We start from the raw sequence: 72,089 nt of genomic DNA on the forward strand, positions 1-72,089 counted from the left end.
ATGTACTCCAATATTTGTATACACAGAAACAGAGATCTAAACTGTTATAATAATTGCTTCTATAGAGCATCTTGACATTTCTTCTGGTCCCAACCTAAGTTAGTGGATACCAGACAATATACAATTCCTGAAAATTACTCCCAGAGAATGTTGTGTCCTGCTGAACAGCTAATACTACTCATCTTTACACCAACGATTAGCTTCAAGTGCAATGAAGTAGGAATGGAGCTAGATGGTGCTCATTCTCACAAGCGAGTGGGTTGTACTCTGCAGCACAGAATTCTCCAGGAGTAGAGGTTCTTGTATTGCTTCTCAACAGTAAACAAAGAGAAAGTAACTGTCTTCTCTCAGTAGTACCATGTGAAATATTTTCAGAAGTGGACATTTATTCTTTGTAGTTTTTTTAATGTGTGTTTGCTGCTGTGTATATAAATGTCTCCAGTGGAAAGCACTGCAGTTGCTGCAGTGCTGGATGTTGACATATTTACTACGGCAATGTTTTTCCCAAATCATTGTAATAATTAGAATCAGGTACACGGTGACACAAGAGAACTAGCTATAGTTGCATTCTCAGTGTAGGATCCTACACAATATATTTGAGTCCTTCAGACATGATACTGTTGAAAAAGATATTTCAGTTTGAATACTTTGAATTTCAATGGTGTTTTAGGTGCTTAGTCTCAAAAAGAAGCCTCTTGGTCTCTGAAAAGCTAAGCAGTGATAAATACTTGATGGTTATTTTAAGCAATCTTCTCTTACGTTCAGTATGTCACCATGAATCTTATTTAGAAATGCCAGCATAGACATTTGCAAAATATAGATGTGATGAAGCAGACTCCAAAGAAATGACAGAAAATCCAGTTCTTGGGGCTCTTTACCTGTCTCTTTTTGGTCTTCTCTAAATGCAGTATGTTAGCCAAATTGCTTCAGTGCACCCTACTAACGTAAGTCTTGGTAGTTACAGAAGTAGAGATATTTTACAGCTTCAGCATTTCTCTATAACCACAGAAAAAACAGTCCTAAATATGCATCAAATTCTGCAGTAATTCTTTAAGAAATCTTTTGAATAGTGATTGATCAAAATATCTCAATTACATATGCAAACAGAATACTTGAAGAGATGGATTAAGTGGTTTAGTGAATTCCTTTCCCTTGCCTCAAATGGGTGGATGTATGTCAGCTATATTTATCTGGCTGATCTTTCCTATCTGTCTTTTGTTTTTTGTTGTTCCCTCTGCTCTTAATCCAGGCAAGACTTAAAGAGAGAAAAAAGGATAAATTAGAGAAAGAAGTAAGATACTTAAGCAGTCTGTATCAGGGTAGCAGTGTGGAAGGCACCTTAATATTCCTGAACACCTGACCATCATACACTACTGCATGGCTGGTTAGATAGAAAAGCCGAGACAGAAGAATCAAGACCACAGCAATTAAGGGATTGCATCATAGGAGGAGTGCTTTTTTTTTTTTTTTTTTTTAATCTAGCACTCAAATAATATTGAACTTATCAATATCTGTACAGATCTTACTACTATTATGTATGTCCTACATTGTAGCAGCATGCATACGTGGCAGGGAAAATAATGCCAAATGTTGAAAGGTTGGATAACATAGCATGTGATGGAGAGATATCCTGTAGAGTATGATTAAAGCAGTCTGGCCTAAGCTCAGGCTTGAAGAGAAGTTTGTTGAGCTCTAGGTAGGAGATGCTTTGACATCTACCAAACTTCCAGCTCTGACATCGTGTCAATGGAATACAGCAAACAAACCTAAAAATATCAACCAAAGATGTTTAGAAAATCTCTTTGAGCAGCCAAGTCCTGGGTTTCCACAAAACCACCTCAGGGAGAGAGTGGGCTACCAGAAATCTTTGAATCAGAAGAAAAGCAATAGGTTCAGGTAGGATTTTAGCAGCTATCTTTAGGCTGAATGCAGCCTATAGCTAAATCCTCAGATGAGTTTTGATTTCATTATCTAGTTGACTGAAACCTCCCTATGAAACATGCATACAGTCTTAGTGCGAACTTCCTTGCTTTTATTTCCTCCATCCACCTGTCCAAGGATGTGTGTATCTCCGTAATATAGTGAGACAGGTGCTGGACCAGGAGATTATGGCAGCCCAGGGGAAGTCACAGAATTGCAAATAGTATGTCAGCTGCCAGCTATATGGCCAGCTTTGCTGGCTTATTTGGGTAAAGTTTTGACCTTGCTGCTCTGTTTCAGGACACCATTCTGAATACAAGAACAGAACAAACTTTGTCAGTAGCCTCTTCAAAGAGATTAAGAATAATCTTATGCCTTTCTGATCACCTCTGAATGAAGCCAATGGCTACATTCTCCAAATTCTGTCACCTGAAGTCCTGGGAAAATTGCCATAACATGGTTTCACCTTCCTTTCTAGCTGCCAACTCTATTGCTGCCCAGCATAATGCTGTCTGTCCATGGCTCTCCAAAGTCAGAGAGTCCCCAGGTAGAAGTGGCAATGACACTTCCAAATTGTGGTCGCCCTTATTCCCCTAATCTAATGATCAATTTTTGTGTGTCTGTGCCTGCAAGTCACTTTAAATATCTGATGTCATTAAAAGCACTTACCTGCCAACCTTGGAGAGAATTCATAAATCTTAATTAAATGTTTGCAAAGCGTTCTGCCCTGCTGAGATGCAAGATGGTGCAGACAGCAAAATATTATTACAAATACCAAGTCTATCAAAATCTAGGAAAAAAGTCTGTAAAAAAAGCACTTAGTTTAGTCACTTTCTGTTGTAGTTTGCAACAGTGTAAATCTGACAGTTCCTATCTAAAGGCATGCTCTTGGTTGTTACAAGAAGCTGTTTCGTGCAAAGCTGTAAATTGTGAATGTAAGACAAACATACAGATAGAAGATAGAATTAATTCAGGTTGATTTCCTTTCTTTCCTCTCTTCTTTCCCTGGAATGCTTGCCTTGTTGAGATCTCCGTAAGCCACTTTAACCCCACTCTTAAATCGAGGAGAGAAACGAGCTCTTTAGTTGTAATCCCCAAATCTGGTTTGGGCTCTTTGGAGCAATGTAAATGGTGGCCTAGAGTGTAACTAGGAGAGAAGTTAGGGTTTTTTCTTGTATTTGTATATCTACACTGTATGCAGCTGTATAGTCTAGGAAATGTGGATCTTGTCATTCATGGGGCTATAGAAGGATTTGGGGAATGAACATAACCCCGATTGTCATGAGGAAATCCTGTATATGTTTATGACGGGTCTATGATTCTGTAATGTTAGACTCTATGATCCTCCTGAGTCTTTTCCAGCTCAGGATATCCAATGATTCTCATGTGTCAGAAATGCTACAATAAATCTAAATAAGTTCTTTGATATAAAGAACTGTATAGATTGGAAGAGACCTTGAGGGATCAAGTCCAACCTTTCAGCAGGTTCCCTACAGTACGTTGCAAAATATCTCCAATTAATATCTCCAAATAATCCAATTAATGAGAATCACACAGAATCACAGAATGGCCAGGGTTGGAAGGGACCTCAAGGATCATGAATCTCCAACTACCCTGCCACATGCAGGGCCACCAACCTCCCGATTTAATACTAGACCAGGCTGCCCGGGGCCCCATCCAATCTGGCCTTGAACACCTCCAGGGACAGGGCATCAAAACCTCTCTGGGCAGCCTGTTCCAGCACCTCACCACTCTCTCTGTAAAGAACTTCCCCTGACATCCAACCTAAATCTTCCCTTCCTCAACTTAAAACCATTTCCCCCTGTCCTGCAGTTATCAACCTTTTCAAAGAGCTGATTCCCTTCCTGTTTGTAGGCCCCCTTTAGGTATTGAAAGGCTTCAGTGAGGTCACCCTGCAGCCTTCTTTTCTCCAGGCTGAACAAGCCCAGTTCCCTCAGTCTGTCTTCATAATGGAGGTGCTCCAATCCCCTGATCATCTTTGTGGCTCTGTTCTGGACCCTCTCCAAAGCTCTCTGTCTTTCTTGTACTGGGGGCCTGGACACAGTTCTCCATATGGGGCCTCATGAGGGCAGAGTAGAGAGGGACAATCACCTCCCTGTCCATGCTGGCCACCCCTTTTCTGATGGATCCCAGGATACCATTGGCTTTTCGAGCTGCAAGAGCACACAACTGGGTCATTTTAAACTTTTTAACCACCAGGCCCCCAAGGTCCTTCTCTGCAGGGCTGCTCTCAAGGTCTGCTCCTTCCAGTCTATATAAATGTTTGGAATTACATTGAAATCCAATGCATGCTGAGACCCTGAAACTAGCCTGATTTTACCTATAAGTCTGAAAGTGGCTTTCACAGAAATTCTCCCTCAGGTCATGGAGTGGGAGGTCAGTATGATGCTCAGACCATGCTTTTACTGGAGCTGGGAGACATCCAGTGTATATCTTGTCAGCAAATTTGTTCAGTTTGATAATAGTGAGGCTTACAGTTCTGCTCATTCATTCACGTTTCATGTTGTTACTTGTTTTGCATTTGATATCTTTTGATGGGTGAAGAAAATGGTGCTTACATATCACTAAGTGGTAGCCATAAAGAAAATCTGTTAAGCTTGTCCCTAGTGTCACTGGAGGGAAGTGGCAAAAGAAGATAATATGAATCATGAAAGGAGAAAATTAAATTCCTATCTCCTTCTGTAACACCTGTGGGCATTTTTTTTTCTTTTAACTAAAGCAAAATTACAGCCAGTGAAAAAACTCTAGATATTACTGTGACTCCTGTTTTTATTAGCACCAGTCTGAAATTAGTGCCATATGCAGTATTTACCTTGTTGCTATTTAAGTACAGTTTAGAAAAACATAATGCAACATCAATGCAGATAAACCAAGAGTCACTCAAGAATATGTCTTTTGATTGGGACACAAAATTTGTTTTAGTCTTCAAAATTTTCATGATATAGAAGCCAACTTACATTACTTGGAAGGAATTAACCGAAACATCAGTGCATAAAATACTTTCATTTTCATCTCCAGCAAACAAATGCCAGCAGTGGAGAAAGTGACAGTGGTGTGGCAAGAATAGAGTGGTTGGAACTGTGGTGGAAAGAGGGAAACAAAGTGTCCAGATGTTGGTGTCTGTTGGAAGGAAGTGGATGTGCGCCAATTGGCAAAGACAGCAAAGCGTTAACATCTGAAGTGCAGGCAGCGATCAGTGATGTTGCAGCTCCTGTTGTCCAGCACAACCTGCTTGAGGGAGACTTTGTTTTAATGGGGAAGCTTCCTGAAGTTTTCTGAAAACTGAGTCGGTTAGATTAATTTTGATTATATTTAGTTAGAACTTCAAAACTATCTGCTCTCCTTGGCTCCATCAGTATTAAACATTTTTATTGGACAGCAAAGCTACAAGAGCAATTAATATATGCAGTAATATAGGAGCTGTAAATATTTTCAGCACAGTTAAATTATCTTAAATAGCACTTAAAGAACTGCTCTTTGTCATTTGAAGAAAAATATTCTGATTCCTCAGAGTATGTGTTAAAATTATTTAAGTTTTTTGAAGCATTTATAGTCACAGTGATTTGCCCTTCCAACCTGGTCTCAATTTCCCTCTTTCTTCACTAATCCAGTGTACCAATCACCAAGGTAAGAAAACTTGTAGATAGCTTCCTCCTTGCTGACTTTCTCTTCCTGTCTTACTGCATCTGTTGATGATGAAATGACAGCTATGCTGTGTATCCTCAGGGAACCTCTCACCTCCTTGACTCAGTCAGGCACACCACAATTAAGATCAACCCAAACCTCTTTACGTTGTGCACAGTGAAGTTACTTAAGTGAATTGTTGGTGCACAAAAGTAAGTCCTTCCCATGCCTCTCCCTTGTTCCCTGCTGATTTTTGGTCTCACTGTCCTGCTTCAGGGGAAAGAGGAGCTTTAATTGTCGTGTTTAGAGTAGAGAGCGTAGAACCGGTCTGGAGAGAAACCCGCTGTGCAAAAGATAGGAATTGGGATGGACAATTGTGTCTATTTGTGGAAGTCATTTTTTGCAGGAGTTGCTCTGAAAGAAATGCCTCCTATTTGATTGTTTGCCCAGAACATCAAAGGCGGATGACAGTGGTATGGCAGTAGAGGTTGAACTTTCCCACCAATATGCCATTACATGTTGTTTCTGTGAGAGATGGTAGCAGAGGGGCAGCTGACAGAATGGCATTTGACATGGAAGCGCATATGAAGCAGAGGTGTGGAAATGAGTTCCTCCATGTGGAAAAAAAATGACACATGTTGGTATTCACCAGTGAACATTTATGGAGACCAAACAGAGGATGAGAGCACAGAGAGGCGTGTCTCAGTGGCGACAGTGGCAGTGAGTCCACCTTTGCTGGTGCAGATTTTTGTGAGAGCAGCATTAAGGATTTTGCTCATTGCTAGCATAAGTGCACTGCTAATGGTGGTGCCTCTACTGAAAAATAGTGTTTTGTAGCTGAGAATTTGTTCTAACAAATTGTTGAAGTAGTTATGCTCTTTGTAATTTCCATGGAAATAAATAGGAGTTGTTATTTTTGGAACAATCTACGTAGAATAGTCAAAATAATGCCAGGGTTCTTTCAGGTCCAGAAATGGACAGAGGGAAGGTTAGATGTAGAAAGCAGCAAGGATAGTATCATGTCAGTATTTTCTCACAGCAGCAATCACTGCAGTTGAAAGGCTCAGCTATATGAGCATCCCACCATTTCCAGTGGTATGGAATCACTGTCCCTCTGTGGTCAGGTTTTCCATTTTTATTATGTGAAATTGCATCCAGAGGCAGAGAGTGACATGCCAGAGGGCATAAAGGAAGCCTACCACAGAGAAGAGTCAAAGACTCATTTTCTAAGTGCACTGGCTTTTGCGCACAGCACTGGACCATCATTCCATCCCTAACCTTTGAAGGTAGAAAACCACCGTGAACATAAAAACAGAAAAGATTCAATGTGATCATTAAGCTGGTGTGCAGTCTTACAACTGAAATTCCTGTGTTGTCTTTTTCCTCTTGGCTTTGTATTTCTTTTGTTCACCCTCTTTTTATGTGCATTATTGCAAAGGAAATGCTGACAGTTACTGCTTCAGATGTGGGACTAGATCACAGCAGGATTATCTAAATTACCAAGGCAGAGCATATACAGTGTCAGTCCCCATCCTATTCGCATCCCAGAGGCAGATGGCAATGAGAAATGAATTTTCTCATATTGTTAAAGCCTGTGGTTTTTTTTACCTGTGAGAAGGATTTTTGCTTTGGTTCAAGAAAGGAACAGATTTTATAATTACAACAGAAAAGATGAATAGGCTCTACATCAAGGTGACTAATATGCTCTGCAACTTTGCTACAGCTTTTTTTTTTTTTTTTTTTTTTTTTTTTTTAAACTAAAGCTGTCAAAAAAAACTGCTATTTCTTTGTGATGAGCCACGTAGATTATTATTCTCTTAACATGAACACATAATGACACAGCCCCATGTTAGAGATGCTCTGTATCCCACACAGACTGGGAGGTCCTATGATATTGGGGTATGCTAGGCTGGTGCATAATCCATTTCTGAATTGGAGGTTCTAACTTATTATTAATTAATAACTAATCAATTATTAAGGTACTGTATGCAGCACAGCCAAGACTACATTTCACAAGTTCTTATCTCTAGACAAATCAGAGGATGTTGCAATAAAAGAGGTAGAAAAGAACAATGCATATTATTATTATTTTGTATTTACAAGATTTTCCCCTGCGAAGATTCTTCTTTGGCAATATAAGCTATATTGCATTCAAGCTTTTGGTGTGGATAAAGTAAAAATCCCTACTATTTCTCTAGAGACAAATAACTACAGCTGAATTACATCAAAGGGGTCCCACAAATGAAAAACCATTTTCAGTTTTCTTACAGGCAGAGAAAAATAAGGTTTTTTTATTTTTTTTTTGTTGTTGTTGTTGTTGTTTTTGTTTTGTTTTTGTTTTTCCTACTTTCAGATACAATGTAATGACTATTGTGTCCTTCTAAGTTGTATCCTAAGTGCAGTTGCTGCAACACAAGGATCTCCCAGCTATCTTCCTTCTGTTGTGGTCTGGATCTAAACCATTAAACACAACTTCCTCCATCAGCCAATGAAGTTTTTTCTTCCTCAGACAAAGGGAAACAAACAAACAAACAAACAAACAACCCTAAGATTTCCTTTTCCCACATCTGGATTTGAGTTCTGAATCACTGACAAAGGGCTATTAAGTCTTCCTAGCCCTTCTGGTTTCTTTTTCTTTTTTTCTTTATATTAATTTTTTTTTTTTTTTTTTTTTTTTTTTTAGAGCCACTCTGAAGCATGCCCCATGTGATTCACGGGAATTTAATCAGACATAATAAATGACCAAGTGCAATCTCCATCTTTTTAGCTAATTTGTTTCATTAACGTATTAGTTAATTATTGGCTTTTCTTTTACTGTACATCATATTGATTATGCATTAGATCTTCAGAGCACAAATGGAACTGTGGGTACTGTTTTCCATTATTGAGATATTTCCTATAAAACACAGTCTGGAACAGATTAGATAGCTGTGTGGAAGTACTATTAAGGTCAAGCTTCTTAAAAGCACTATTAAGTCATATTTTCTTTAATAAAATTAAAATAAAAGTCTTCCCACCCCACCTCCCTTTAAATAGAAGTAAAGCCTGTACTGGTGCCTTTACCACAGAGATGAGTTTCACACAGACTGATTACCTTATGGTAATTTATTCATATAACCGTATGCAAATGAAAGGTTTTAGCTTTTCCTTGCTTTTTTTTTTTCTTTTTTTTTTTTTTTTCCCATTATAAATCAACAGTAATTCATTGCTTTTTAAATGAAATTTGAGGTGCTTTCTGCATAGTACAGCCTCAATAAGTGCGGTGATCATTACTATGAAGTTGTTGAGAACTTCCATCTCAGTTGACCCCCAGGTCAGGTGGCTATAGATGCATGTACTCACTTTGAGAGCCATTCCCCTGCTTTATGCTTTCAGAATATTTCTAGTGTGTGGCAAATCCTGTCTGTACTCAACTGTCACAGTGCTGTGATTATGTAGATCTATGTAGATCACTGGTGGGTAATGATTGAACTTACTGTTCTGTCCCAGTTCCACAGATTAGATTTGCCAAGCTACCAAAGGTAGACAGCCTAGAACTTACTTTGATGGACACCTGATACACTTACATGCAAAATGCATTTCATTCTTAAGCTTCACAGTTTTATACACTGTTACATTCGTTTTTTTTTAATTTTCACATCTTTTCAAATCACTGAAAGTTGGCACCATTGAAATGCATAGTTTAGCTTCATTTAACAGTTGTTGTACTGAAATTTGAAGACATTTCACTGTAATGCCATTACCTACTTGCCATTTTCTTTTCTTTTCTTTTCTTTTCTTTTCTTTTCTTTTCTTTTCTTTTCTTTTCTTTTCTTTTCTTTTCTTTTCTTTTCTTTTCTTTTCTTTTCTTTTCTTTTCTTTTCTTTTCTTTTCTTTTCTTTTCTTTTCTTTTCTTTTCTTTTCTTTTCTTTTCTTTTCTTTTCTTTTCTTTTCTCTTCTTTTCTTTTCTTTTCTCTTCTTTTCTTTTCTTTTCTTTTCTTTATTTCACAACATTCATTATTTTTCTTAAGTTACAAGACCGCAGAAACAGAGGTATGAAGACAATACCTGTTTTTGATATAGCATATTTAATCCTTATCACTGCAGAAAATCTTTTAAATATAATCCCTAAAAGATGAATAGAGATAGGAAAAGATTCCGGAATAATTTACCTCCATGTATTTTTAATATTTCAGATGAATAATTCTAAAGTGAAACTATTTCCTTGTAGCTTCTTTGATGTATGTTGTTCCAAAAGTAATGCCTTTTATTTATTTCCATGGAAACTACAGCAGATACAAAGAGCAGAACAACGCTATTTGATAAAGAAGATTCTCAGCTACGAAACACTTTTTTTTTTTTTCCCCCCCAACATATTACCTGTGTCAACATTAGCTGTGTATTTTTGCCAGTAATGAACAAGAGCCTGCATGCCACAATGCCAGACTCATAAAATCTGCACCAGCAGAGGTGACCCACCGTCACTGTCATAGAAACAACATGTAATGGCATACTGGTGGGAAGGCTCAACCACTACTGCCATACCGCCATCATCCGCCTTTGATATTGTAGGCTAACATAATCAGATAGGAGGCATTACTTCTGGAGCAGCCCTCATAGTGACATCTGGTCAGGACTTGGCCTGTATCAGTACTGACTCCTTTGCATTTCTCTCTGTGTGTTTCATTACTTCTGACCATAGCTTGTCTCACATGCTTCTCTATGCTGCAAATAGCAAGCCCAGGCAGCCGTGGTTAGCCAAACACTGTGAGATGCAGATGTCCAGCAGCTGGCGTGTAAGGGGTGTAGTACAGGTTCCCATTATTTGCATTTAACCATGTCCCTGTACGTTATATCATTTATTTCCATATTGGTTGCTTTTGTTTGTCTCATTTTTCTTTGAGCTGAATGCCTTGAAACCCCTGAGAAACCTACCTAGGTAGAATTAAGGTAAAAAAAATGCTATTAAAATGCATTTTTTTCCCTTTAAGAATAAACATTTACTACAAGAGTTTATTATTATTTTTTTTTAAGATGATCTTATCATAATTGCATAAAGCCTACCCTGAAAATATATAGGAAAGTAATAACAGCATAAATATATACTCCTCTTCCGTGAGATCTGATCTGATTTCTGAAAGCATCACCCTTAGTTTGAGACTGCGCAGCAGGAAGACAGATATCAGAAGCAGTAAGGATTGCTCTTGCAGTTGTGAGATACTGGGTGCTGAGAGTGGAAAGATCAGAAGCATCACTGTTCTATCAAAGGAGATGGTGTTTTCATTGTCTTGTGAAAATGAAGCTGAACTCCTGTACCACTGCTTGAAGATACTGTTTTACCTTCATTGTTCCTGAAAACCATCACATAAACTGAGAGGAAAGGATCACAATCATCTATTTTATAAAGCCTTTTGTATAAAACAGCAGACACATAACATGTCTCAGCTGGCCCAGATGCAATCTTAAATATGGTGACCACCATACATCTTACTAACATATTTGACCTCGTTCAATAGCAGTTTAGATAACTTAAATGTAGGAACATACTAAGGAAGAAGAATCTTCCCTGTTGCACTGAGTGAAAGGGTCTGAAATTTTCATGGATTAGCTCAGAATAGAAGATTGTCTTGTGTTGTTCCCTCTGGCCTTACCTTGGAAGCAATAAATGTATGCTGTGGGAGATCTATGACCTTTGCTAAACTTTGTAAATCTTTCTTAATTGTTGCTTGAGAGTAGCTACATGGCCATATTTGTTACTCTTGCACTTAGTTTCCCCTCAAAAAATAAAAAAGTTTGTTTCGCTATGAATTACATTTTTAGCAGAGCAGATTGCAGAATCCCGCTAATTACTGATGTAAAGGTTAAAACCACAGCCTTTGCTAATCCAAATGCACCAAACTTTAAAAGCATGCGAATGCTTGGGTGATATTTGGCTCTGCTGAGCACTGAGAACATGTACTTGGCAAAAGGCATTAGCTGGAGATGATTGTACCTGCAATAGGAGGCATCTCTACCTAAGTCAGAATGTTGTGAGTTCATGACCCCTAGTTAAGAAGAGGAGCTAGGAGTTACCCGAAAGTGCTACTTAGCCTCACCTGCCTGGGCCTCAGATCAGAAGAACTTTGCTCTGCATGGAAATATACACTACCTTATGTTTTACAGTGGTGGTAATGACTGGGGGGTTCATGTCTAATGTGGCTTCAGCTGCAGCCCAAAAATTGCTGAACAATCTGAACCTGAGAACAAATGCTTCCAAACAGAACTGGCCCTTAAAAATGATAAAGTGCATTTCCCGAATAAGATAAAATATGAAATGCAATAAAAATGAAATAGCTCCATATACATATATATTTAATTGACACTAGTATGGACTGAGGGTAGAATTCAGAGCTGAACATTGTGATTTGAACACATCCCTGTTTTGTGTTCCCTCTGCTCTAGAGTCTGTTTCTACCTTAACCAGCAAAAAAATATTGAACTGTTATTTGTTTCTTTTGCTGGAATTACCTTTCTTAATTTATTTCTAACCAATTGGTGCCAGTTGTTTTCCCTCTGTAAGGATTGTGTGAGGCAATAAATATCTGCCACGCAGCCAGCCAACTTAGCCAAGGCTTTTGATTTATTTTGAGCAACCTCTTTGATATTTTTCTTTCTTCAAGATTTATTCTGTAGCAGGAGATGACACTGTTGTCTTGTGTCATTAATGTTCCTCTCTTCCACTGACACAGCCTGTTAATTGGAGAAAGGAGATAAATTAAAAGCCAGGTGGCAATCTATAAATCTTGACTGAAAAAGATGATTTTTCTTTGTATGGCACTTTTATTCTAGTGTGAAATAAAAAGAAATATGAGTTGGTTTTTGTATAATTTTTTGCTGCACATTTCATACCGATGCTTCAGTGCAGTTTTAACCACTTAAATCTCAGTGTTTATATTATGTGCTTTTTGATTTCAGTGCTCACTCTGAGATTCCTAGGTGTTGCCATGTATTTCTTCAAATGTTATCATAACATTTACTATTCCAAAACATCATGATCTGTGTTTTCTCAAATTTTTGAGTTGCAATTACAAATGGTTAGATTTGACCCCAACAGTAAAATGAAATTATCCTGAAAATTGCAAATAAGGCTGTCTATCTGTGTTGGAACCAAGGAATATTATTTACTTCTCAGTGATCTTTCAAACCAATGGAATACATGCTTCTTAGACTATACCTGAGCAGCAGCAGCAAGAGAGATGTGATAGCAGGAGGAAAATAGCAGTAGTGATACAGAACTTCGATGCTTTCACCTCTTTTGGATTTACTTCAATTAAGACTTAAGTCAGCCTACCTCTTGGTCAGAACATAGAAATGAGTGGTTGCAGTTGGCTTACCATAGAATATTATAATATATGCAGTTGAAAGGGACCCGTAGGAATCATAGTCCAAATCTGGGCAACACAGGACCACACAAAAATCAGATTATATGGCTGAGAGCATTGTCCAAATGCTCCTTGAACTCTGTCAGATTGTGCTGAACAAACCAATTGACCTCAGCTGTTCCTCACACAGACTTGTCTGTATGAACAGTTTTCTGGGTGGACAAAAGCTCTATTGTTCCATCTTGCTTGATCCAGGCATCTTTAGTGTTGAAACACTCCAAGCAGTATGTATGCATCTTAAGAGCACACAGCAATTCTTTGCTGACTGATGCACACAGTAGATAGCCAGGTTTAATGACCTAGCACATCAGGCATTAATATGCTCACCACAGTCATCAATCAGACTGGGAAGGGCTCAACTCCATTGCTCCCTGGAATAGGCTGATCCGTGATACTGCTGAGCTGCCATCTTCTGATTTTCTGCTTTTTTAATTAGAGTCTTATACCTTTTTTGTGTGTCAACACTTTTCCCTTTTGAATGCTGAAGCTGTTAGCTAATGTATCTCTGCCACTCCTTTTCTCTTTGTTTTCATTTTTCTGGTCCTGTATGGCTTTAACTTGTGAGTGTCCTCACCATAGGGATAGATATGCTCACCAACACCTCCCAACAATGATTTTCTTATGGAAAAAGAACCAGGGTCACATAGCTGTTCTGCACCATGGTTGGTCTTGGCTCAGAAGCTGCTGAATCCTTTAACCAAGGATTTCAGGGCCATTAGCAAACAGGAAAACTGGTCTCTTACAAATTATAATGTGAATGCCTCTACTAGATCTGTCACCAGGCTGTAGCAGGTTATATAGTGAAGTGTTTTAGAATAGATTTGAAGTTGACTTACTATTACATGTGGGATGAACAATATCTGGTCAGTGAAGACTAGTTTGCCCTCTCTTGTGCATGTGCACCTGCTTTATGGTCCATTCTGTTATCAGTTTGCTGATTCACCAGCAGATTGATTCAGAAGTGAATCTGTAACATGTTGAGTTTCTTCTGTTCATTTCAGTACACCCTAAAATCAAGAGAGCCTTCAAGTGCTCAGGATTAGTTTCCAGTTGAAAAAGTTGCATTCAACTTGCTCCTTTTCCCCTGTGCAGTCTGTTTTGTTGGCTGCAAGCCAAAATGTTTTTTCTGCTATACTTGGAGTAAATACTACAGATCTAATAGCTGTGTGCGTAAATTGTTATTGTTCTGCTGACCTGGATTTATGGTAGGAGTTACTGTATTGATTGTCTAAGAAGACATCTGATTTGTTCCCTGAAATTATACTGTACAAACCCCAAAAGCAATTTGTCTCCAACTGAGGACTGATCTCTGAGTGTGTCCCTCCCTCTTCTTCTCAGTATTCTTGGTTTAACAGGCATAAGGTAGGAGGCAGCTCATGCAGCATCACGTTAAGCAGCAACTCGCACATGCTGCCTGCCTGGTACAGCAGCAATCCAGTTTCACAGTGATGCTTTTTTACTTTGCTTTGTTTCCTTTTCTTCACAACCTTAATCATAGAATCATTACGGTTGGGAAAGACAACTAAGATCATCTAGTCCAACCATCACCCACTTAACCATGTCTCTCAGTGCTGCATCTATGTTTCTTGAAAATGTCCAACACCTTCCTGGGCAGTCTGTTGCAATAGCTCACCACCCTTTTCTGCGAATAAATTTTTCTTAATATCCAACTTGAACATCGCCTGGCACAACTTAAGGCCATTAACTCCCCTGTTCTTTATCTGTGATCTCTGAACCCTGAGGTGTACAGCAACTTACAATCCTATTTTTGATTGTTCCTATAGCTATTTCAATCTAGAAAAAGCTACAAAGAATGCAAAACAAGGAACTTGTTCACTCCTTTCCACCAGCTGGCAGATGTTCAGCCACTTGCAGGAGTGCAGAGTTCTCCACACACAATGTTTTTTTGGGAAGACAAACAGCTCAACTCCAAATGTCCCCCCTTCCTTCTTCTTTCCCCCAGCTTTTATTGCTGAGCATGACACCATAAGCATAGGACATCCCCTTGGCAAGTTTAGGTAAGTTGTCCTGGTTCTGTCCTGGCTCAGCTCCTTGTGTATCCCTATCTCCACACTGTCAAGGTGGTGTGAGGAGCTGAAATGATATTGACTAATTGTAAGCACTGCTCAGCAACTACTAAAACCTCAATGTGTTATTAGCACTGTTTTCATCAAAATTGTGATACCAAAAAGTTAATCATACAAATCTCTGCAAAGAAAATTAACTCTATCCCAGGCAAAACCATGACAGCATCCACTCCTTATTTTCTACCTTTTACATCATGCTGAGATCCCACATTTTCCTATACATTCTCACGCATCACCAACCTCTAATTAATACACAGATTACATCAACTCCAAGGCAGCCAATGGTAAGCAAAGTAACACCATTTGCTCAGGGGAAAACAGATGCTTCATTACCTACAGTTCTATTTTTGAATTTCAGATTCAGACACCAAATTTTGTGGATTTACACCAGCCTAGTTAGTTGTCAAGAAGCTTTGTACTACTACGCTGGGGTAAAATGCAAGTCTTTTTAATTGCTGTCCTGAATCAACAAGGGATTAACAGGACCAGAGGTCACTGATGTGTGGAATGGGAAATAGAATGTCTGTGGATGAGCAGAGAACTGATGAGTTAATAAATACCCTGGATGCATTTATTTTTATTTTTTATGAGGGAACCTGGGGAAGAACTTCCTCATTGAAAATCATATTGTCTGTCCTGCTTCTGCCCTTGTCTGACCTCATCTGATGACATGTCAGTAGCTCTAGGAGGAATGCAGGAGTTTTTCAACAGCTAAAGAATTGTGTTTTTGACAAAGGCAAGATAATTCAATCTTTGGGTAAGTTAGGGTTTACCATTCAGGTTCTCCTAGAATGCACAGTGATGGTTGGGCTGGTACCTTTGGATGTGTCAAGGTAATTTGACCTTCCTATAATGAGATCCCTAAACGCTTCTGAGGCCAAAATGAATTAGTTATTTCTTGGTGGTGCTGCCCCAAGACTAATAAACAGAGTCTGTTCACTCTGTTGTAGCTGGGAAAAAGAGAATCTTTGGTTTCTGTTAACAAGATGCTCATGAAACGAAAAAATGTGGATTAAGCTAGACTTTTATAACACTAAAGAAACATTTGGAAAGGGTCAAAGGAGGTTTTTACTGCATTGTACTCCCTGCAAAAGCATCCACAGATGGGATATTTTGATGAAGCAGCTGCCCCATCCAAATGTAGCTCAAGCAGTTGGTTGTTTCCCACTGAGACAAGATATACTCTTGGCAGGATCCTAGCAAAATGTTAATGTATTGTGAATGTATCTGCCAGCCAGCCATTTGAACTGTCACCATTCTGTGCTACACGTGGCAGCGTGGCAAGGGCAGGGCCATGGGCACTGAATTTCAAGGCTTTTGTCAGAGCTGTCCTCTTGGTACTCTCTCAAAACAGATTGCATGCCAACAGCCAACTTTTGTTCAAAGGGAATGTCCAACTCCATTACTGTCAGAATCTTTGCAGCGCTAGCTGTTCTTGTCCACAGGTGATTCCTAAGCCATTGTGTGATGAGTAAGCTTACTTGTTGGAGAGCAGGGAGACCTGTTAATATTTATTTATTTATGTTTCAGTTTTGAGCAGTCTTTAAATTAGAGAAGCACTGATTAAGAAGAGAGAAGCAATATGTCGTCAAGCAGCTTTCACTGGGTTGTGCTATATAGCTATTAAAAGCCTGAGTCAGAGCAGGAGCTTTGGCACGGTGAGCAGATGAGTCTAAGAGGGTAGAGTGGTGGAGGGACTGTACATCCCTAAAATAGGCACAGCATTTGATGTAGCTCCTCATGACACCCGAATTAGAATGGCTGTGGGAGTGTGCCTGACAGGTTGTCCTTGCTAAGGATGTTACTGAACCACTGTCATCCACAAAGACTGAAAATAGGTAGAAAACCTTCAGAATAACTACATTTTTTAAGGGATGAACAGAATTTCTTAAGTTCTAAGAGAGGACTGCTCTGATCAGATGATGTCAAGTGCTACAGGTGTGTAGATTTGGTGGCACTTCTCTGGACAACTTGTTCACCATTCTTATAATAAAATGTGAGTGTATCAGATGATTGTATCAAACTGCATGTTCCCCACTATCCCTTTGTCTCTGAAAAAAAAAAACCAACGATATATTTAGCATCATTAAATACTGTGATGTAATTTATTAGAAAGTAGCTTTATCTTCGTCACTGCATGTCTTCATAAACAATCCTTACAGTATCACATAAATTTCCAGTCTAATGTGAAATGAAAGCAAACAGATAAACAACATGAAAAGTTTGAAATGCTGTTTTATGTGTTATAAAGGAAAAGAAACTAAGCCTGTGTTGTCATTACAAAGGAGCCTAGAAAATGCACATATGTGAATTTGTTCCTAAGGCAGCTAAGACGCCTTTCTGAAGGTCAAAATACTTCAGGATGTTTATTTAGAAGCATAAGCATATAAAATTTATTTTAAAATAAAACACGGCCTCTTTGGACACAAAGTCATCAAGTCTGTTATATGTCTGGATTTGACTTTCAAATTTCAATTTCAGGCTATAGGATAGCATGTGTGTTTTTGTGAGATTTCCTATATTTTTAATGAAGAGGATAAATAGGCACATGCTGCCAGAAATTCACTGTGATAAAGAAAAGAGGAAGATTTAATGAGGATGATTCAGGAAAGAGCAGTGAAGAAAGGCTGGCTCAGGTCTGCGGACAACAGACCTGTGCAGGTCCATGAAGGAGAAGATAAAAAGTGTGATGTAGGCAGAAGAAAGACAATAAAAGGCATTAAAGAGCTTAGATGCCAAATACTGACATCAGGATATGAGAGATGTTTCTTTCTTAAATGGTTATTCCAAGTGTAATGACACAAGAACAAAGACCTCTGAAAGAAGCAAAGGATGTAGTAGCTGTAGAGATGGAGACAAGCTGCCAAATGCTTGAGGTGGGCCCTTGCTGGATGTTGCAAAAAGAGGAAATAGAAAAACTTGGATATGCCTAATATTTTGAAAGTAACAAAGGAAAACATTCCACTGTGGCTGGGAGAGAAGCACAATTGATTAATAAACATTATTATGGGTTCTTACAGTACCAGTGTTAATTTCATGCATAACATCCTAAACCAGCATCTACAGTACACATTTTAGATGATGATGCCAACTAATGAAGGAAAGATGGAGAAAACAGTTTTTTGTTGTTTGGTTTTGTTTTGTTTGTTTTTTTTCCATAATTATTTATGATTTTGTAGAAAAACACTACTCAAATAGCATGGCAGTGATCTTGCTTCATGTATTTGGAAATTGTTCTGCCAGACATGATGGACAGGTGAACCTAACCTGCATAGAGATGTGAACACAGAACTGGGCAGAGGCCAGCCCAACTTTCGAGAGCTGATGGGTTTGGCAGGCAGACAGATGCTGAGCATTTCTCATCAAAAGAAGCCACACAGATATTAAATGGGTGAAGATAGGTCCTGGAAGGCAGGACCAGTGGTGAAGCATTCAAGATGAAGGAGCAAATGGTATCCTGGGTTCCATCAGAAGAGGGGTGGCCAGCAGGGACAGGGAGGTGATTGTTCCTCTCTACTCTGCCCTTGTGAGGCCCCATCTGGAGTACTGTGTCCAGGTCTGGAACCCCCAGTACAAGAAAGACGGAGAGCTGTTGGAGAGGGTCCAGAGGAGAGCCACGAAGATGATCAGGGGACTGGAGCACCTCCCCTATGAAGACAGGCTGAGGGAACTGGGCTTGTTCAGTCTGGAGAAAAGAAGGCTGTGGGGTGACTTCATTGCAGCCTTTCAGTACCTAAAAGGAGCCTATGAACAGGAGGGCTGTCAACTCTTTGAAAGGGTAGATAACTGCCCTATAACTGCCCTAGTAGATAACTAGAAATAGTTTTAAGTTGAGGAGGGAAGATTTAGGTTGGATGTCAGGGGAAGTTCTTTATTGTGAGAGTGGTGAGGTGCTGGAACAGGCTGCCCAGAGAGGTTTTGATGCCCTGTCCCTGGAGGTGTTCAAGGCCAAGTTGGAAGGGGCCCTGGGCAGCCTGGTCTAGTATTAAATCGGGAGGTTGGTGGCCCTGTCTGTGGCAGGGGTAGTTGGAGATTCTTGCGGTCCATTTCAACCTGGGCTGTTCCGTGATTCTGTGTGATTCTGTGGTTCAATGAAGAATCAGTGCAATAGCCAAGGGAAAAGGGACTGTGTCGCAACAGAAGAATAAAACCGTACCTAGCAGCCAATGGGCCCATTGTAAAGTCATCAGGGTGTTTTGCAATGGGAATAGAAGAAATTAGGCTGCAAAGATGCTGCTGTGCTGATAAATAAAACAGTCCAGGCACTGTTCTCTGGTTCCATAGTCAAATGATGAGGCATTGCTTGTTTCCACGCAACTGAACTCCCTGTCCTCCCTTTCCTTCAGCCCACATTGCCTTTGGGAAATCGTTTCTGCTCTTCCTAAACCTGTTTGAAAGGCTGCTAATTGATACTCTAATTACTATGCCAGAGCATAATAATTAAAAGGTATGAAAGATTGCCGATAACTTTTGAGCCTGTGCTATGGTCCTGTTTTTAAGTACTAATACAGCTCTTACCCAAGTAAATGGGATGGCATACAATACAACAGACTTTGCCAACCAAGTTTGAATGCACAGAGAGGGGCTCATGGATGCAAAATGGGGGGATGAGAAGTGTTTTCTATCTGTACTTGGGAGGCAGGCATAAATATGGTAGGCATTGGATAAAAAGGAGAGAACTAGGCTGAAAATGAATTGGAAATCCTGGAGCCGTAGGGTCATGAGACAGATAGAGATCAAGAATAGAGGAGAAAGCTCGAGTCAGCAGCACTGGAAGAAAACCAAGTGAATTTCTCTCTAATGGTCTGGGGTCTTTTTATATCAGCTCTCTGCAGTGCTGGCAGCAGCAGTATTTGCTGTAGCTGATGTGGATTTAATTAATGTGCAGCTTATTTCTTTATCCGGGTCACTCTGAAACCTCAAATGGAGGGCACAAGTGCATGCAGTGAGCTACTTGCAAGTTCATGTGGGGTAAGAGGTGACAGTAGGGTTGCTCCTGGAAGCCACGGTGTGAGGGAAGGAGTGATCATTGTCCCTCACCCTCATCTCTAGACTGAATTTGAGGTCAAGGGCATGAGACATGGCTGTTATTTCTGAAATTGGAGTTCTGGGCACTGTGACCAATGCAGTCTTCAGGGAAATTTTACAGCAGCTCATTAAGCTCCAGACTTTGGCATGGCTGTGTAGGTCAATGTGAAATTTGTTTTTTGCTCAGTTGCCCTTTCCTGAGAACCCAATGAAACACTTTTTTTTAGGAAGTGTTTCCTTGAAGAGTGGTCTTTGATAGCAAAAATATCATAAAGGAGTAGATTGAAGGGATGGTATTGATAAATATGTTCCACTTTTTTTCTCTGCACCTCTCCTTCTTTCCTCTTGCAGACATTTTGACAATGACACTTTTTTCTTCTTAAATGATACTTATTAGAAGCAAATAAATGTTCCTAGGGAAAATACAAGGTCTGTGTTTTCTGGTGCTTTATTTTTGGGAGTAAGGGGTAGATATTCATAAAGATATGAAGATACTTTAATATATGGCTACTAAATGAAGACAGAACATCTTAGTGGAAGATTTCACTTCATAGCAAAGAGTTGCAGGGCACAGTAAGACTGAAAATATATTTCTACTTGGAAGCCATTCATATAGTATCAATGTCTGATGTTCACAACAGGGAAACTGCAGGCTACTCCACATCAGAAAGGCTGCAGCAGAGCTAGCTGGGCTTCGAGGAAGGGGGTGAACCTGGCAAATGTGATTTTGGCTAGCACAAGATTGCTGGAGGGCAATTTCACTTGGCACATACCACTGAGCGGAAAAATGATAGAAGCACTGCAGAATCGCTGACTGAGGTGGCTGAGATTGGATAGTACCAATAGTTGGAAATGCTGGCAGAGTAAACAATTCAAAATGAAAGTTTAAATAACAGTAGACAGAGATTCAGCAAAGATTTCTCTATCTGTTACTGTCAGCTTTACTAACACCACTTTGCAGCTCATACCGCCTGTTGAACCTATTCCTGCTTTCCAATCCTGCCACGATGATGCCACGCTTCATTCAGGACCTGCCTGCTAACCCAAATCTATAAGCTCATAATATGCTATAGCTGAAAGGAAGCTTTACAAGGTCCATCATTGTGAAACTTGAAAGAGAGACTGATTAACTTCTATGGCCAGTAATTTCATAAGGCACTCACTGCTTTATGTTGTAGGCATAATAATCAGTGGGACTGAATTTGGCTGGACTGATTTATAGTAGAAGAGAACAATAAAGTCTTTTGGCGCCAGCTATGGGGTCATTAGTTTTTTAATCACTAAGGCAATGCAGAGCTGTCTCTGATAACAGATTTCTTGTTCCCTCTCTCTTTCCATTTGGAAATATTTCATTTGCTAAGTGGCTGCCCCACTCCTCTTGAAGTCCAGCCAGGTAAAAAGAACAGAAGGAGATTATATTAAAGTGTTCATGTTGAAATAAAATACGTAGAGCTAAAACCACTGCCAAGGGCTTGTTCAGACTTTGGAAGTTTCATTTGCAATGGTGGTTGTGTCCCCATCCAGAAAGCGAATCTGCAACAATATAAATGAAGCCCAAACTTGCTAATGCCATTGTCAGAACAGTGACAGTCTCGCTAGTCCTTATTTCTGCATAGCAAGACCATATTTTTATGAGATTATGTGATTGCATTACGGTACTGCTTTGGAAATTCCTCTCGAGGACTGAAAAACATTTAATACAAAGGCAAATATATGAATTAGTATTACTGCTGCAAACTTAAACAATATCATATAAAGCAAGGTCTGTAAGGAGGGGCAGAGTGTCTTAGTAGGCTAATATAGACAATCTTATTGACTCAGAAATCTTGGCTCACGTTCAGATTTTCACCCACCAGGACCCCCAGGTTCTTCTCCGCAGGGCTACTCCCAAGGAGTTCTTCTCCGAGTCTGTATACATATCTGGAATTACTCTGACCCAAGTACAAAACCTTGCACTTTGCTATGTTGAACTTCATTACATTCCTTTCCTTCTGCCTTCCAGCACTTGTTTATTATGCTTCCAGTGCTCCCACTTTATCTCATGTCAGTCTAGGCTTTAGCCTCCTGTGAAGGAGCTGGCAGTGAAAGTTCCACTAGTAAGTGTTTAAGAAAAAAATAAGGCATGCAGGAAACTGGGAACTGTATTCATCTGGGTGCAACTCAGCTGCTTCTGCTGTATAAGCAGGTAAGGATCTGTTATTAACACTGAAGGAGCTCATGCTCTCTGATCATCCATACTGACTTTCAGACTAGACTTTTATGATCAAATTGTCTTGAGAAGACCTCATAATGTCCTACCTTTTCCATATTCATTCTATTCCATGAAAAAGAAATCTTATTCCCATAATTCTGTTTTGTCTGAGGATGAGAGAGCACTGGAACAGGCTGCCCAGAAAAGTTGTGGAGTTTCCTCCACTGGAGATATTAAAAACCCATCTGGGTGCTTTCCTGCTGCAGAGAACCCACCTTAGCAGGGAGTTGGACTGGGCAATCTCTAGAGGGTCTTTCCAACCCCTATGATTCTGTGATTCTCTTTGTATTAGTGTCTGGCTTGTCTCTTGAAAATCATTTATCTTTTCTTAAGTTCTGTTCTTCATTTGGAACAGATACTCCTTTTTGCAAGATGTGAATGTGAGATGTTCACTGTTAATGACCAGGATTTGGACTTTGTTTTGAGTTTGTCTTGGTCAGTCTGACACCCATCATCCTTCTGGAATATTTTTTCAAATAATTATCCTCTTTTTCATTCATTTTTTTATTTATTTTTTCTCACTGTCCCATTTTTAGTTCATTGCTGTCTATACATTTATAGGGTTTTTTTGCCTCTCTCCAGCTGACTTTCCAGCTTTGGCTTCCAGGCACGTGATAATTAGTGTATGGGGCTGACAGCCACATAGTTAAACTATGTGCAATTTGATGGTCTCCATGGGCTTACAGTTCCTCTCAGTCTTTTTTTTCCCCAAAGTTTTAACATCTTGTTTTTCCATCCAAACACTTGTTAAACTTCAAGATTTAATTCCTTCAAGTATAAGCTAACAGCTTGACGTTAATTTACATTTACATAGGATTTCCTGCTTGGCAGAAGGCAGCAGAAATCAAGCCTACCTCAGATAATTTTAATGGCTTATTCTCACTCAGCTGGCTTTTCATAAACCTCTGATTTCATGGCCCTGGAGAAGATGCACTCTAGGCCCCTCTTCCCCTGTACACATTTGTGTAAGTAGGTATAAGGGTATATTTTTTTTCTAGTTACTTTTCTAGCAAAAAGCATCCTGGTAGAAACTGTTACAGTACTATTCCTACTGAGTGAAGGCAAAATCTTTACCACCCCTTTGCTAACCATCATGTCTCATGTGGATTGGCCTTAACTTTTCATCAATGAAATGATTCGCATCTGCTATGCATCATACTCATCACAGTGTTCTGAGCCTGTTTGTTAGAGATGATCCTTTCTGTGTAAATGAAACAGTCAAGTGTTCTTGTTTACAATATTGTTGGCTGTGGATCTCTGTTTTAGTGGATGTTGGGCCTTCTGAATTTTCAGAAGTCATTCAAAAGCAAACCAGAAAAAAAAACCCTGATCTATTCACAGGCTTGTAGTAGAAAACCAAGAGCCATTTTGTGCTAGTTGGAAAAATTCAAGACTTTCCTGCTCTGTTTTATATAATGAATTCTTCTTGATATAAACAGTGTTTTTGTTAAATGAATTTATCACCTATTTACAATGAAGAGACTGATATATAACCAAAGAATTTCCCCAGACACATTTGCTTTGAGGTAGGATGGAAATAATATATTCCTGTCTGATCACCAGTTTGAAGGAAGCCAAATGACTTCCAAGTTGTGGCCAGTAAAATCTGCTGGCTTAGGGAAAGAGATGCGATGACTGATACAATTTGTGCATTCAGTGATGAATATACCCATACTAATGGCTTCAATGCTTACCTTTTTCTAATACAGAAAATATAGTTTATGTTCAGCTTGAATTTCTCTAATTTACATTCCGCTCATGCAGGAAGCTCATCCTGAAACAGAAAGCTTTGCTTAATTGTTTGCGAAATGCAGAGAATTGTTAACAGCAGCTGGTGGAAGATGCTAGGACTTGTGTTTTCCCTCTGCACAGGTTTATTTTGGAGCTCCTATAAAGAATGTTTCCTAAGAGGCATCTTTGCCTTGCCAAAGTGTGTGCTCTGGCACTGACCCAGCACTTCATAACTGCTTACCTTTGATAATGAGGGGAATTTCCCCCTGATGCAAAGATGGTTTTGCACCTTACTTGTAAAAGTGCTGTAACTCCTAAAGGATCAAATCCTTGCATGCTGGGAGTGAATAACTGTCACAGAGGGAAATGAGAAGAATCCCTTTTTACCATGAGGGATTCTTACACCATCAGCTTGCTCAAGAGAAAGTTCAGAGGATATTATAGATACACCTTCAGTGTTCAACTCTCTTTCACGAATGACTCATTCAGAACTGTTTTTATTCAGTGGGTTCCAGATGGCATTTGTCAACCCTATTTTTTCGTGCCACATGTTTGAAGTACCTGCCAATCACTTGACTCTCACAGTCAGACTGTGTAAGACCACAGGTCTTGCTGGCTGAGGAATTGAAGTGGATGTTACAGGGGGAGTGAAAAAAAAGAGGTGAGAATCCTCATGATGTTTTCCTCTTGTGTCTCTTGCAGCCTTCTACTTTTTTTTTTTTTTTTTTTTTCGCATTCAGTGACTTCTTGAGCTGCAACTAGTTACCGTGCCTTTGGAAACCCTCAGTGGATTTCTCTTCATTGAACTTGTCTGATCTTGCTTTGGTATCACGCAAACTTATGTGCTCCAAATTATTCTGCCCAGCCTGTCTCTTTGGTGTCTAATGTCTGTGTCCAGTCCTGGTTCCAAACAAACAAAAAATATGTAACAACAACCAACCAAACAGAAAAGAAAAAAAAAAAACAAACACACCTGTAAACAAATACATTTATTTGTGCAAGAAAAGCAGTATTTTTCCTAAGTGAATTCTTGATGCCTTTAATTTGGGTATGGTAAATATAAAAAAGTCTTTGTTTTAATACCCAAGAGGGTTGTTTCATGGGAGGAAAAATATTTTGAGCTGTAGGTGTTTTAAATCAGCATCTTAGCACTTTTCAGGAGTTATATTCTTACAGGGTAGGAAGAGATATATTATAAGACAGAAAATGTGTACTGATGATGTTCTGTTCTCTCTTTACATTCTCCATTAATTTCTTTGTATCAAAGGCCAGATGATGGCCAGGGAGATGGGGATAAAGGAAAGCAGCTCATTTAGCTCATCCCACTAGGCTGCTTTTGAAACTAGTGGGAAACAGAGAGAGCACTAAAGGGCCTCCAGTACCATTCAAATACATGCTATGAGAGCAAGCATTGGTGAAGTTTTGCACCTTTCCATCCATTTTAGTGTCCTACATGATCAAATCCACCAAGGGAAGAGGGGATAACAAAAATTCTTCATTAGTTAACTGCAGAAATACAGAAATACTTTTTGGGGAACAGAGGAGTACCTCCCACCAAGGTTTACAAATTTTAAAATTTGAAAAGTCATGCTGGAGCAACCTGATAGCCTTCTATGATGTCATTACAGGCTGGGTTGATGGGGGAAGAAGAGGGGATGTTGTGTGTATTGACTTCAGTGCAGCATTTGACATTGTCTCTCACAACATACTTGTTATGAAACTTAGTAAGTGTGGGATAAATGAGTGGATAATGAGGTGGATAGAGAATGGGCTGACTGGTAGAGCTCAGAGGGTTGTCATCAGTAGCACATTCTAGTTGGAGGCCTGTAACTAGCTGTGTTTCCCAGGGGTCAGTGTTGGGTCTGGTCTTGTTCAACATCTTCATTAGTTATCTGGATGAAGGGGTAGAGTCCACCCTCAGCAAGTTTACTGATGATACAAAGCTGTGAGGAGTGGCTGACGCCCCTGAAGGCTGTGCTCCCATTCAACAACACCTGGACAGAGTGGAGAGTTGGACAGGGAGGAACCTGATGAGTTTTAACAAGAACAAGTGTAGTCTTGCATGTGGGAAGGAATGACCACAAGCATTAGTACAGATTAGGGCATGACCTGCTGGAGGGGGCTCTGAGATGACATTTAGTGTACTGTGTCCAGTTCTGGGCTCCCCAGTTCAAAAAAGGCAAGGATCTCCTAGAAGGAGTCCAGCAGAGGGCCACAAAGATTATATAGGGCCTGGAGCATCTCTCATACGAAGAAAGGCTGAGTAACCTGGCTCTTTTCAGCCTGGGAAAAAGAAGACTGAGAGGGGATCTGATTAAACATCTGAAGGGAGGTGGGAGGCAAAGGGATGAGGCCAGGCTCTTCTTGGTAGTGCATAGCAATAGAACAATGAATAATGGGCTAAAACTTGAACATAGGAAGTTCCATGCAAACATGTAGAAAAACTTTTTTATAGTAAGGGTGACTGAGCATTGGAACAGGTTGCCCAGAGTCTCCTAGGGAGATATGGAGATATCCAAGACTGGTCTGGATGCCTACCTGTGTGACCTACTGTAGTGAATCTGCTTTAGCAAAGGGGTTGGAGTTGATGATTGCTTGACATCCCATCCAGTCCCTGCAATTCTGTGATTCCATGACAATTCCTGAGGAGAGGTGTAGGTCTGTGTTAACCTTCTACATACACTTAGCTGGAAATGTACTATTCTGATACACATAGAGCATTTAAATATATATATATATATATATATATATATACATATGAATGAGAAGAAGGCATTACTAAGATCTCAGCTTCATTCCTTTCTTTGACTGAGAAATTTGACTCCAGTGGAATAGGTTATTGACTTGCTGAGCTGTCAAGGAATGGATCGAGTAATCAAGTGAGTGATAGGAATACTTTTCCTTATAAATAAATAGCTGCATCAGTTTTACTCTGTGGAGTGTATTTTTGTACGTAAACAGGCATTTCCTTTCCTTACCTGAACTTCCTTTCTTCCTCTCTTCCCCTCACCTACATCTAGTGGAAGAAAGTATATTGATAGTTAAGTGGCTAAGATTGATAATGCTTCCTATATACAAAAAGAAGTGAACCAAATGTTCTCTTCTGACCATAGAGGTGTCTATTCTACTGAATGAACCAGTAAATCAACTATGGCTATCCACCTAGTTATCTAATCACACAGTAAATCTGAATTGCTTTTTCCTACCTACTTTACTTCTCTAAGGATAGAATTGATAAAGATGGCATACCTGCTTGAAAAAAAGAAGTATTTAGTGGAGGAATTATTTGATTATGGACCAGTATTACGAACTATACAACTATGAATTATAGCTCAATTTCCAGTCTGCTTTTAGCAAAATGCTCTGAAACACTTTGGCAGCTGCAATAGTGAGCCAAAAGCTTGGAGAACGAGTTCACTACAGTTCGCAAGATGAGAACAGCACATATCTAAAGATCTGGAGTTCTTGGAGATGTGGTTCTTGAAGATTTTTTAAAGGCTGATATATTTTCAGTCAGCCTAGTGGTTCAGAATCTGCCTCAGCTCTGTAAATGAAAATCCTCTGTATAAAAAGTTGTAGCCTTTCAAAATACCGAATATGGCTTCTTGCCTTCCCTGGCAAAGACAGTAAAATCAAGTTGCGATTGCTTGCATCTGTATTTACTAAAGAGTAGAATGAAGCTGTAATTTCTGAACAGAGAGCTTTCTTTATTTTTCTTGTCTTTAGTTTCCTATAGACAACATATAGTCTTTTACATTGCCAATCCTTTCCAGCAGGGCTTAGCTCAGGAACTAATTTCCCTATCAGTTACTCAGCCAGCTCTATATTTGTGTTTTCAATGGAGACTTGATTACATAGACTCAGCATGGGGTAGATGCTGTCTGGCTTTCAGTGATATACTTGGAAGGATTCCGTTTACAAAAGTATCTTTAGTGGGTAAAGAAGTGAAAATGCATGATTTAATTCCACCCTTGTTTGATTCAATGTTTGCATAAAATGGTAGCAAGTGTTGACTATAGAACTTTGTTGGGGAAAGAATGTGGGGAACACGTTACGTTTCAATTGCTCTACTTTGTTCCCTTGGACATGAGCTATATTATAACAGAGTATTTTTGGTGCACTTCTTTCTTTCTTTCTTTCTTTCTTTCTTTCTTTCTTTCTTTCTTTCTTTCTTTCTTTCTTTCTTTCTTTCTTTCTTTCTTTCTTTCTTTCTTTCTTTCTTTCTTTCTTTCTTTCTTTCTTTCTTTCTTTCTTTCTTTCTTTCTTTCTTTCTTTCTTTCTTTCTTTCTTTCTTTCTTTCTTTCTTTCTTTCTTTCTTTCTTTCTTTCTTTCTTTCTTTCTTTCTTTCTTTCTTTCTTTCTTTCTTTCTTTCTTTCTTTCTTTCTTTCTTTCTTTCTTTCTTTCTTTCTTTCTTTCTTTCTTTCTTTCTTTCTTTCTTTCTTTCTTTCTTTCTTTTCTTTTTTACACAAACAAGAGTGCTTATTGACATTCTTCTGTAGTCAATGCTCTAAATAAATGTAGCAGAGAAAGTGAGGTATTCTGTATCTGAGATTTATTACCTCATCAGAAACAACAGATCTAGCTTTTAAAAGGTTAGCTTTTCCTAGTGAGAAGGAAACTTCAGTCTCCTGAAGCATGCCCAAATATGAATGAGCATGCCTGAAAAAGTTTGGTCGTCACAGAGTGGTTTGAGTCAAAAAGAAACTAAGACTTCTGGTGTGTTAGCTGCACCACTCAGCTTGGTGTCACTAGCAGATTGTTGAGGTTGAACTCAATCCCACTGTCCATATTGCCCACAAAAATGTTAAATAACACGGGTCCCAGGAACAATCCACTTATCACTGGTCTCCACTTGGACACTGAGCTGTTGACTGCAACCTCTCAGTGCGACTATCCAGCCAATTCCTTATCCAGTGGTTCATCTATCAAATCCATTTTTCTCCAGCTTCATGACTAGAGTATCATGAGAGACAGTTCAAATGCTTTGCACAAGTCCAGGTAGATGATGTCAGCTGCTCCTCCTTTCTCCACCGACACTGTAACCCCATCATAAAAGGCCACCGACTTTGTCACACATGACTTGACCCTGATGAAGCTATGTTGATTACCACCAATCACCTCATCTTTGTTTTCCATGTGTCTTAGTAAAGAATTATTAAAGCAGAAAATAACCACATGATGTACTAGGAAAGTGTCCTTTGAAACACCACTCCAAGAAGACAATGAGCAAAGCAAGACTGCATTCATTAAGGCAGGGAAAAGGTTGTTTCTAGTAAGAGAGAGAGATATGGGGAGTCATGGGATGAGGTTTAGCAATGAGCAGAGGTAACAAAGTTTTGTCAAATGAAACTGCCAAAGTACAGTCTAAATGTAAGGACCTAGAAGCTTTCATCTAGGTTTAAGATCTTCCTAGATTAAACCTCCTGTTGCAGGCAGAATAATGATTACATTCCTAGTGATCAAAAAAGAAGTAATTGGAGGTCAACTTAGAAGAAGCTTGGTCATAACTTGGCAGAAGTTCTATAGCTGGCCATGATATGTGTATTCATTGCTAATAATTTAATATAGAGTAGTGTGTACCAAAAGAAAAAAAAAAATCAGAGGAAAAAAACCAATGTTGTTTCTAAGTGTATTTTATTATTTTCCTTTTTCCCCAAAAATAAGCTTGGAAAGGAGGTTGAAGACAAGATTTCATTAACAGCTATGAAACTATGTTTATAGTTAAAAACACTAAAACAAACAAATGAAAAACTCCTAGAGAAATCCCAGTATAATCAACATGGAATTTTCCAATATATATTTCAGATCAGATCAAGTCAAAACATTGTTTAGAGATTATGGAGATTAGTAGGTGCAGAGTGAGGATTTTCTAATCAGTCTTGGAAGGTAAGCATCCTATATCTCAAGAAAACAGAGACCTTTCTGTGTCTACCTCTTTCCAGACTGCATGTCAAACAAGAAAACTAAAGTTTAAAGTAGTGATGATGGGGCTGTAAAAGATTTCAGATAATGAACTCATCTACATTCAGAGCCAAGATATCCCCCCCCCCCAAATTCTTCTGTTAGATGAGAAACCTACATTAAAGACTCATACTGATTCCTTGAATGCATCTGCAAATTATTACAAATTATTACTGCTGTATTAAAGACCCTGAAGACTTAGCCAAGTGTTGAGACTGCAACTCAAGAACAGCTTAATAACTCTTCTTTTTATAGCCCATACACACTGGCTGGCACAAACTATTTTACATGGATCATAATCAAAGATACCACAGGCTTAGTCACGTTGAAGCAAAGCTCATTTTGCAATTTAACTATGGCCAGAGACTGGTCTATACTGAATGGTTTCCTCTGCAGTTGGCAGCGTTACAGGTCCAGTCATTACTCTGAAAGAGCAAGCTTTTGTCTCAGAGATGGTCAGGACAATCATGTTTTAGTAATGAGAGTGTGTTTACAAATGCTGTTTTTCTTATCTGCAGTTAATATTGTGTTGTACTGATAGTGATGTGAGGAAAGTCTCTACTGACTTGTGAAGAATGCAGAAAGATTGTTGTAAGTTAGCTCAGCAAAGATAAGTCCAAGCAAAGATACTACTGGTAGCTCTGAAGATATCAAAAATCATGCTTTCGTTTGACTGAGTTAAATGTATATTCAAGGTGAAAATCAACTTATCTGTGCTGTGTTTCAACTCATAACAGTGTTAAAAATGAAACTCAAATTATGGCAACTCAAGTTATGGCAAAAAATTGTATGCATTTTGATACATTGAGTAATCACAGTCCTGTGAGCTGCAAAAAATATGCAGTTGTGCTTTCAGTTTTGATAAAGGAATTTGAGAAAACGCCTCGTGATTTCTGAAACACATATTCATTTTTTTTTTGTATGTTTGTGACTGTTTTCAGTTGACATAAATACATTATTGTGAATTTTCCAATGGAATGTATGGAGTCAGAGTCAGACATTCAACTCAAAGTAGACTTTGGTCGTGTCTCTTTACTAGATTTTTGTAAGATCTATCATACCAGAGAAAAATATCCCTTGCCATCACACCTTATTCCTGTCATTGCCTTTTGGCAGCACATACATTTGTTAACAACTGTTTTCAAGGATGAAGCACAGGAAGAGTAAAATTTTATCAGAAATCTCTGACTAACAGCTTGAGAAATCTCTAGGAATTGAACCTACTCCTGTAGAACCAGACATTGATGCATTAGTTTCACAAAAAACCAAGTCAAATAGTCCACTAGTCTTACTATGTTTTTCGTTGCCTTCTTTTTTAATGTATTATTAAAAGTATTAAAAAAAAAAAAAAAGCAAGTTACACTTGTTCACATTGAGATATTCACAAGATATATATTTATGAAAACAGTTTGGGAAGCAGAAATACTGATGAATATTTTTGAACTCAGAAGGGGAAGATATTGATTGTGACGCTCTTGTAAAAAGAGTAAATTGTAATTTTTGTTATTGTGAAAACTAGGATTCCTAATGGGAATGTAAAAATTCAGTTTATATTGACATGCTCCTCTGAAGTTACAAGTTTTGAAACTTTTATGCAAAATTTCTTAACTTTTGCTTTTGTCTTATTTCTGGAAGCCTTTTCTGCCACAGTTCTCTGATACCATTGCTACAGGTTTGTTTTGCCTCAAAAAACATTTGTGCATTATCTCTCTATGACAAATTTCTAAAACAGGTATAGAAAATGAATATATTTACTGAATTAAAGGTGCAAATTAATAGCCCAAGTAATCTAAGAAGCTAATAACATTAATTCAGCCCAGACAACAAAAGAGGGTTGCCAATCTTTATTTTAGCATGAGGAATGATGCTTTTTGCTTTGGATTCTACTGTGACAAAGCAGAAAACCTTCCCCTTTAGATATAGGCAAAAAGGAGACAAATCTCCTGTTTACTTTTTTTGTGTCTAGAAATGAGCTTGAGCTCATTTTTATGAATTTCAAGGTATATTGACTCCTTTTCTGCATCTTCTCATAAATGCACTATATACATATAGAAGTTTGTTTAATTTAATTGTTTTAATTCTCATGGTATGTGGTTGCTGTGGTTTGATTGTGACAATATCCTGTGGCTTTGGCTAGCTTGCACTAGGCAAACCTCCTTGTCTTTGTCTTTATATCTGCTGATGAAATATGTTGTCTTTGAATGTCCCTAAGGGAGTTTTCTGTGCCTCCCCCCTACCCCCAACTTCATTTCAGTTTTTACTGATGTTTTATATTCCCAATGAGATCTGAAACCCAAAGGCTTACAGTTGTCTGTGTTAATTTATTGTCTCTCAGTCCTGATTATCTCACTAGTGCCATACGCCATGGTAGCAACTAATTGAGATCTTGGCTTTCAATGTGAATTTGCACATCTGCGTCACTGTTCAATTATGATGGATTATTGTTAAAGCACGTGGAAGTCATGAGATAATATGGGAGAACCAACATGGCTTCACCAAGAGCAAATCCTGTTTGACCAAACTAGTGGCTTTTTATGATGTAACTGCACCAATGGACAAGGGAAGAGCCACTGATGAAATCTGTCTTGACTTCAGTGAGGCCTTAGTCATGGTACTCCACAGCATCCTTCTCTCCAAATTGGAAAGATATTAATTTGATGGGTTGACTGTTCAATGAATGAAGAATTGGCTGCAGGATCGAGTCCAGAGAGTGGTGGTCAGTGCTTCAATGTTTGGATGGAGATCAGTGAGCTATTTAATATCTTCATCAATGACACTGATAGCGGGGTTAAGTATGCCCTCAGCAATTTTGCTGATGACACCAAGCTGTAGGGTACAGGTGACACACCAGAAGGATGTCATCCAGAGAGACATAGACAGGCTTGAGCGGTGGACCCAGGTGAACCTCATGATCTTCAACAAATTCAAATGTAAGATCCTGCACCTAGGTTGAGACAACATCCACTACCAATGCAAACTGGAGTATGAAAGCACAGCCCTGCTGAAAAAGACCTGGGGATACTGGTGAATGGCAAGCTGGACATGAGCCAGCAGTGTGTCTTCGCAGCCCAGAAAGCCAACTGTATCCATGGCTGCATCAAAAGAAGCGTGGGCAGCAGGTTGAGGGAGGTGATCCTGCCTCTCTACTCTGCACTGGTGAGACCTCACCTGGAGTACTGTGTCCAGATGTGGAGTCCTCAGTACAGGAGAGACATGGAACCTGTTGTGAGTGTATCCAGAGGAGGGCTACAGAAATACTCCTAGGGATGGCACACCTCTCCTATGAGGATAGGCTGAGAAAGCTGGGACTCTTCAGCCTGGAGAAGAGAAGGCTGAGAGACAACCTGAGAGCAGACTATAAGTATCTAGAGGGGGAATATATGAAGGAAGGGGACAGACTGTTTAGCAAAGTCTGTGGTAACAGAACTAGGGAAAACGGCTTCAAGCTTAAAGAGGGTAGATATAGGTTGGATATAAGGAAAAAATCTCACAGTGAGGGTGATGAGGCACTGGAACAGGTTGCTCTGAGATGTGGTTGATGCCATGTCCCTGGAGACTTCCAAGGTGAAGCTGGATCGGGCCCTGGGCAACATGGTCTAGCTGTGCATGTCCCTGTTCATTGAAGGGGAGCTGGATGAGATTGCCTTTAAAGGTCTAATTCCAACTCTAAGGATTCCATGAATCTATGTACTTTTCTTTCTAACAAGGAGTTGAAAAATAGTTTTTTAAGGAAGAGCATACTGATTATCAATTTTGTTCTTGTATGGTGCCTGTAGGCTTGGAAAAGCAGTGGTACTTTGTAGCTTTCCAGGGACAGTCTCATGCACAGGTTATATTTTGCAGTGTATAGCAAATAGATGTACATGCTATTTGATTGTGCTGAAGGAAGAAAAAAAAATAAAAGAGCCAGGAAAAAGGATTAAATTTTCTTTTTTCTTTTTTAATTTTATTTTTTCAATAAAGATTTATTCATCTTGCTTCTGTATGCTTTTGTCCAGTTTAAGACAGGACTTCAGTAATCACAGTTTAGCTCTGCTGGCTTAGATCAAGAATTAGCATTACCTCTCCTATCTCTCAATATTCCCTTCTAGTGAGCTTGCATACCTGTTGGAGGGTTTATCTTTTCCCAGTTGGATAAATTCTGCTGAGCATGCAGTAAGACTTATTACTGCAAATGCCCTGCTGCAGAGATTTTTGGCATACCCCAAGCCTAGCTCATCTAAGACTCCTCCATTAGTCTTTTTTTTGTTGTTAACAATCTTTTGTCTCACTCTGGAGCAGACCATTCTTGGGCTCTGAACTTCAGTCACTGTTGTAATTACTGTGGAGTGTTAGGTATCTCTTCAATTAGTTTTGAGACACAGAGGAAAGTCCATATCCCAATATTGCTATAGCCTAGCAGAAGGTACCACCACGTTACTGCAGCACTGCAATACAGACGCTCTGAATACTCGGTACATTTTGAGGTTCATGTTTGACTAGACCCTCATTTCTTTCTTTTCCACAAATGAATCCTTTCACATCTCCAGAAGGACCTCTAACCTATCTACGCTATTCACACCACCAACACCTCTGGCTGTTTCATTTGAACAAATCAAATCTAGTTTAAAATTACAGTGAAATAAAAATGGAAGTCAAGACAAACATATGCTCTGCCACTGGTAGTCAGCCTTTGCTATGCACTCTTTGGGCATTTTTCTAGGGCATTCCTCTCACAGGGCCTATCAAGCTTTTTAAGTATGGCTAACTCTTCAAATTTGTCGTTCATTCCCCAGGAGCAATACCACCAAGCAGCTAGCAAAACTCTACATTTTGTCCAGTCATTGAGCGATGCTCATTAATGGCCAGATTTTGGAGGGCCACACACTCATATCTCCAATCTTAAGCTGGTGGGAGAAGTGTAGCTGCCCTGCTGGGTAAACCAATCTCCCTTAATTTCAAATAACTGTTGTCATATTCAACTGTACAAAGCCCTGAAGGCATTCTCCAAAATACAATCCTAAGTAAAACAGATTAGAAGAGAGGGGGAAAAAAAAAAAACAAAACAAAACAAAAAAAACAACCCACCAACACTCATTTTCTTCTACTGGCTTCCATTATTCATATTCATGAGTACATTGATAACTGACAGATTTATTGATTCTTTCTTTTGCCAAGTTCAGGCTTTCATATAGAAGAGGGAATATGTTTCAAAAAGCACAATGTGGTCCTGAAAGCATAAAAAGTGGCAGTGCATATGTGCAAAAGCAGTAGAACTCAGTGTGCTAAATTAAAAAAAAAAAACCACAAACAACTGAATTTTAAACAGAGTTGCCTTTTAAGTGTACTTCAGAAACTTGACCTACTGTTTAAAAATCATGCTACAAGCTATTGTCTTGAGAAAATCTTACTTTCGTCCTAAAATGAGAAAAACAAGACGAAATCACAGGTAACTCTTATAGCACAAAGTTGAGAATACTGGGAAGAAAAATCAACCCCCTTTTATTTATACTCAACTGAATAAACAATCAGTTTTATGTTCTTCCAAGACATCTCAAACAATCATTTGGTCCAAAGTTGGATTGTCATCATTATTTTCATGTGACTAGTTTTATACCTTTACCTGCTTTGAAATAATTTCGTTGAACCAAAAAAACCAAAACAGAACAACAACAACAACAACAACAACAACAAACAAACCAAATAAAAACAACAACAAAAAACCAACAGGCTCAGTCCCAACCAGTCTGCTTTTGTTATGTAAAATTTTAGAGAGAATAGCAGAAAACATATTGTGATTTGTAGGGACTGTACTGGAGACTACCGAGGAAAATGGTGCAATCTTGAGATAGCATGTGCAGAATTGATGCCTTATCTTAGAAAGGGCATTTCAGACATGAAATGAATGCAGAGATGTATGGTGATTCTGTTAGAGTGCTGGAAGATGTCTACTTAAGAAAGGCTATGAAGTTTAATACTATAAAACAACAACAGAAGTATTTAATAGTCTAGAGGAAGTAAATGCAGACCTTCTGTGTTTTTCCCACACCTGAACATTTGGATCAATGTGCAATCAATGAAACTAGCAAGAAGTTCAAATTCAACCAAGGGAGCTGCTATTTTCCATACAATTCATGATTAAGCTGTACAAACTCCTGAGAGTAACAGTGAAAGAGAATTAGAAAGGGATTAGATGTTTGTACATGGATAACAAGGGACTTGGTGGTATTGGTGGTAAATGTTTTGAAGTGAATCATAAATCCAGTGTTTTGGCACCTGGAAAGCTGATAGAAATCAAGTGAGATTGATCAAACTTTTCCCCTGTAGATTTTATGTGTGACATTCTTTGGAACATCAAATACTAGGGAGGCAAAACATACTGTGATAGATATACCTCTTCTCTGATCCAGGATGTTAATTTGGGCAACCAGGCAAAAGTGTTTTAGGCTTTCAGCTAAGAGTTCAAATACAGTTCTGCAAACAATGTGAATTAAGTAGGCACCCCAAATTAAACACTTGTCTAAATGTCTTCTATAAGAAAGCTTTGGCTGTCTAGAAAATGTTCCTGTTCATAAAATGTTATGGGAAGAAACTGTACAAAATGAAGGCAGCATGAATTTGAAGGGTTTTTTTTCCCTCTGGTGGGCATTCTACAGCTTTTTCCCAGTGCATATTCAGGCCTGATACATTCAGAGAACAATGCAAGCTTCTCTCAAGTTTCTTCCACTTAGAAAAATGTTGTCAGTGCTGTAGTGGTCTTTCCATCATAACTTCTTGGCTGTATCCCTAGATGTCTTTGTTGTTGTTTTAATGGCTTGCAAACTCAGGAACTACATTCTGAACAGATTTGTGTAACATAAGCATTTGTCTGCATCAAGGAAAAAAATTCAAATGACCTGCAGATATCTATGTCTCTTTCAGTTGGGAAAAAACAAAAAACAAAACAAAAAAAACCCAACAAACCTCATGTCCTGACAACCTAATGCAATTTTGTGTGTGTGTGTGTATCTAATTTACTGTCATTAATCCTGCTGACCCACCTTTACTTCTATGTGTGTTGTCTTTATGAAAATATCAATGATCACTCTGAGAGCTCAGATTTCCAATTAACCTAACTGGCCCCTTATGTTTGGTATTGTCTGCATTCTGTGGGACAGTAAAAGAACAGACCTAAGCTTGGTTGATGCATGTATTTTCAGAGAGATTAGGCTTTGGCTTTTTTGTTTTGGTTTGATTTTTGGTTTATTTTTTTCCCCCTTCACACAACACTTAATACTAACAGTTATCGGCTAAACAATGTCCAAGTACACTGATAACCTTTTTTCTAGGAAGGCATAAAGAAGGAAAACACAAGATGCATTGTGTTGTGTTTCTGGATGGACAATGCATTTCTTAGGTTATTTTTCAGTTTAAACTTCAATATATATAACAGAGAAGAAAATTTCCTCAATATGTCTTTTCTCAATAGCAAGGTGCATATTCCCTTTTTAACAGACTCATAAAGGGAATGGTAACAGTGCTATTTCAGCCTTTAACACCTGAATCTCACAGCCAACATCTAAACCTTTCTTAATAATTCAGTAAAAATCACAGCTATGGTGCATCACACCACAAACAAACACAACTGCAGGTCACTTCACTGAGCAAGTACTGCAATTCTAGCTTGAGAAAGTTAAGACCAGAAGTTATTTGGAACAGTAGAGACTATGGAAAGTTTCAAAATGTGTAACTGGAGGAGCGTACTATGAGTTTGATATTCAACCATATACATTTTTAATTGAAGCATTTCAGAAAAATTTCCTTGGTTTACTGTACCACATATGCCATCCAATTTCTTTGACTTTTTTCTATAATCAACAAACTATGAGAGAATCATAGAAGCTTTTGAATTGGAAGGAACCCTTAAATGTCACCTAGTCCAACACCTCTGCAGCAATCAGGGACACCTACAGCTAGACAGGTTGCTCAGAGCCGCATCCAGTCCAGATTGACCTTGAGAGTTTTCAGGGTTGGGGCATCCACCACGTCTCTTGGCAATCTGTGCCAGTGCCTCACCACGCTTACTGTAAAAAGCTTCTTCCTTATATCCAATCTCATTCTCCATTCTTTAAGTTTGAAACCATTTGCCCTTGTCCTGTCACCTTTTCCTCTTATCCTGTCAAACGCTGGTAGTGTACTGTGTTCTTGAATACCTTCTGAATGCCTGCTTACTTTTGGGGTCACCGGAGGTGATCATTAATGAAATAAAAATATTGTGACAAAATAATTGGATCAATTCTATGTAGTTTGTCTTATCATAATCCTTTCAACTTGCTAAAGTTCTGCCTTCCAAAGGATAATAGTCTGCAAAAAAGACCATTTTTTTTCCATTGAAAAGGTTAAATAAATAATCAAAGGAATGAGCAATACTGCAATACATCCTAACATTATGCAATCAGTGTGACTGATGCGATTTATCAGTCTTTTACAACTCCTTTTGCTGCCAAAGCGACTGTTCCATGAAAAATATTCTGCGGAGTGGAAAAGATGATTTTTATGTTTGTCTTAATTTTATGATATACATCAATGTAGATTCACTAAATCTGTAGAAAAAGCCAGTCATGATCACCTGCCTTTTTCTTGTTTCCCTCTTGTTTTCCACTGGGGTTCCCTGCCTCAGGACCATGCCCCCCTTTTTCCCTCTGAACAACTAAGCTAGAAGCCCAAATCCGTATGCCTGCACAATTGTTTTCCTTGCTATATGCTCAATGTTTAACATGTAACATTCAGCACTGTATTAAAATGTTCAATATATTATATATTATTCAGTAGGAGAAGCTTAGTATGTTAAATAAGCAGGAATTTAAGAGCCATTTATCTAAATGGACCTGATTACATAACATTTCCTTGCTTCATTGTAGGTTCATTATTTCTTTTAATTCTTTCATTATTTGATTAAATTGAAAGTCAAGCAGTTTCCCATCCAGGACACTTCTAGCACTGACCTCCTTTCTCCTAGATAAGTACTAATGTGCAGTTAGTACCTAGCCTGAGTGTGTAATGCATGCAAAATTAATAGATGGGCAAAATCTGCTTGAGTATTACAAAACAAGGACAAATTAATGTGCTGTTTCTTTTTTTTTTTTCCCCTCCATATTATTTCTTACTGAGATTTGGAGACATTTTTGAACAGCTGTCTTTAACAAATGAGGGTGGAGGATTCATATTTGCTAGGATTGTTTACTATTAATTACTTATGTATTCTCAGATCCTAATGTTATTTATCTCACAAGAGCAGAAGTCCACACAAGGCTGATCTGTTTTGCAAGTACATACTAAGAGTAATGTATCCTCAATGAACCATGCAGTTCACAACTGTCTAAATCTAGAGAAATGTCAGAGAACAGCAGCACAGTTTTCCTGTTATACACTGAGTAGGGATTGAAGTATGACAAAAAGAACTGGGGCCAGTTTTTTCAAGTTTTCTTGTTATTTCAACCCCATTCAAATTAATGTGAATTAGGTGCCAAAACTGTCTATTGGTGACACCTGAAAATTTATTTTTTGGCTGGAGTCAAAAATTGCACTTGAGTTTGATAATGTCAGTTTCAACATCACTATGGGATGCACAACCTTTGGTGGCTATAAAAAATAATACTAACCATTTGACCAGCACAGCAAAACCCAGAGCTGCTATGATATGATTCCTCAACAAGAGAGATGGCTGTTAGCACTTTCCTATTTTCCTGCAGCAGCAGAATTCAATCAACCAACCTTCTCTGAGATCAGATGACAATGTATAATGGAATTAAGAGAAGCAATTTTTTTCCTCTCTTCACCCCATGACAATTCATGCCTGGGAAAAAACACTGTTCTTCTATTGCTGGAAATCATCTTGTAATTTCCAACCTAAATGTATTTCTGAATATTTTACATCCAATTGATCATGTACTAGTATCATGCTTTAAGTTAGCTAACTCTTTGACAGTCTTGACTTTTATCCTTTACAAGCTTAAGAAACTGTATTCTTCCTTGTCCTTTGTACTTCTATGCCAAATCAAGATTTTTGTGAATCCTTGTCCCTCAGTGATCTCAGCTGACATTTTTTGCACCTGTTTCCGTTTAAGTTCATTTCTTTTGAAAAGCATAGAATAGTTTGAGCTGGAAGGGACCCTTAAAAACCACCTAGTTCAACTCTGCAATGAACAAGGATGCTTACAGCTGGGTCATGTTGCTCAGAGCCCCATCTAGCCTTGCTTTGAAGGTCTCCAGGGATGTGGCATCCACCACATCTCTGGGCAACCTGTATCATTGCCTCACCACCTTTATTGTAAAAAACTTCTTCCTTATATCCAATCTAACTCTCCATTCTTTAAGTTTGAAACCATTTCCCCTTGTCATATTACAACAGACCCTGCTAAAGAGTCTGTCCCATTCTTTCCTGTAGCTCCCCTTTAGACACTGAAAGGCTGCTATCAGGTCACCTTTTCTCCAGGCTGAACATCCCCAGCTCTTTCAGCCTGTCCTCATAGGAGAGGTGTTTCATCCCTTGGAACATTTCTGTCGCCCTCCTCTGGACACCCTCCAACAGGTCTATGTCTCTCCTGTATTGAGGACTCCACATCTGGACACAGTACTTCAGGTGAGGCCTCACCAGCACAGAGCAGAGGGGGTGGTTCACCTCCCTTGACATGCTGGCCATGCTTCTTTTAATGCTGCCCAGGATATGGTTGCCTTTAAGTTGCAAGGGCACATTGCTGGTTCATGTCAAGCTTCCCATCCACCAGTACCTCAGTTCCTTTTTGGCAGGACTGTCCCCCAGCTTGTACTAATAGTGGATGCTGTCTTGACTGAGGTGCAAGATCTTTCACTTGGTTTTGTTGAACCTCACGATGTTCACCTGGGCCCGCTGTTCAAGCCTGTCTAGGTCTCTCTGGATGGCATCCCTTCCATCAGGCATGTTGACTGCTCCACACATCTTGATGTAATCTGTAAACTTGCTGAGGGTGCCCTCAATTCCACTGATAATGTCACTGATGAAGATATTAAAGAGCATTGGTGTCAGTACTGAACCCTGAGGGACACCACTCATCTCCGATTGCCATCCAGACATTGAGACATTGACCACTATTCTCCGTACACGTACTCCATACAATCTTGCAGTCAGTACCTAACCCATCACAGTCCACCCATCAAATCCATATCTTTCCAATTTGGAGGGAAGGGTTTGCCCTTGGTGAAGCACTTGGCTCTGAGTTTTTACATCCACACAAAGGAAGCTCTGTGGAGATGGGTGAAGATGAGGCGCTATATGTTGGATGGGGAAAACAGATTTCAACATGGGCAAAGCAGGTACAGAGCAAGGAGGCCTCCAGGCCCACAACAGGGATTTTTCCCACCAAGGCTTACCACACCACAGAGATGACCATATTATCTGGTTCTTATAAGGCTCCTCTGAATGATTTCCGAAGGACTGCAGGTGCCACTTATGTTTTATCAAGGGGGAAATGGCACCTGTTGTGGATGCAGTTGATGTGACCTTTTCAGCCTGCCTGAAGATTTATCATGCTGATGTTATGTTTCTTCTCAATGGCTAAAGGGCCAAAGAGAAGAGTTTTGGCTTTTCTAGTAGGCCTAAAACAGCAGGCAAGCACTAAGATTGTTGCCTGTGTTTTTGCCGGCTGATGAGAGCCAGCTCTGAGCTGGAGTCTGTATAACATGGATACATGTGGCTTTACCCAAGTCACTAAGTCCAGAGAGCCCTTGAGATTTATTAGTTCAGGCTCTGAGCCACACTAATGCAGCTGTATGTCTGTGCCTATACCATCAGCCAGCAGTGACCGGCTATTTTTGTTTTCTCTGCCTGCATAAATCCACAAAATGTATTCTGGGAGATCCTGGTCTGAGGTTTACCAGAAAAAAATTGTGGCTTGAAGAATAGCAGATTTATTTTTTTCAGCCTTTAGAAGAAAACAGCTTCCCCAGACATTGAGGTACATTCTGTATAGCACCAAATGTTGTGTGCGTGTGAGACACTGCAGTGCCTGTATTTGCATTTATGCTGAGAGAGCAGTGCTGCACAAGGAGGTGCACACTGAGACATCCTGAATTATAGCAGCCTGCTAGACTTCTGCTGGTGAGAAGAGACGTGTTAAGGATGTGCAAAAGAGCGTGATTGCTTTATCTCAGGTGTGATTCTGAGCTTTCTGTGAAGTTCTGATTGACTTTTTAGAAAGAGTATTTGTCCAGGATGTCCTGCAATGAAGTTGAATTGTCTCAGATTATTATGGGATGCCTGCTTCTGCTAGCAATAGGGAGATAAACCTTCCAATGCGCATAAATGTGCTTAGCTTCTGATATGCATGTGACTTCTGCATCTATATCAAAAACTGCTAACAGGTAGGGGTAATAGAAATCTCATCTTCTCTCTCAAATGTAAGAAACTCAGTGCATGAAGTCGTAGGACACATCTGTGTTTGCAAGAGGTGCAGGACTGTGGTTTCTGGCTGGAGCAAGGAAGTGTAATGTGAAATGGATGCCAAGCAAGTGAGTCTCCTTGGTGAGGAGCTGATGGTTGGACTAGATGGCTTTAATGGTCTTTTCCAATCTTAATGATTCTATGATTCATGTTTAATATGCAAACTTCAGCCCTGGATGTTTTGATGGATGTAACTCAGATGTGCTTGCAGTATCAGTATGTGTACAAAGGTATGAAGGATCCTTCCAGTTTGTTCTTCAAAAGAGCTCCTGATATCTATAGAGTTATTGCCATGAATGGTTTTCCATCAGTTGTAGGAAGCATAATAACTGTCCTTCTGCCTGGAAATCCGGATTCTTTTCATTAACTTTCCTACTTTGGTTCTCAAAGAATGCTTAAGAGAGAACAAAATTCTATGTAATTATGACCATTGGTGTAGATACTTAAAGTTAGAATACACTCAATTAATTACAGAGAGAGAGAGTACGAATCAGGTGTTGGTGCTGAATGAGCTGTAAATTTGATGGTTTGTTTCTAATCTGCCCTCTAGTGTTGAGGACACTGTATCCTCTGGTGCTTGCACATGTTCAAGGACTTTTATAAGCACAGGAAAGAAAAAAAAAAAAAGAATAAAGGTTGAAATGGTGGATTAGTCATATTAGAGGAAAAGGAGAAAAAGTTAAGCAGGAAAACTGATGAACAACTCCAATCACATCTCAAATTTCTGAGTCTTTTAAAAGATAAAGCTGACAAAATATTTTATGTGTGCAAAATAATGAGGGGAAAAAGGCATTTTTAGATATCTATTTCCTTGTGATTGAAATAGGAACTTAAAAGTACTTATTTGTTACATTTAGAACATCAAAAATACAAATTTGAAAATAGTTTAGAAACCCATTATGTCTTAGGTGCGGCAGAGTTCATCATTTACAAGCAACATTGTGTTATTCCTTATATTTTTTTAGATCTCTAAATCCAATAGGAAGAGAAATATCAAATGCAGAAGTATTACCTAGTCCTGGAAGCATGACATGGCACTGTGTACTAAATGTGTATTAAAACTAGTATGTTACATACTAGTTTAAGTATGGAACTAATTTGACCCAAATTTGTGTTTGTCTGTTTGTATAGAATGGCACACACACATAGACCTGTATATCAATACATGATTATGGACTGAACTGTATTTTCTGTGTGTATGGAAATATGTATAAAAATATACAGTTTTTTAATATATTATGTATAATATATTAAAAACATAAGGAACTGTTTCTGTAGCTTCTGGAGGATTGGGTATCTTACCTGAACTGGTTAGTTGTCTTCACGCAGATAGTCTAAATGGCCCCAGTCACCCCACTAGTGCTAGGGTTTTCCTGCCCCAGCACTAAGAGGGAAGTTCCTGCAGCAGTTCTAATGCATACAGTCCTAGATTTGTCAGTCTCCCATTTCACTCTATTTGCTCAAGGTGTAAATCACTTCCAACTGCTTTTTGGGTGGCACATCATTACTGTGCATCCACCCTGACCCTGTATGTCCCTCATGTTACAGCTGTAGCTCAGCAACAAATTTATTGATGTTCACCCTGAAGTGAATAATGGCACTATTTGGTTATAAAACACAGTACACCAAAAATGATCCCAATTTTGTTTCAAGCAAAAATACATGTGTGTGAGATGTCTGGCCACATTAATGAGTTTGTTTCTGCCTGGAAAGGAAAAGAGGAGCCTGTGCAACATAATCAGGGTTTGAGTAAGTTCTCACAAGTTTTTTGCCCCTTTATTGGCCAGTGATGTGCAACATGGAATATGTTGCAATTTTTGTTAGAAAGTGGGGCTTGTCCTGGATTTGTGTTGTGGTCACTCAAGCATAAGATCTCCTCTGTTTTGCTGTGCTAAAACACAGACAGAATATGCTGGTTTGGGCTTTTTATGTAGATAGCAGGAGACAATGCTGACTCCTCATTCAAGTATAGAGGGGATATTAATATTCCTTGCCCCATGCAGCAGGGCAAACATGCCTCATGTTCTTTCATGGGAACTGGACAAAGCAACAGATCAGTTCTCAAGAGACAAGCTACCACAAACACCTTATCTGCTTTCTACCTTCATTTCTCCCTTCTTCATCTTCTTTCATGCTCTCATATCTGGGTGTTGGCAGTGAACTGTGTCATGTAGGCTTTCAAGGTAGAAAGAAATGTTTACTTTTCCCTTTATATTGAAGTCTCTCTCTTGCCCCATTTAATTTCAGAGCTGGGTAATGAAGCCAATGCTATTGCTGTGTTTGTGACTGGAAAAAGAAGGAGAGAAAAAAAAAGATCATGATGTAATGCTCTGATAAATTCAGTGATTACCTTTAGTGTTCTGTAGTTCTTCTCCTTTATATTGCTTTGACATATACCTGCTGTGCCAATCTGTTAGCCAGAATGACTGTCGTCATTGAGAAGTATGCATGCACGTTGTCTCTCTGTTTTTCCCTTTCACAATGACTGTAATACAGGTCACTAAGAGAAGATTTGGAAAACAGGGAAAGAGAATTCTGCAGTGAGCCAAATAATAAGTAACCTAACGTAATACAAGAGGTCATCTCCCTGCTGAATGTGGTCAGCTGTGAAGTCAGCTAAGATTGCTTAAAGTTTGTTTGGCCCAGTTTAGAAAACCTCCAGGGATGAAACATGCACAATCTCTCTGGACAGCAAGTTGCACTGTCTCACTGCCCTTGTGGAGAAAATGCTTGAATCTCTCTTATTTAAGCTTATACCTGTTATTTCTTGTTACGTGGTTCAATCCTTGCTATATGGTTTCCTTGTAAATAGTGGGGAGGTGACGAGCCCCTTGGCAGTGCTTCCAAAGCAATCTCTTCTCCAGGCTAAATAAGTTCTTATCCCTTTTCTGTCCTTACTGGGCAAGTGCTTCAGATCCCACTGTGTTGGTGGCCCTATATCGCACTTGCTCCAGTTTGCCCATGCTCTCATTGTGCTGTGGGGACCAAAACTAGGGTGATGAAGTCTGAAGAGTGCTGAGAAGAGGCAGATAATCCTTTCCCTAAGTCTGCAAGTAATGCTCTTGTTGTTTCAATCCAGGAGGCTGATTGTATTTGCTATTTGCTGTCAAATCTTACATTTATTTTACTGTCCACCAGAGCGCCCTGGGCCTCTTATGCAAAGCTGATCCTCAGACTGTAAGCTGTGGTCTCTGTGGTTTCCAGGGTTTCTCCCTTCCCAGTCTCCTGTAGCAAATGAGTAACTCCAAGGATACAGCAGTGTTTGCATTGGCCATGTTTTGCAGTTCTCTTCATTGATTCATTGGATCTATATGTAAACAAGATGCTTTCTCCTCGGGCTATGATATGGTTTCCAGGACTGAACTACATCTGTGTTGCTGGGAGCAGAGTACTGCTGGGTGTCTCATGCTCCCACCTATGCTTTCTGCAATGGTGTGTATAAAGCATCCTTCTTGAACCTCTGTGTTGGAGAAGAGCATGATGCATGTTCTGAAGATGAACCTTTGAGTCTGAGTAAAGCTCTGTTATTCTTAGTGAAGGTTGGATTTTTTTTCTAGCTGGGGTGGGATATGGCAGTGGGCACAAAAACACGTTTCTTTCTCCCCCTGCCACCAATCTGGGAATTAGAGAAGGCAAAGCTCCTCTCCTTCTGTCACGTGTCCAGCCTCTGCAGTAATCCCCTGGATTCTGACCATGTCAAGCTATATGAAGTGCACTACAGCTGTTCATCAAGTATAACATATTGGTATCAATGTCCAGGCTGTACAGGCTCAATGTTAAAGATATTCAATGAGAGTGTGCTACAGTGCCATCACCCTGGATTACCTCCATCTCTTCAGTTCTTCAGCCTTTGTCCTCCCCACTGAGGTAAACCTGTTGAAGGCATATATTATCACTGACTCATGTTGTGATATAATCTACAGAGGAATACTGTCAACTTAAGGATATTGAATGTGTTTTAATTCTGTACCCATGGACTTGAAGATAAATCCTGTGCTTGAAGCAAATCCATGAAGCCCTCTAGTTGCTCTCTGATCCTGTAATTAGAGTAGATCTCATTCTCTCTTCAATAAATAACAAGCTATAGAATCACAGAATCACAGAATCACAGAATCACCCGGGTTGGAAGGGACCTCAAGGATCATGTAGCTCCAACCCCCCTGCCTAGCAGGGCCACCAAACATACACATTTAGACCAGGTTGCCCAGGACCCCGTCCAACCTGGCCTTGAACACGTCCAAGGACGGGGCATCCACAACCTCCCTGGGCAGCCCGTTCCAGGGCCTAACCACTCTCCTTGTAAAGAACTTCCCCCTAACGTCCAACCTAAATGATACTACAACCCTATGATATCAGCAGATGTCTACACAGATATTAAGATATGGTTCTGTGATCTTATATGAGGTAATATCTTTCATCTTTCTTCAAACTGTCATGGAGTAAAGAGGCCCATATAGCTTGTGTAGATCCCCTGTAAACCCTTAATGTTCAGATTGTCTTTAAGGTGAAGCACACCTTAGTGCTTTTATAACAACTTTTAGGTCTTGGATGCAAAGAGAAGTTAAGTTCTACAAGTTACAAGTAATTTTGGTTTATCTTGTTCCATTTTTCCAACCACCCAGGATACAGGTGAGAATCAGTCCTTTAGCGCTATGTACTAGTCTTTTTAATTTTATTTTATTTTTATTTTATTTTATTTTATTTATTTTAATTTTTATTTTAATTTTTAACAAAGACGAAAGTAGACATCAAAGGAAAAGCTCTCCTGAAAAGAATCAGAGACTACTTCATCTACAGAATTGTCACAGAACTCTCCTGGAATCTTATTCCCAACATCTGATAATTCTTTAGACTATGTGGCGCATACACTTGCTATGGCTGTGTAAGCATGGGCCAGACATTTGCCTGGGTTCATTCAGGGACAAGGAAGAACAGAAATATAATACAATTTAACACCAGAAACACTATTATTTTTCTATTATTCTTATTTTTTGAAGTAAGATCTCATGAAATTTGAGTCATTTGTTCAGTGGAAGAAGTCTCTCCACCATTAACAGTAGTGAAAGGTTTAGTTTGATCAGTTTGATCTAAACTCAGCTTTATGGTATACATCATTTTAATGCTTTTTTGGTTACGAGATCATTGCTCCTCTCTATCATTCCCTAGAGTACTCTATTGAAGTTAAAAACTTGCTAACTTGCTTTGCAGGGTAGAACCTGAGGCTTCATTCCTCCTAATAACTCAAGAGAGGAGAAATGAATACAAGATAAAGAGAGAATCAGTAGTTACGTACTTCTTTCTTCTTGTAGAAATAGAAGTAGATTCACTTAAACAAGGTACTGCTGCATTTACATTACATTTACACTACCTGTGCCAGTTTTTCAAAACAGTCTGCAAAGTAGATACACCTCAAAAGTTGTTACACTGAGCTCCTTCCACCATTTGATGCTATGAATGCTGAAAACCGTTTTGAATACTAGGTAAGGAAGTTTGGACTAGCAGATTCTAGCATTAACTGAGCTGACTGGAACACTGAAAAATGGCTTCTCCTATTTTTTTTATAATAGTCACTGTAAAGGTGTGGTTGAAAGTTGAAGTCATCAGTCTGGATAAGAATATCTTAGGTTGGTGTACCCAGACCTGTTAGAACTGCTTAGAGTTCGGTCTTTCTTCATAACATTGCTATTCTACATTGATCCAAGAAGGACAGTAGGAACTTCCATCTTACCACTGTTTAATTGGAATTTGGAGTGTTGTTGACCTAGAAAGCAATACATTTTTTGGAAGCTAGAGACCAGTGCTTAAAGCAACTGAAACTAACTGTTCAGATTTCAAGTACAGAACTCCACCACTGTTGAAAGTGCTTGTTTGTCACTCGCTTGGGTTCTGTACAGCAGCTTGCCATCCTGTGACTGAATAACTAGATTCAGCTCTTTGCTATCTGGTCTTTTTCCTACCTGTAACAGAAATTTCCTCTATCACAATTAGTTTAACTGTGCTGTGGTTTATCTAGAGATGAATGAGAATAATGTTTTTCTTCTACTTGGTGGGCTGCAATGTGAAGCTTATTGAATTAATATTGATATCAGTGTACTAACATACTGCCTGCCAACTGGTATTTTGCATTTAAAAGATGTATATATAAAGCAAGCTGAAAACCCCCAAGGAAGAACCTTAAACAAACAAGCTCATCTGGCTTTTTAGAAAATTAATATGTATTTTAGGCTGGAGTGATACCAGTAAGTGTTAGGGTTGTCCAGCATTTCTTATCATATAATTTTGTTGTGTCTTAATTGCCTGGGCTGAAATTCTATGCAGGGGCATCAGCCTTGCATGGAACTAATTTTGAAAAACTGTAGCCAAAATACCTCAGATGTTTTCATAAATGAATCAAGGAGAAAATGAAATGGTTCATAGGCTTTTCTTTGGAAGACTTGCACTGATGTGCTTGGGAGCAAATATTAATAAATAAATAAATAAATAAATAGTGTTTCACTCCAGCATTTGGAGACTTCAGTACAGACATTCAGAAAGTCTCAGCTGTGTGTGTGGGTGCTCTGAGAAAGCCCATGTTGTGCTTTCCCATGCATCAACTAAGTGGTAATGGCAGTCATCTTTCTCATAGAGGTATTCAGAAACTTGATGACTGTGATTCTGTGAGGTACTACTGCAACCTGTGAGAATGTTTGTTGCGTGATTTTCCACCCTGGATTACTCACATTTCCTCATGGGCATGAAGCTGAATGGTAATGGACTTCCATGTTTGGGTTTATTTTTTTTGCTGATGTCTATATTCAGGTGCCATGAGTCAGCTAACAAACATACCTGCACATTAATGTCCCGATTTTGCAGAGGCCTCTAATAAGCTATACTTAAGTAGATAGCTGATTCCGTTCACTCTTTAACAGTGTGCATGTACAGAATGTGTTTATCTTTCATTCCAATGGTACACCATGGGAAGATGTGTTATTTTTCCAGAACTTTGTTCTAAGGCACATAAAGACAATTCAGAAGTTGTTTTTGTGTTCCTAATGCTGCTGTAGTTCAAGTCCTGTCAGCTTTTTGTATTATGTTAAACATTTTAAATGTGATTAATTTATTTACTCTGGGTTTTCTATCTGTTATGCAGTACTTAAGAGCTGTGAATGAGATAACTGTATTCCAAACTTTCCAATTGCCTGCCAGGTAACAGAAGCACTGTTGGGTAAATGGAAATTTTTCTAGGCTGCTGACTTAGCAAGGTTGCTGCAGCAAATAAGATGATGGGCTCTAATTGAATGACAGAATGAAAAAAAACTATTGAATCGGTGGCAACTGAATGAGGACTCGGTATATTGATAACGAGATAAGTGTAAAGACTTGTAGTGAAAAGTATAAGAGTATGTCCTTGAAGATTTTCTGGGATGCAGCTATAAGCAAGTCAAGTGTTCACAATAATTGCATATATTGCATGGTACAGATTTTGTGTAAACTCAGAACTGAGTAAAATCATAGAATCATAGAATCACAGAATGACCTGGGTTGAAAAGGACCGTAATGACCATCTAGTTTCAACCCCTCTGCTATGTGCAGGCTCACCAACCACTAGACCAGGCTGTCCAGAGCCACATCCAGCCTGGCCTTGAATGCCTCCATGATGAAGTATACTTTATAGAGCAAGGGATTATTATTCTTCTAGTGCTATAGTCTTTGCCCTTAATTCTCCTGTATGATATATAAAAATTCTGCATGATTTTAAAAACACGTTTACACGTTGATACTCCTCTAGACTTAGTTATATTGGCTCTTACACCACTACAACAAAACAAATTTAGATACATCTTAGTTAGCCAATCTGGACACATTTTATTGAACAGCAGCATGAAAGATTTCCTCTGATCTCTTATCCTGTTTTTCTCCTTCTCCCTTTGAGTAACTGCTTCTTTATTACATAGCATGAAACTAGATTATATGAGGCTGTGTTTCCTGTTGTGTCAGTGTTTCAAAAAATGCTATAGCAAACCTTCTTGAAAGGGTCTTTGTCATCCAGATGCTCCAAGAGGGTCTAGAGGATCCAAAAGAAATCAAAACCCCGAGATTTGAAAGTGCTGTCTATTGTTGGACCAGACACCTTCTTCTTGGACTTTATCTTTTCTTGAAATGGTAAAAAGTAGAAAGCTTCATCACCATAGAAACTCTGCATCAAAACCAAGAGGTAAACTGAGCATCTCAATTAATTACATGAACAGCTTTTTCTGTGCATTAACTACTGAGCTGTTGAGTATCCTGCTGCTTGCCTGAAGCATGCATTTGGGCCTGTCATCTGCTTGCCATCCATGGTATTGATGTTGCACTTCTACAATGCGGTGTTAAAGGCTTTCCTGTGCTATATCTCAAAACTTGAGGAAAGGTGTTGCAACCAGTATGGAGCCTATGCCTGCAACCAGCTGGGTGCTTCAGGTGGAAGCTTAATATTGTAGTCTGCCATGTGGGGTGAGTTGCCCAAGATGCCCTTGCCTCCTTGTACTCTATATTTGTTTAACCTGCACACCTGTGTTTCATCTTGTAAGGTTTTATACACTGACATTTAGCTGCTAGGAGAAGTTGATGTTATTGATCTAATTCAATTATTTTTATATATAATTAAATATGCATATATTATCCTGTTCTTACCAGAATGGATAGACTAACTATAATGTTACAGTTCAAGTAGTAGAAGATAGTGGAGCAAAGGGGAGTCTAAAGTGTATAGAAATTATTTGCAACTCACCTTGGGCCTTGCATCATAGACTACTCCATTGAACATCTGTTAAGCATATTTTCACCTAATGGGAATATCAGTTCCTGGGTTTTTTTTTTAGATCTAAGGTTATCTATACAAGGAATCTAGAATATGACATTTGTTGCTGTGCAGGCCCTGTGACATCAAGTGTTGGTGCCAATATTTTTATTTTGTCCTTCATTGGCAGACATCAGACCTCAGGTGGTTGGTTTTGCTGAGGCAACTCTTCCAAATAAGAGTTAGGGTTGGGACTGCCTTTATTTCAGAGCAGTTGAGATATTTACAGCTTATTTAGTCAGCCTTGGGGATCTGTCATAATGTCAGAGGAGAGAAAAAGTAAAAAGGGAAAATTCAGGTTGGATGTTAGGATTTTTTTTTCTCTGAAAGAATAGTAATGCATTGGAACAGGCTGCCCGAGGAGATGATGGAGTCACCATCCCTGGAGGTGTTTGAGAAAAGGGTTGGTGTGGCACTAAGGGACAAAGTGGGCATGACGGGGATGGGTTGGCTGTTGGACTAGATGATTTAGTGGTCATTTCCAACCTTAATGATTTTATGATCTAACCTGATTTGTTACAGAATTTTACCTCTTTTGGCTGGAGACACAATTGTGATGCCTGAACATAGGTGTGTATTACCATCAGTGTCCTCAGAGGTCTGTAATTCCTGGTTTGAAACTGTGCCACAGTCTCTAGCCTTAAAAATGAAAGTTATGACTGAAAATGCAGGCGTTTCTCTAGGCTGTGTCACAGATGGCAGGGATAGGTCCTTCTTTAAAGAACTATAGCTACTTCTGAAATCAACACTTTACATATTGTACATGACTCAGTTCCCTATTGAACTAGTGCAAGTCACTACTCCCACCATTCCAGACTTTCTTGCATGACTGAGAACAATATATATATATATATATATATATTTTTAATGTTGAAGCTTTACATCCATATTGTACTCCCTTGATACAGCTGAAGGTGTGCACTCTGCAGTTACCAGGCAGTGAGGTAAAGGAGCCATGTGTTTCAGTGGGCTCTGCATGTCCTTAGGGGTGGATATTTCCTCCTTGTTGCAGACCAGAGCCAACAAGAGATTTAAGGTAGACAGATTGTCAGTGGTGTAACACAGCCATACTGATCTGAAGACAAAGGGACTGACTAGTTTTTCTCATATGTTCTTTTATAACTCAGAGATGTGGCTTTCAAGAAAAAGCTCTTATAAGCAAAGGTAAAAAATACTTGCGTTCAAGATGATTACTTGTATATCTCAGTGGTTACATTTTGCAATATACTCCTTGACTTAGCAGAAATAAAGTCTGTCTGAGGTTTTAGTGATCTTTTCATAAGAAATGGGCATTTTGCTGTCAGCTAAGGGGATGATTATTTGGATTTGCTTACAATTAGTTATGCAGTGAGATCATCTCCCCTTGCATCCCAAATCACAGCAGGAAAGCCCCTTGGCCATACATACCCCAAATACTATTTCTCAGCTTTTGAGAAATGCTTCACAATACTATCTAATTTTTCATGAACACCTCTTCTAAGGTTTAAAACAGATGACATTTCTTCTTCCATCTCTTTTGAATGGTAGAAAAGCCCTTTGAGACTACTGTTCCTTATAGTCTTTGAGTGGGGATCAGAATTGTTGCCTAAAGCATTAATTAAAAACCTTATAGGGACAGTGGTTTATATAGTAAGTAGTATTATAAGATATATAAAGACTGAGAAATGAGAAGTTACCCCAAAGAAAGTTGGATTTAATGTATGCTAGCTGGTGCATTTTGCTCCTCAGATGGGTGATTCCTGTAGCAATTAAATATATAGAAAATGCTTTTATTTGAACAATATTATGACTCTTCAAATGAACATGATGTGCACACACCATGTTCTAGAATACTTCAGGCAGAGGTGCTGCCAGCACACATCCTGCAGCCACAAATTTAATAGAAAAAACTTTCCAGCCATCTCCTTGCTGCCTCGGGCTCAAAGGTTAATGCCCTCTGTGGCATCCAGGCTGTAAAGAGAGCTCTGGCAATAGGTAGCATATCCCTTTAGAAAGGTTCCACCAGTGATTTTTCTATTTTTGTAGCTTTTAGACAGGGTATCACAGTGTCCTGCAAACAGTACCAGCTCAGGAAAGAACTGTCATGGCTTATAAGCAGTATGCAGCATTGTACTGACATGTCTGGACAGAAGTGACATTTATTTGATTGTTGTGACCTTGATGCATCTTGTGATGTTCCAGTGCAAAATCAGAGCCTCGTGACATGTGTATTTCATAGATAAATGGCAACTGAATGCCTCAGTTTCACATGTCTCTCTCAGTTAGGACTCCACATTTTGATCATGTGGCAGCCCATCTACCTTGGATTTTTCCCATCTTATTTTCTGATCCCTAGAGATAGGCGAAGTTCAGCTTGTTTGCTCCATGTAATTAGGCATGAATTATAAATGTCCTGGGCTGTGTAAGAGGGCTCCTTTTGGAAATATTTTTTCTGTGTTTTGTGGTTAGAAGCAGATCTTTCTCACCCAAGGACTTGGCTCATAAGCGGATTTTCCTATGCAAAGGAGTGCAATCACAGGGTTTGGAAGGTTTTGGGCTTCTGGAGATCAGTCAGTCCAACCCCCTGCTACAGCAGGTTCCCTATGGTAGGTTGCACAGCAAAGTGTCCAGATGGGTTTAAATCACTGCAGAGAAGGAGACTTCACAACCTCTCTGGGCAGCCTATTCCAGTGCTTTGTCACCTGCAAAGTAAATAAGTTTTCTCTCATGTTCATACAGAACTTCCTGTTTTCCAGCTTGTGCTGAGGTAAAATCTTATTTTTAAGTCCTATTTTTAACTCTTGTTTTAAAGAAAGAGGATTGACCTTCATTTTAAATGATTAAAAAGTTCCGACTTGCATCAGAACAGGAACTTTGAAAATTACTCCCTCTTCCACTTTATTACTTGATCCCTTCCCTACAAAAATGCAAAGCACCTCCAAAATAACCCCCTGGCCTCCCAGAAGATGCTGTTCGACCTTCACAGAGATAGACTTCATTTCCATGCACCCATTTTGGACACAGCGTGGCATCCCTGAGCCCCGACACTTCTCCAGAGAGCAAATGCCCTGCATGCTTCCCTCCCTCCCTGTCCCTCTGCCGGGGCTGTGGGGTGATATTCCACACCCGTGTCCTTCTATCCCTTTGGGTGACAAGGAGTTCAGGGTGCTGGGGCAGCTGTTGCGCCAAGTGGTGCTGCCGCCGTGGAGTTGGGTAACCATAGCAACAGCATCATCGCCAGCATCCTCCTCCTCTTCACCCGCTCTCCTCCTCCTCAGCATCATCAGGAGCAGCAGCAGCAGCCCTGGCAGGAGCCAGAGCCCGGCAGCCGAGGCTGCAGCCAGCCGCCTGCCTTCCCCTACCTGCACCGTCACCCCACCACAGCACCGGCCCCGCCGCTCCTCACGGGGGGGTAGAAATAGGGGAGAGGGAGCGGAGGGATCCCGCACAACCCAGGTAAGAGCCTGCTGGCAAACTCCCCGCGATCGATGTGCTGTGTGCCTGCTGTGTGTTTGCGTGCGAGTGTTTGTTGCTAGTTTTCCGGCTTCCAACGGCAGTGTGATGACAATTCAAGGCAAGCATGTTTTCCAGCTCCTATTTCCCATCTCTGCCATACTGTACCCTATCCCTCTCCTGCATCGCATTAGATGAGGAATAAGGAATAATATTTTAAAAGCTTGTTTGGAAACGAAGTGATTGGGGCACCTGATGTGATTAAGAGTGCTGAATGGCTGTTATTCCAAAATAAAAGTGGGCAGCAGCCGCACAGCTAAGGTTGACATGGTAATTAATAAGCCTTTAAAAAAAATGTCATGCGACAACACACTTCTGTCTCTGCCCACTCCACAGATAAATCTCTCTCATTGTGTTCAGCAGAGCTGCAAGCCAGAGAGGAGTGTGATAGCCAAGACCAGCAGCCTTGCTGTAGTCCAGCAGGTTCACCTTAAGTGCTTTAAAGCCAGACTGAATCATTGCAATAACAATATAACTATATCTGCACATATATATACACACATACGTGTTTGTAAAAACACTGCTCTTATGTCTTTATACCTTCTAAGAAGGAAAATAAATCTTCTTAAAGATGTGGGTGTGATGGTCAGGCAGTGAGATGCTCACTTCATCTCCATATGAGAAAGCGTGAATGCACACAAAAAGGCAGGAAAATAGCTCTAATCCAGAGGTGTGTGGGGACAATCCTTGTTGTTTTAAAAACTGAAGGGATCCAAAGCTTTGGAGTGTCCTTGTGAAGGAAAATGTCTGTGGATGAATGTGTACATGCCTGGGGAGTGCGAAAGAGGAGAGAATGAGAAGTAAGTTTAAGCCCAGCAGTAAGTGTTTGCTATGTAATGACTGCAGAGGGAGAGCTCTTTCCACCTGCATGTAAGTAGTATTTTTATTGTTATTCTCCCTCTCACTTTTTTGGACAGCAGTAAGGAGAGCTGCTGTTGCTGTCTCTGTCTCCTCTAACCCCCCGCTCTCTGTCTGATGTCCTTACGTTCCCCTGTCCTTCCCACATCATCCCTGTCTGCATGGCTGCATGCCCCTGGCTTAAATGATGATAAGCATTCTAACAGAAGGCTTTTGAGCTTGTCCCACAAGATGATACAGTCATTACTCTACTTCTCTACTATGTAGGGACACTCCGGATATGATTGCATGCCAGGTATTATAGTAAAGGGGCATCTTTCGTGTGAAACCTGAGTTGAAAATCACAGGGCTTTTTTGTCACAGCCCTGTGTTTTGCTACTTGCTTGCAGATCCCTCTACAACTACCTGGAGCTATAAGATAATCTGTGATTTCCATAAGAGGTATAGAGAGAATTGGACCCACCTTTTCTCTCTGATCATAAACAACTTCCTCCTTCAAGCTACAGCAAAGCAAAGAATTTGGATAGGCAGGACCTTGTGTTCTTATGCAGAAGTGTTGTAAAAATCATATAGGGATGACATCCCATTGCAAGGAAAGTTGGTGGGATGAGGGATAGGAAAAGAAAACAGAAGCAAGGCTTTGGAACTGATGCTTCAATTAGCAAAATAATTTCCTTAAGAAGCCTGACCTTATTATCACTACAGGTCTACAAGGGGCTGTCTGACCCTTGTTAAGAACAGTGCTCATGGACATGAGATTTAACAGAAGGGAATGATTTTGGATTCTTGTGTTAATTCAATACAGGAACTGTAAGAGCACAGTCGTCAGGACGTGGAACCAGCAGAGCCACATTACAGTGTATTTCTGCATAAGGTTTGGTGTCTGCCTGAAATCTAGAGATCATTCCAATTTTTCAACTTCCCCTTGGCAATAGCAGAGAACAAAAATACCTATGAAAATGCTCCTGAAGAGATCATATTTCTGGCACAGGACATCAGATGCAGGATTAAAACTGTGTTTATATGTGTTGCAGAGATCTGAAGTGCATAATCAAGGGGCACCTCAGTACGGCATGGAGCAGTGATCCTCTGATCAGTACAGCAAATGACTGAAGGTCAAAGGGCTTTGGGGATTACATATTAACACCCTGCAAATATTCAGATGTAGTCTTACTTTGCTGCTTGCTGGCTTTGGGGAGATGATTATGGGGAAGGCAGAACTCATCCATGGACTTCTGATTACCACAGGGAAGCAAAACTTCTCCTAGAAATAGCTCTGGGAAAGGCAGGAAACGTGCATTTTTTAAAAGCAGTGCTTTGTCAGAAAACTACTCTGTGGAAGAAGCACTGTAAACTACTTTTTGCTTATGGAAAGTTGGGGCATCGTATCTGACATCAGTGTAAACAATAAAGATTCTTTTCCATATCAAATAACCAATTTTAAATGCTTGGTGTCCCCTATCCCAACGCCTTCTCCCTTTGCTTAGAAGCGAAAGCTTTTCTATTTTACCCTTTGTCTTGTTCAATTACACTGATTTGTATAGTAACTGTCTTTCTATTGTTTTGTGCACAGCTGTTAACAGCTGGTCTCTTGATGACCACATAGTGCTGCTTGCTAGCACATTTCTAAGGAAAAAGCTATTTATGTAACTAATGGTATTATTAAGCACCTTTTAAAATCCAACTCCTTATTCTCATTAGTCACCCGCTGTGTATCTTAGAGCTCGGAACAAAGGGAGACTTGTACTATAGTTGTCAGAAGTCAGCATTTGCCAACAGGTTGAAACAGGCATTTCTGAGATGCAGCAGCCTGTGGTTTTTTTTTTTTTTTTTTTTGTTTTGTTTTGTTTTGTTTTGTTTTGTTTTTGTTTTTGTTTTTGTTTTTTTTTAATAAGGAAGCTGCTGTTTTCCAGATTCTACCATACAGTAATCTGAGTCAAGAGAAGATCTGATGATCAATGTTGTACCTGGCATTCAGTTTAACAATGCTATTCATTTTATTTTGAGGCTATGCATAAACTGCCTTTTATTACTCCATTCAGTAATCATACACTGTGATTTTCCTTGTTGCAATTCTGTAATCGTCTGCCTTTACACTGTATGGAGATTGGGCTAGATCTGCTGCTTAATGAGGCAGACACGTAACCATGGAAAATAAAAGTTTTTCCTGAGAGCAAGGGGAGGGTGAGACCAAAGATTGGACACTTTATCAGTTTGGTCCCTTTGAAATTAGGAGGAGCTGTGGGGCTGATAAATAAACTTTTTTTTTTTTTTTTTTTTTCCCCCAATACCCATCTGATGTTTAGTCTGGTATTGGCAGGTTCTCCTCAAGTCCAAACTGTGCCTGTGCTCATGTAATATGGGCACTCGTGTCCATTTAGCAGATACTTAACTTCTGGTTTGCCCTGAAAAGGTTGGACAGTTGGGCATGGTCTTTGTAGATCCCTTCCAAGTGAACTATGCTATTCTGTTTTGTTGTATTCTATACCCTCTTCAGCACTTGGAAAGACTCCTTTTTTGTCTATCGACTCAGTAGAGTAACCTCTTGACTACTTTGCTCAGCATTTCCTTGCTCATTAGTTAAAACCTTTCCCAGGTTGGTGAGATGGGCTGTGAGTCCATGCTTCCTTCAGCACAGCCACAAGGCTTTGACAGAAGTGTGTCTAAGAGCATTATTAGTGCAGGTATCTCCCTGTGCACTTTCTCTCGTCTCCCTCATGTTGTTAATAGGTTGATGTTGGATTAGATGGTCTTATCCAACCTTAATGATTCTATGATTCTATGAGTCCATCTTTGCACACTGGCAGTGCCCTGCATGCTGTAAGAAAACCAGGGGCTGTGACACAGCATGACCCTTACTAACACTGCTCCTGGAGGTAGTGGGCTGAAGCTGCCCATAGCAGTTGTGGCTGCTGGGCTGATCCGGCTTTGGAAGGTCAATACCATGACTTACCTAATCTCAACTTGTCAGGTGACTGAGTCACAAGTTGGCTCCTTCCAAATCAAAATCTGAAAAGATATATATATATATTTTCTCTAATCGTATTATTAATGTTAAGGATCCATCAGAAGAGGGGTGGCCAGCAGGGACAGGAAGGTGATTGTCCCTCTACTCTGCCCTTGTAAAGCCTCATCTGGAGAACTGGATCCAGGTCGGTGGCCCCCAGTACAAAAAAGACAAGGAGCTGTTGGAGAGGGTACAGAGGAGGGCCACAAAGACATTTAGAGGGTTAATGCATCTCCCCTGCAAAGCCAGGCTGAGGGAGCTGGGCTTGTTCAGCCTGGAGAAAAGAAGGTTGGGGTAGGTGACCTCATTGCAGCCTTCCAGTATCTTAAGGGAGCCAACAAACAGGAGGAGAGCCAACTCTTTGAAATGGTAGATGATAGCAGGACAGTGGGAAACTGTTTAGTTGAGGGAGGAAGATTTAGGTTGGATGTCAGGGGGAAGTTCTTCACAGAGAGTGGTGAGGTGCTGGAACAGGCTGCCCAGAGAGGTTCCCCATCCCTGGAGGTGTTCAAGGCCAGGTTGGGTGGGGCCCTGGGCAACCTGGCCTAGTATTAAATATGGAGACTGGTGTCCTTGCCTGTGAAAGGGGTGTTGGAGCTTCATAATCCTTGAGGTCCCTTTCAATCTGGGCCATGCTATGATTCTGTGATTCTGTGCAGCTATCCAGAAGTTTTACATTTCCTCTGTCTGTCTGCAGCAGATAGAGCATCCCAACAAAGTGTAAAAAAAAGAACTCCTTTCCTTTCCTAAGATGCTGCTGGCATCCATGTGTTAATGCAAATCAGCAGAGAATCCTTTGTAGAAGGGAGTGCTCTCTCCAGTTCTTCCACAGAGCTCCAAGAAATCTGATGGCATTCCCATGTCTGTCCCAAGATCAAACAGGCCATGGTGTGGTTTTCGTGTGACTGGAGCACCCATACCTCAGAAATGGCTATACATTAGTACTGAAGTTTATATAGTTGTGTCAGAAAAAAGGTGATTCTAGTTCTGCAGGAGTCCATGCAAAAATCCTAAGTGGACAGAGTCACACCATTTTACTGTCTTACTGCAGTTGAGGCAGCATGAGATAGATGGGATATACCTTCATATCCTTGATGTGATGTGTGTTGTGTTTTCTCATCCTTAGGATAAGACCTGCTGGTACACATGTTTAAAAAATTGCTTCTTTTGTACCCTCTGATTTGTATTCACTAGACATGTTTATCTACATTTGTTCAAGTTTTTACTTATGTAGTGTTTTCATGGATAGTGTAAAACAGGTTAGTTTTAACCTACTGATGATGTGTTGTTGCACTAGTAATCCTAGGCTAGATATTACACATAATACTGGACTTCAAAGGAAGAATTGTAGATGTCAGTCTTTATACTACATAGCTGTACTGATAGTGCATAGCAGTGGTGCTACAAGAAGTTAGCATCTGTCTCTTTGGCATGGAAATTTCAAATTCTGTCTTCCTGGTAGCAGTGTGGCTCTTAAGGATTCATAGCATGCAGCACTACAAGTGGGGCTTTCTTAATGTAATTTGGCTTGGGAGAGACAACTCATTTGCTGCCATCACTGAGCAGCATGGTGAGCAGCAGGCTTTTTCTTTGTCCAGTCTGATGGGCAAATGAATCTCTCATGTTGTGTTTCTATCCAGATCTGGTGATTAGGAAAGAATGTGGCTCTGCCAGAATCTCTTAACACGCAATTTTGCCTCCTAATGTGTTGATAACATTGCATTTATTTCTGAGGCTAAGCAGCAGTATGCCATGAGTTTCTTATGGTGAACATAAGCATTACTTGGAGGATGTGGCTTGAGTGAAATATTGTTTGCATCTTAGTCAGTATATCAGCCCCTAGTGCCAAAAGCACTGTTTCAAAGATGGAACAGTGGGAAAAGGAAGCCTTTTTTTCCTGAAATTACTTCAGAAAGAGAGCAAGAGGACCAATAATTCCCCTTCTGGAGTCTCCTACAACCATGGTTTTTCAGTATGAAAATATTCATTCCTATTATATTATCTCCCTCTCCTGTTCACTCCTATCTTCTTGTTGCTTCTCAGTGGCTGTGACATGGCTTCACTGCAAACAGATGATTCTTGTCTATGTAACCTTATGATCTCACTAAAAATGCCCTTGGCTTCTGAGCACCAGCTTTGAGGGGGTCTACGTGAAATCACAGTGAAATTATTTTGTCTGTGTATAGAAATTTCCCTTTTGTTCTGTTCTAGAGATGATGGAAAAGAATAGGGCAAGAGAAAATTTTGGAAAAGCAGGTCTCTTTGAGTAACACTCTTCTGGATTTGTGTGATCTAGCAAAATATGTGTTGTGGCTGATTTTTTGGCTTCTACAGAGAATTAACCTCTGAGCTATACATTTTAAGCACAAGGCACAGGTTTGCTATCTTCTGATACCTGTGGCAGTTGCCCACCCTCTGTGTGATTGAGCACCTGAGTTCAGCAGGTACTGGCATAGTTCCCAACTCTCCTATGCCTTAAGACACGAGGGTCTCTGTGAGACAAACCAGATGGATTTCAGTAGAGCAGAGCAGTGTCTGCAGCTGCAGGGGACTTCTTACAGGTGCTTACAGGCTACACCACACGCATAAATCTATTCTACACCATGCAGCAGTGCAGCTTTATTTATTTTCTTTGTTTTTCTGTCTTGGTTTAAAATCTCAGCTGAAAACATCTATTTTCTGTCCATGTATTCTCATTGCTTTCTTTCTTTTTCCTTCTCCCTTTGCAGCTGCATTTAAGCTGAGCTGTGTGGGGTACAGTTTTTCAGGGTAGATGTTACAGAATATAAAGTTGCATTGTGTTAGGTTCTAGAGTGCCTTGCTCAACAGCCAGCCAGTTCTTTCACTGCTGCAGTCAAAGGGATGCTTGCCACTGACCTCAGAAACAGCAGGATTTATCCCCATGCACAAAAGGCTTTTCAGAAGAAAAGATAATGCACAAGGGTGTACAGAGATTGTTGATTGAGAAAGGCATGGAAGCCTGAACCGTGTCACTGGAAGGGCTTTTGTTGACTGTTGTGGGTGGATCAAAGTCACACTCCTGTTTCAACTTGGGATGCCATGTCCACCACAATGTTCCTCATCTTTGTGTGGGGAACTGAGCAGCAAAGCCCAGGGCACCAGGAGGCAGAAGAGGGACAAGGTGCAGAGAAGCTATGTCAGGAAGGCTACTCTTTTTTGCAAGAATAAATATCTGCAGATTATCCCAAAAGGAAAAGGAACAACAATTCCACAGGGTTATGTCAAATGTGCCAAGATGGTGGGGAAAGGAGGAATATGTTGGGAGTTTGGGAATAGATTTAAATTGCATCAGTTCTTTTGTCTATGGAGGGAAGAAACACTGTTGTAGTAAAAAACAGTGAGAAATGATCAGCAGTCTCCAACTAATTTTGAGTAGCACTGTAGATGAAACCTTGTTTTCTTTAGGTGACTTGCATTGGTAGTGGGTGACATAAGTGCTTTATTAAACTTTCTGTGCCAAGCAGCTCATTGGTTTTGTGTAGCTAATAATAATACCCTAATTGTGAAACAGAAGGTAGGATAACTCAGCATCAGAAATTGGAATGCAAAAATAGTTGCTGCCAGATGAACTAAAAATACACAACAGCATAACTCTTGCCTACAGCAGCACAGGCTGAACACATATCGCGTTCTGGCAGTGGGGACAAATGGCTTTCCTTTGTTTTCAGCAGCTGCTGATCAGTGCTGGCTGGTGACCCATGCGAGCCACAGCCAAGCTCCGCCTCAGGTGTGTGCTAAGCCTCCTGCAGCAAGTTAATTAGTATCCTCAGCAAGTTAACCATTACCCAGAGCCATAAACAAGCTATGCAAGGTGACTACTGAAGCCAGTTTGTGCTAGCGTGGGCAGTGACCAGCAAGGTGGGAATGACCTGCAGCAGGGACAGGGGGTCCTCTCTTCTACCATATTCTCCTGCTGTGGGTGCTGTGGGGATAAACAGCAGATGCTACAATCCCTGCTGAATTGTGTGCCTTTGAGTGTTCTCTACACAAGGGTTGTTTGTGCTCAAAGTGATTTATCTGCTATTCTCTGCAGCCTCTCAGAGCATACCCATCCTGTCAACTTGGGCATTACAGGGGTGAAATCTGATTTACCATGTGCTTGTTTTTCTGCTATGAACTTTGAAGTCTCTGTGCCAGAAAATGCAGAGTGGCATACATGCAGTGGTGATGGGGGAACCATGAAATAGGTTCGTTAGATTTAATTAGGAGACATCTAATGCCAGCATCAGCCATGCAACACAGAACATTGTCAGATATTAGATCAAAGACAGGGCACACACTGTAGAGTAAGAAAGGTGCTCTGTGAAAAGAGATAATTAACTGTATTGGACACAAGTGATGAGGCATCTTCCCTGGAGAACAGACACAAAAGCAACATAGGGCTGAAAGAATGAAGGCAAGAAATTGAAATTCCTGCAATACGAGAAATAAATTCCAATTTTGGTGGGAATCCTTCACTATTTTGAAGACAGAGACATAAAGGTCAGAAGAGGATGACTGGTTTGCTCACCACACCTGCAGGTGGGAGGAGTGACTGGTGGCTGTATTCTCATTCGTGCCTTGCTTTCTTTCCCTAAGTCAGGTGTCTGGTTACTATACAAAAAAGATGCTTTGCTCAGAGCAGAAAATGGCAGTATACTGCAGAACTGTAGCTAACAGAATTGTTTGAAAGATTCGACCTACAGGTAAGCCCCTTCCTTGATGCACCTAAGCTTTTCTTCTGCCTGTTTTCCTTCCATGGTGTATTATTACAAGCACCAAATCTAAGGACATGATTTTTCCTTGTGTCTCATCTAATGCTTCTTGGTGTCAGGAAATCTGCTGTAGACAGGCCAGGAAAAGCACAGATGTTATTTATTCTGCTGTAGTTACTCTTGGGCTTCTCTGGGTTGAAGTTATTCTGAATAAAAGGAACATCAAAAATGAGAAACTACTTTCTGGGAGTGCTATTCTACTTATTCTTCAATGAAGTGAATGGCAAAAGCCATTTTTACTTATATGGTAAGTTCATAGGATAATTCAGGTTGCAAGGAATCTCATGAAGTCTCTATCCCAAGCTCCTGTTCAAATCAGGGTCAGACTGCTCAAATCATGGATTCAGACTCATTTATGTATGGGTTTATGCATACTGGCTTTTTCTAGTACAGCTTTTTACCCATCCATAATGAAAACCAGATGGCCTGTAAAAGCTTTGGATTGGTCAGGATGGTCAGCAGCATCTTTCATGAAAATATCATATTCACAGATGGAAGAGATCTGAGAGCACATGCAAAGAGCATTTCCGTGAGGATTTCAGACCATGGAGGTGCCCAGAAGAAGCTCAGACACTGAGACATGCAAAGTGTGATAGAAGTGAAGATGAACTTCTCAGATGCATCCTTGGGCTGTCATGGGTGGGTTTATTCCTTGGCATAAGTGACTCCCTCTGGGAGGTTTTGGAAAGCTTTGCCAGGAGGAAAATGCTGGTGTTTATAATGCAATGAGCTATGCTTGCTCTGCTTCTGTACAGGGCAGACAACTCTTTTGGGAGATAATGCCTTATGTCAGTTATTCAGTTATGGCTGGTTTGGAGACCTTTTACCTTCATCGAGATAAGGCTTGAAGGATGACTTTTGGAAGAATGATCCACTCAGAGGCAGTAATCACCAAGAAAAGATTATTTTAGAAAATAATCGCTTATTCATTTCCCTCTTATCTCTTTTTCCCACCAAAAGCTCAGTTTAAAAAAGTTTTTGCTTTCAGGAGCAATGTCACTGATAATCTGAAGCCTCTCATTGTAAGAACACTTTAGAAAGAATTTGAGGACCAATTATATAAGTGTTTTCCTTTTGTAAAAACAGCTTGGGACTTGTAAACATACTCGGTCCTCATCTTTCTAAATAATTCATTATGATGAATTATTTAGTTGTATAAGCTGTGTTTCATGTAAGGAAATGCTTTTCTTAATGCAGATTTTTAGATAATTTCCAAAGGGGTAGCTGTCATTTTGTTCTTCTTCTGTCTGCAGTGTGATTGATTTTATTTGTCATGAGTGTGTTCTTCAGGAGTGGCTGATGCTTGTCAAGGTGACTTCTCAGCAGTGAAAATGACGAGACCTTTCAGCAGAACGAGGCTTAGCAGAAGTCAAGGAGTCCACTTATTGTAGATGTGAAGAGGGTAGATTTTAGAATCATTGTTCATTTTCCAGAAGAAATCAAGGATGACAACTTCAAAACGTGGGAGAGGAGTAAAGGAAATGCTGTTATTGCCCAAATTTATTATTTTTTTATCAGCGCTCCTTCATTTTTGAGGCTTATCTGTGAAATTAACTCCAATTTTGTTCTGTTTTTATATTTTGCTAACTCTCTTGCACTTTCTTTTCTCTCCTCTTCCTTTTTCCTCCCTCACAAACAGATGAGTTTGAAGACAGCATGAATGAAACAAAATGTTGGCATGGTCTAGCTGGATTTGCTGACAAGAAAAACATTGTTAAATGTGAGACATATGCCTTAATGTGTGACTGTAATTTTATAGAAACTTTTATATGTTATGGTTGGCAACAGAATCCCTATAGCCTATTCTGGCTAGAAGGAACAGTGTTTCTTAATCTTAAGACAGACGCACAATCTACTCAGCTGAAGTATGAGTGGTGGAGTGAATCTTGGTTATGAACAGTTCCATTGAGTTATTTTTTATAAATATAGATGGTTATATAGCCATGGTGTACTTGTGATAAAGGTTATGATGATCTCATTATCAGTAGTTCTCTTTTCTGTCTTCATCCCACATTTGACATTAAACTACCTGGAGGTACTGCAGCTCTATTTACTCCCACTGTGGAGCTCTGGACAAGAATATCTTCACCAGGAGTTCAGGGCTGGAAAAACCAGAGGGTTATTGACTCTAGGTTATCCTGTGAGACACTGTTTGTGCAGCCAAGACCACTGGGTTGGAGATGAATGCCCCCTTGCATTTGGGGTCTGGTCATGCAGTCTGATTACTTGTTGAGCTGAGGTCAGCTCTTCCCGCTTGCTGAGAAACTTGCACAGAGCCCCATTCTCCCCTTACCTTCTTACTTAAGGGTCTCTATGTAAAAAGACTGTTGCTAGTTCATGTATGGGAAGATAATGCCATATGAGTGTTCACTTTCTAAATGAGATTCTGGTCATGGGTAGAATTGAATTTGCTTTGCTTCAGTTTTCTGTGGTGGCTTCAACTTCATCTAAAGTTGCCAACCTTCTCCTCATGGACAGGGCAGAGGAGAAGCTATTTCTAAGCCATTACACAGATAGGCTTTTAAACGCCTACTTTAGGATGGAAAGTTCATGCTCAAACTTTGCATCTTAGGGAGAACCTGGACAAATAGTTGAGGAAGAACTATTTCCACTGTATATCTCTGTCATTCCTCCAGGCATATCCAGTGTTATCCATCTTGCAAAAGATGGAACATACCGTGGACATCCTGGGCCTTAGGCCTATTCTCCAAGTGCCTTTGCTACTTCTTTTTAAGTTTCCTGCAATATGTGATACGGTGATCTTCTTGGTGCTGAAGAGGTCACATGCAGGCCTCCTGCCTTTGTCATTCAGGTTTCCAAACCGTTCTGCTTATGGCCTGGCAATACACCCCTTTTCTCATGTCTAGTTACTTGCTGCGCTACAAGAAGAAAAGGAATGCTGAAACAACCCTAAGCACTGCTTCACATTACACACTGTAGGGGTAAGACGTAGTTAGGGATTGAATGGTTTACTTGGAAAACAATGTAGCCTATTTGGAGAAATCAATTTGAACTTTGAGATTGAAAAGGCAATGAGTCAGCTTGGATAGTTGAAGCACTATAACTGCCTTAGCTTGGCACACAGCTGCACCAGAACATCACTGCCATCTACCCCATGTGGTGGGGTCCTCCAGCACTGCCCTATCTCAGCCATGTTTCCCTTGCTCCCTGTAGAAACTGTTTGGAGGCAGCTTATGCACACATCTGCAGTGGTTCGGATATGCAGTACCCTTTGTTTAGAGGAGTAATTTAGCTCATTGTGTGGGTGCGTTTATGGGAACACACAGCTCCTCTTAAAGAGATACTTATGTATCTGGCAGTTGCAGAGGTGATGGTAGGACATTAAGGAAAAAAAAAATATTTTAGTGGAGGAAATTTCCATTATTCACCAGTTCTTTGCAGGCAGCGTTATTAATTGCGAATATGTTATTTATATCTTAATAGCTTTTTCTGCGCAGGGAGAGAAGGATGGTGGGGATTTGATTGCCAAAAGGATGAGGTATAACCCCGGCCATTCTGTGATTCTGTGAGGTACTGGAACAGGCTGCCCAGAGAGGTTGTGGATGCCCTGTCCTTAGAAGTGTTCAAGGCCAGAGTGGATGGGGCCCTGGGCAGTCTGGTCTAGTATTAAATATGGAGGTTGGTGGCCCTGCATGTGGCAGGGGGATTGGAGATTCATGATCCTTGAGGTCCCTTCCAACCCTGGCCATTCTGTGATTCTGTGTATAGATAGAATAGAATATATTCTATCTATATCTATATCTGTGTATAGATAGTGATAGAACAGTTTGACTTGGAAGGAACTTTAAAAATCATCTTATTCCAACCCCCCTGCCATGAGCAGGGACGCTTTCCACTAGACCACGTTGCTGAAAGCCCCATGTAATATATCAGCAACAGCCTTGTGAAAAGAATTGTGCATTAAGGTCTTGTACTTGCAACAGAGTGACAATGAGTAACTCCTTTCCAGAAGGTGGATGGGGCATTCTGGTCCCATTTGCGGCTCCTGATTGTGGCATGTGGTGGAGGATGAGCTGGTGGTGCAAATGCCAGTGTGAGGGGCTGTAGCTGCTGGAGGAAGCTGTGGCCCTTCTCCAGCCAGTAAGTAGATAGTCTTGTTGTAGTACTACACTGCATGATGCTAATAGGGTACCTGATGGGACAAAGAGCACTGATCTTCCAGGGTGTTTTTTTTGTTTTTTTTTTTTTTTAATGTTATTTGTTTTTTGTCTTTTTTGGTTGTTTTTTTTTTTTTTTTTTTTTTTTTTGTTTTGTTTTGTTTTGTTTTGTTTTGTTTTAGAGCATACTGCATTTTGGAAGCTCATTCCAAAATTTTCACTCCTGTTTAGTGTTCTCTTAGGACACCTTAAACATTGCTGAGTATATGTTGAGAAGTAAACTTAAATGGTTGTTCTCTCTCTGCTGTTGTGCAATATGACACACAACTATTGAATTCTGTGGCTGCTCTCACAGGGTCTGCAGGTCAGATGAGTGGGTTATCAGCAGAAATCTAAACCAATCGTGTATTATTTTTTTCTGTCTTCTAGTCTGGAGCAATGGAACTGCTGAGGGAGAATGTAAAAGGCTTTCTTATAATTTTGGGAACGTTATTTATCTCATTTTGTTTATGAACCCTTGACAAGTCTCAGCAAATCTACTGTGAGCATGTATTAAATCAACGATTTATAAAAAAAGGAATGATCAGCAAAGCAATAAAGTTGTAGGAAATGTAAAATTATCAAGTTCAGCATGCGGAAACAACAGATCATATGAAGGAAATAGAAATTCTCTGTTGATGAATACAAGGTAATATACAATGGAAATAACTTGAATGTCTCAATACCCCTTGCTGTGTTCTAATTCTCAATGCTTGAGGAGAGAACCTTAAGAAAACTTTTCTCTGTGTATAATCCTTTTTAAGCAGGTAGAATACTTGGTGCATAAGAGCTGGAATGAGAATTATTTGTGAAAACAAGAATTAATCGTGATTATTTTCCTTCAAAGAAATGTTTGACAATTAGAAACAAAGAAAAAACCCTGACATAATTCTATGGAAAGTATTGATCTTCTGAAACTTAGTTTGTGAATAAGCTGGAAACTAAGTGGACTCTAACCCTTTTGGAAAGCTCAGACAGTTTTATTTTGAAGTGCCTACCTTTATTTCACCCTTCATTTGTCTTGGAAAACCATTCATATAGAAATGAAAAAAAAACAAACAAAAACCTTCTCCGAACAAACCAAAAACAAAAAGACAACACAAATGAAACATGCTGATTCATTGAATCACAAATTTTCAGATCAAGATATTTAAAAAAATGCAGTTCTGTGGGAAATACGGGGTTTTCATTTTGAGTCTGAACACATACAAACACACACCTACTCACACAGTCAGACAATTTCTTGCTATATGTCCCACAGCATGCTGTCCAAAACATTGCACTATATGAAATCCTCTAAAATAGTGCATTTTAATCTGGTGGTTGTCTTCTTTGGATTCTGTATTTTAAGTAGAAAGTTTCAGAAGCAGGTGACCAGTACTATTAGTGACAGAAAGACTTCCATGCTTTGGATTTGCAAAGAATTAAAATGTTATTTCAGTTGTGAATATGGAAAACTCAGGGAAAGTTACCCTGAGTAACTTTAACTTTTACCAGGGAAAGTCATGGAGCAAATCATCTTGGGTGGAATGTGAGATGTGAGTGCAGCCTCAGTAAGTTTGTAGATGACACCAAGCTGGGAGGTGGTGTCGATGTGCCTGAGGGTAGGGAGGCCCTGCAGAGGGATTTAGACAAGCTGGATCACTGGGCTGAGGTGAATGGGATGAGGTTCAACAAGGCCAAGTGTCGGGTCCTATACTTTGGGCACAACAACCCCATGCAGCGTTATAGGCTTGGGGATGAGTGGCTGGATGAGTGTGAAGAGGAAAGGGACCTGGGGGTGTTGGTTGATGCTCGGCTGAACATGAGCCGACAGTGTGCCCAGGTGGCCACGAGGGCCAACGGCATCCTGGCCTGCATTAGAAATAGTGTGGCTAGCAGGAGTAGGGAGGTGATCATCCCCCTGTACTCAGCATTGGTGAGGCTGCACCTCACGTACTGTGTTCTTGAGCTTTGGGCCCCTCACTACAGGAAAGACAGTGAGGTCCTGGAGCGTGTCCAGAGAAGAACAGCGAAACTGGCAAGGGGTCTGGAGCACAAGTCTTACGAGGAGCGGCTGAGGGAGCTGAGATTGTTTAGTCTGGAGAAGAAGAGGCTCAGGGGAGACCTCATTGCACTCCACAACCTCCTGAAGGGAGGTTGTGATGAGGAGTTTAGCCTCTTCTCTCGGGCAACAAACAAGACCCGAGAAAATGGCTGCAAGATGTGCCAGAGGAGGTTTAGGTTAGACATAAGGAAGAACTTTTTCAGAGAGTGGTCAGGCACTGGAATGGCTGCCCAGGGAGGTGGTTGAGTCACTGTCCCTGGCAGTGTTCAAGAAGCGTCTGGATAGGGAGCTACGAGAGATGGATTAGTGCTTGTGGTAGCAAGGGTAATGGGAAGAGAGTTGGACTAGATGATCATGCAGGATGTGATTCTACGATTCTATGATTTTATGAATTCCATAATTGAAAAATCTGTTATTGAATTTTAAGCTCCTATCATAGAAATTAATGAAGTTAATTGAATGTAGAGGAGTTTTTACACCTATTCTTAAGGTCAGAAAGGTAGCTGACATGCCAGACTATGTTTAGGAGTGCACTGCACAACTAGCTACTGAGTATCTAAAATAATAATCAGATAAATTATTTACATTTTCTTTTTACATAATTTTTAATAATGGAGGAGGAGGATAAAATTCTGTGAAAGTGAAAAGCAATACACTGAATATTGGTTAAAAAATATTTTTAAGCTATGAAGCTTACCAAAAAGAGGGGAAGGGAAGGGAAGGGAAGGGAAGGGAAGGGAAGGGAAGGGAAGGGAAGGGAAGGGAAGGGAAGGGAAGGGAAGGGAAGGGAAGGGAAGGGAAGGGAAGGGAAGGGAAGGGAAGGGAAGGGAAGGGAAGGGAAGGGAAGGGAAGGGAAGGGAAGGGAAGGGAAGGGAAGGGAAGGGAAGGGAAGGGAAGGGAAGAAGGGCTTAGCAAAATTTAAAGAAGAAGTAAAAACATACTGTTCAATTTTACAGACAGTGAAAACTTCCACAGTTACAGCATGAAATTAAAGTATCTTGTGTCTGTGTAGGGGCTGAAAAAGAGGCTATATTCCCATCAGATTTATTTTCTGCATCAAGTAATGTCTGAGGGCAATTATGACAAAACTTGCTCATCGGTAAATGCAGTCTGTAACTGTTCATTGCAGGGTTATTTTTACTTCTTATTGAATTCTCTTTCATTGGTATTGCTGTTGCATATATGTTTTCAATACTCGTCTCCAATACGCTGAAGTCAAAGGGCGATCTCTGAGACCTATTTCTTGGTTCATAAGTCCCTATCCATACATAGAAGCCATTGTAGGTTTTTTTTTTTAATTTGGTGCTGATATTGGTAGGTCAGAGAATGCATAACATTAGGCTTTATTGTATAGACAACTATATCTGTATTTTTATTCACTTGTTAAATGTCACAGTGCATTCCTTGTTAAAAGGCATTCATATATCCTGGTTTTGGTGCTGTGTTTCTTCTGCAGTAATGTATGTATTTTAAAATATATTAATTAACTTTCTCTGGTTCTTAAAACTGCAATGTTCATGATTGCACATTTAAAACATGAAGGTTAAAGGCAGCAAAGCCCTAGCAGGCAAACTTCTTTCTTTCTTTTCTTCCCAGCTTAGAATAAAGCTCTACACCTTGTCCCCATTTTTCATCTTTGTCACTGTCTTAGGATGAGAGACAGAGGTCTAAAGTGGCTAGGGGAAGTTCAGATTGAATACTAGGAAAAATTTATGCTCAGAAAGAGTGCTGAGGTATTGGAACAGGACGCTTAGTGAGGTGGTGGAGTCACTGTCTTTGGAGGTGTTCAAGAAAAGGGTAGATGTGGCACTGAGAGGCATGGTTTAGTGGTGGGAATGGGTTGATGGCTGGACTTGATGATCTTAGTGGTCTTTTCCAACCTTAATGATTCTGTGATCTACCTTAGGTCACACTGCTGCTTCGTGAAGACCGGTCCAGATACAATGCCCCATGAAAAATAGGGCCTGAAATCAGTGTTGTTTCAGCAGGTAGCACAATTGATTTCCTCACCTCTAGCCTCACAGACATGTTCTGCTTTATACTTTTTGCTAACTTGCCCTCAGCTCCAATCTCTTTGTTTTTGTTGCCTCTGCATGGAAACATGCTGCATTTCAGTTACATTTCAGCATTAAGCTGAGCATGTTTGAGTTTATTCTTCCTCTTATTCCTCTAACCAATAGTTAAGACAGAGAGCTGTGTTTGCTTGTCTCCTCTGCTTTTGAAGGTTAGCTTTTTTCTTTCCACTCTTCCTTATCTTCAAAATTAAATTGTATTTGCCATAGAACCGTAGAATAGCCTAGGCAGAAGAGACATTAAAAGATCATCATGTCCAAACTTCTGTGAGAAAAGGGAGCCTAGATGAGGTTATCCAACACCTTGTCCAGTTGCATCTTGAAAACATCCAGTGATAGAGGTTTCCCACGCCCATTGGGAGGTTGTTCCAATAATTCATTGTTCACACTGCAAAAAAATTCTT

This window comes from Tetrao urogallus (genome assembly GCF_951394365.1).
Source record: "Tetrao urogallus genome assembly, chromosome: 3".
NCBI classification, from domain to species: Eukaryota; Metazoa; Chordata; class Aves; order Galliformes; family Phasianidae; genus Tetrao; species Tetrao urogallus.